This window comes from Giraffa tippelskirchi, chromosome 4 (genome assembly GCF_054371585.1).
Source record: "Giraffa tippelskirchi isolate mGirTip1 chromosome 4, T2T-mGirTip1v1.2.pri, whole genome shotgun sequence".
NCBI classification, from domain to species: Eukaryota; Metazoa; Chordata; class Mammalia; order Artiodactyla; family Giraffidae; genus Giraffa; species Giraffa tippelskirchi.
In genome coordinates, this window is record NC_137278.1 from 17,217,202 (window position 1) to 17,289,290 (window position 72,089).

The following is a 72,089-nucleotide window of genomic DNA, read 5'->3' on the forward strand; positions in this document are numbered from 1 at the left end:
AAAGAGTCGGACATGACTGAGCAACTTCACTTTCACTTTGAAATCCAGAGAGCAAGTTTTGTCTGTCCTATCACATGCCAAGTGAGTCACCTTGGGCAGGTCACTCATTCATTCATTCCAGGTATTTTTTTAATAAAGACTTTGCATTTCCAGAGCAGTCTTAGTTTCATGGAAAAATTAAGAGGAGAGTACAGAGATTTCGCATAGACATTCTGCCCCCATACATGCATCAGTTCAGTTCAGTTCAGTTCAGTTCAGTCACTCAGTTGTGTCTGACTCTTTGTGACCCCACGAACCGCAGCATGCCAGGCCTCCCTGTCCATCACCAACTCCTGGAGTCCACCAAAACCCATGTCCATTGAGTTGGTGATGCCATCCAACCATCTCATCCTCTGTTGTTCCCTTCTTCTCCTGCCCTCAATCTTTCCCAGCATCAGGGTCTTTTCCTGATGAGAAAATGAGTCAGCTCTTCGCATCAAGTGGCCAAAGTATTGGCATTTCAGCTTCAACATAAGTCCTTCCAATGGCCTCCCCCATTACCAATATCCCCGCTAGTGGGAACATTTGTTACAATCCATGACCTGTACGTTTTTTTCACAATCATACCCGGCAGTTACTGGAATACTTGAATGTCACTAAATACTTGCAAGGTGACCCTGCACTGCCTTCTCACCACCGATCTGGTGGGTTATGAGCTGGTGAGCAGTGCTGTCCTTCACCAAGGACAGAAGGTGGCCAACTCACCCGTCGTGGAACTGCACAAACCATCTCTACTGGAGTGAGTTGCCATTCCTTTCTCCAGGGGACCTTCCCGACCCAGGGATCAGAACCAGGTCTCCTGCATTGCAGGCGGATTCTTTACCACTGAGCCACCAGGGAAGCCCTGTGTTATTAGCACCTCTCTCTTAATAACAGAAATGATTGATCACAAATAAATGAACAAATGAGTAAATCATATCTGAAGATTTGTGCGATTCCAGGGTATTTGCATCATCACTCTGATTCTTAGACTATAAAGCTTCTATCTGACAAGCCACGCTACTTGGTGCATTGGGGCTAATGACTTATCTTGAGCCCTCAACACCTCCATCTCTATAGTGAGATGAGTGAATACCGATACCTAAGGGTCCTTTTTGATCAGCAAATATTTTATTACATTTCAGTCAACAATCACTAAACACTGAATCGATCGAACGAGCTGAAAAGCAAAGGTTTACTGTTTGATTCTTTTCTATAAACATGTATTCAAGTGCATTTTCTGTAAGTCACTGAGCTGGCTGCTAGAGGAGCTCTCAGACAGAACATGACAATGCTTTTGTCTCCAAGGACTTGGTGCTCCTTCTCTGTGGTATCACAAAGTTAGCTTAAAGTTTAAGTAAAAGAAGTGAGGAGGAAATGGCAACTCACTCCTGTATTCTTGATTGCAAAATCCCATGGACAGAGGAGCCTGGTGGGCCACAAGCCGTGGGGTCACAAAGAGTCAGACATGACTTAGAGACCGAGCATGTAGCACGCAAAAGAAATAGGCTAGAGTAAATGCAGTTTTCAGCAACAATGCCTCCTCTTTTTCATAATTAACGTGAATGATACACAATCGCAAGCAGGTTTGTCCCTGAGGCTGGTCCGGTCTCAGTCCCCTCATTTCAGGCGGCTCCTCCTCCCCACCCCAGGACACAGTGTCCCTCTGCTTCCTCCTCTGCTCAGGCTGCACCTTTTTCTGAGGATGTCCTTCCCCTGCTTCTCACAGGACAGTCTTTAACCACAGAATCTCCACTGCCTTCCTCGTCCCACCCCCGACTGGCCCTGGTGTTCCATCCGCAGTGCACCAGCGCCCTGGCCCTGACCTCCACTTCCGCAAGGTCATGACCAGGATTTGGTTTCAGGCAATTATTTCCCTCCCAGGCTCTGGGTTTCCCCAAGGACAGGAGCTGCCTGTCTAGTTCACCAGCACCTGTGCTCACCTTACCATAGATGAGCATACAGATTGCTCTGAAAACATGAGTTCTTTACCTGCCCCACAGCCGAGGATTGCAGATTCATTTGTAGCTTTGACCTTTGCAGCCTTGTTCCTGAATGAGAATCAGCATCCCTGTGCAAAATGCCAGTCTTGCATTTGGGCGGATGACATCACCTGAAACTCACCCCTTCTTGTGACAACGGAAGGACCCAGATCAAGGTGGACACCTTGAGCGGCAGGACAAGGGTTCCAACAGAACTGTGAGCGGTCAGCCTGTTACCAGGACCTCTGCTTTCCTCCATCTTTCTCCACAGCGTATAATCTGTCTCATTCAAAGTCTACTGAGTTACATGTCAATCTCACCTGGCAAAATACCTTCCCAGCAACAACCAGACTAATGTTTGACCAAATATCTGGGTATCGTGATCTAACCAAGATAACACTGACAATTAACCATCATGGGAAGGTGTTCTCATCACCCTCATTCCACAGAAGAAGAAAGGAAAATACAGATTGTTTAGACAACTAGTCCAAGTCACATGGTGGCTTGCTACATGGTGGCATGTAGCACAACTGGGATTTGAACAGGACAGTTGTCCCAAGGGCTTGTGTTCTTAAGTCCTGAGCCAAGCCTCCTCCCTGTGAATCACAGCACAGTGTTTATACTTTGGGAGGAGAGGGGGACGACAGAGGATGAGATGGTTGAATGGCATCACTGACTTGATGGACATGGGTTTGGGTAGACTCCGGGAGTTGGTGATGGACAGAGAGGCCTGGCATGCTGCGATTCATGGGGTCGCAAAGAGTCGGACACGACTGAGCAACTGAACTGAACTGAACTCAACTGATGACATTTATTACAAGGGGAGGAATTGAAAAGGAACCACCTCCTTCTGATCACTGTAAAAGCAGTAATGCCATAAGTCCAGTGTAGCACTGAGCCAGAAATGCATCATCCAAGAGGGTGATCGCATATTAAGTCTGCTCACATGATTCCAAATCCACCATCAACCTGAACCAATTCACTGGACCCCACAATAAGGCTGACAGGGAGGTGCTTACCCTCTGAGGCTCCTGGGCCATCTGCTTGTCTTTGTTTTTGCTGTGTGTGTGTGTGTGTGTGTGTGTGTGTGTGTGTGTGAGTGTGTGTGTGTACCTGTGCGTGAGTGTGGAGTTCCTTGGGGACACTGCTGATGAATTTCCCTATTTCATCACCTATAACTAAACCCTGCTGCGTAGGACTGAATCCTAAGGGGGTCCTGCCCTCGTCCCAAACCTCCAACATGATGTCAGCTTACTGTAAATTTAAAAGTACCGGCTGTGAATTCAAAGTAAACTGGTTACAATACCACTTCAGCCCTTCTTAGCTAAATACTCTTGGAGACATTGTTTAATCAATCTCCCAAGTTCTTGTTCCTTAGGTACCATGGGCTAATCAGGACTCCCTCTTGGGAGGTCATTGTGGGGACTTAGCAGTAATGATGCAAGTAAGGCACACAGCCCGGTGCCCGGTATGGAGGCATGTTTAAATCGGTGTGAGCCATCATTTAGAAGGGTAATTAATGCTTTATTGTCAATTTTTCCTCATTAAAAATCTTTTTAATAGAAAGAATGCCTAACCAAAGCAAACTCTTGATTAAGTCTTTCCATATGCCTCGTGGGCAGTGAAATACTCAGAATGTTCCGAAGGTTGCTCTAGCCAAGAACCTGTCCAGCTGGCCTCCATTGCCCTTTCCACTGCCAGCTTTCAGTGACCGATCACTCCAGGCCACTGGTCTGGGCGCAACCCTCCACAGCCTCTCTCGGCATGTGGTCATCCACCTGCAGTGACTCATTCTTGCAATAGGAGAGGGCGTCCCAGCTGTTGCCACCGCCTGCTGCCCTACATGGACCCTTCAGAGTGTGGTCTCCATGGCTATTGTCCTGGCTGAGGCACCTGTACCCCACTTGCCCTCCATTTGTCCCAGGAGGAAAATGCTGTGAGTGATCTTCCACGGGCACTGGCTTTGTTCAGTCTCTGCAGGAGATTAAGTGACTGGGCCTCCATGGCTCTGATGTCATGTCAAATGTATGAAAGTCTGGCCCAAAGCTTAATGTATTTCAGCCATCCTACATTCTCAGCTTTGCTGGGGCTGCAGATCCTCTGCTTAACAGAAAACAGTCACAGACCAGATGAAAGCAATCTTCCCGGACGGCACTTTCCTCATCTTTTCCCAGTCTCAAGAAAAAGTCCGCACCTCTCACCTTCACAGTTCCGGCAGAACTGGGGGAACCGGGCTGTCAACTCGGACCTCACAGGGAATGATGCCCATTCCCTGAATTCTTCACTGGACAAAGAGGCCTCCCTGTTTCTGCCACATGCTGTGCAAACACAGGAAGTGTGCAACAGCTGGGAGTGCAAGGAGCAGAGGCTGTTAAATGTGTTGGAGTTGCTGGGGGTCAGACACCCTGGACACTTGACAAATTAAAGCTGAGCTCTTACTCGGTGGCAGGAAATGTACTATGTGCTGGATTTACGGCTGTGCGCGAGACACCAGGTACCATTCCTCGGGGGGTCTTAACGTTTTCTCACGGAGAGGCAGCTCATCACGGACATAGCAAGGCGGGGTGCATACTGCCAAGGAGAAGGGCAGGGTGTGAGAGAATACAAACTACAGGGCCGTTTGGGGGTGGCTGGATGCAGCCTGGCAGGTTGTTAGAAGCTGCCCTAGAAAGTGAGATTTAGTCACACTCTGAATGGTGATTGGGAGGGCGCTTGGTAAAGAAGCGCGCAGGAGAGCTTTATAGGCTGAGCTGGAAAACCACGGGACTGAGGGGAGCGGGTGGAAGCCTGCTGGATTCCAGGAACAGAGAGAAGGGCTGGGTGGCCAGCGTGCTGAGGCAGTGGGCAAACACCAGAGCACACATCGGCCTGTGTGTCACGTACACGATCTTCAAGACTATCCTGCAAGGCACGGAGGCCACCGAGGTTTACAAAAGGGGTGAGAAGGTCAGATTTATCTTCCAGAAGATTATTTTGGCCAGATGGAGAATGGAATAAGGGCAGGCACGATTAGACCAGATTTAAACAAAAAACTTCATGGCCATGTTCATGGCAGCACTATTCATGACTGCCCAAAGGTAGCAAGAACCCACATGTCTGTCAGCTGATGAACAGAAAGATGAAATGTGACAATCACACCCACACAAAGGAGTATTACTCAGATGTCAAAAAGAAGTGGCGTCGGGGTACATGCTGCAATGTGGATGAAGGTCAGAATCGCTATGCTCCATGAAAGGAGCCAGACACAAAAGGCCACAGATGGTGGCGACTCCACCTGCAGGAAATATTCAGAATGGGCAAATCCATGGAGACAGTTGCCAGGGGCAAGGGAGAGGGAGAGTTGCAGACTATCTCCATAGCAGGTGTGGGTTTTCCACACTTAACAAGTGCAGTGATAGAAAATTCTGGAACCAGAAATGGCGATGACTATACATTGTGAATATAGTAATACAACTAAACTCCATACTTCTCCACCTTTAGGACCAGTTTTCCCTGGGGCTGCACCAACGATGTTTCAGGCACACTGATTCTTGGTCCCCCAGTTCGGGCCTGGCTGCTCACTGGGGGCAGAAATGGGGACACCAAATGGATCTCCTCTTTCCTTGCCTGACATCACCCCCACGTGTGGACATTCACCTTAGTCACGTTGAGAGTACTCTTAGCATCACAGCATCTGAATGAACACAGAACCTCGGTGTTTACAGAACATGCTCCCTTCTATCACTGCATATCTTCTTCACTCAGCAGTCCTTAAAGGAGACGTTGTTAAATGCATCTTACAGATCAGCAAATTGGGTTCAGAGAGGTTAATTAACTTGTTTAAAAATCCCACTGTGAGCAAATATCAGAAAGAAAATTGGACTGCAATCTTTGGCCTCCAAGCCCAATGCTCTTCCCACGATATTACCACTTCCATTCTAGAAAAGCAGTCCTCCACATTTCCATCTCACCTGCACCCCAATAAAGTGAAAATTTTGTCTCCCTCACACAGCAAGATGAAGTGGGCCCAATTATTCACAAAAAGCAGCACTTTTGTCTGACTACACAGCATTCAGCATTAAAGCAGCCTACACATTCCATTGGGTTCTTAATTGGAAAACATTGTGAATATTTTCCAATTATTTTCTTTGTAAGGTCTCCAAGCTAGAGGCAAATCTCCCTAAGTTCATTGTAAGGCATTGTGTGTGTGCATGCACGTGGGTGAGTGTGTATGTTCTGATGCTCTTAATCCTCAAAAGATCTGTCCTATTCCTGAGCACATCGCAGGCCTATGATAAATGCTTGCTGACGTGAAAATAAAATTCACATAAATTCACTTACATTTTGCAAATAACACTTGTTTAGGTCATGTAACACTTTGGAGAGAACTAACTATCCAAATTTGAAGCCAAAATGAATCAATAGGGACTTCCCTGGTGGTCCAGTGGTTAACACTCCACGCTTCCATTGCAGGGGGCCCAGGTTTGATCCTTGGTCAGGGAACTAAGATCCCGTATGCCACATGACACAGCCTAAAATAATAATAATAATGTGTGAGTGTTAAGTTGTTTCAGTCATGTCCAACTCTGTGTGACCCTATGGACTCTAGCCTGCCAGGATCCTCTGTCCATGGGATTCTCCAGGCAAGAAAACTAGGGTGGGTTGCCATGCCCTCTTCCAGGGGACCTTCTGGCCCAAGGTATCCTGGGTCTTTGGCATTGGCAGGCATATTGTTTGCCACTAGCTCCACTTGGGAAGCCATAATAATACTAATAAATAGATATGAATTAAAAAAAAAATGAACGAATATCTGTAAGCTCACCACCAACCTCTGGAAAGGTTCTTATTTACCTAGGGAAGTTACTGGTCTCCACCCTAGACAATGCTCAGTTCGTCTCAGAGTGCCATATGGGACACAGATGCACATGGTACTGAAATCAGTGAAAGTGAAAGTCGCTCAGTCATGTCCGACTCTTTGTGACCCCATGGACTACACAGTCCATGGAATTCTCCAGGCCAGAATACTGGAGTGGGTAGCCGTTCCCTACTCCAGGGGATCTTCCCAACCCAGGGATCACACCCAAGTCTCCCAATTTGCAGGTGAATTCTTTACCAGCTGAGCCACAAGGGAAGCCCAAGAATACTGGAGTGGGTAGCCTATCCCTTCTCCAGCAGATCATCCAGACCCAGGAATCAAACCTGGGTTTCCTGCCTTGCAGGTGAATTCTTTACCAACTGAGCTATGAGATCAAGCTGGACTCAGGTTTCTAATTTTACATAAATGGCTCCTGCCCCAGCTTCAAAGATGATGAATGGGGAAGTAAGTGCTTCCAGGAGCAAGGGGTGAGAAACCATTTGCCCCTCTGACCTCAACACCCTGTCTCTGGGAACTTGGCTCTCGGGGACCAGCTATATGGATGATGCTGAAGCATCAAGGACAGACTGATCACTGGAGCAGCTGGACATGACTACTTGCTCAGAGTTATCACAAAAAGGGTCACAGTCAGAGAGGAAAAAAAGCAACATAAACACATAATTAAAAGAAAGATATAAGAAAACCACAAAAATACCAAAGCTAAGTGAGCAGAAATGTATTGGGTTGCAAAGAAACTCCATGAAGTGCACACATGCAAGTGATCTTGCCATGCATTCAGGGGGTCTTTCATTGTGAGAGCTGCACAGGCCATTTTGGAAAGAGGAACCAATGGGCATTGTTAGGGGTTTCCACTCTGCTCCACCAACAATGAACTACAAGCGTGGTTGCACTTGCCCTGAGCAAGTCATACTGGTTCTGTGATTCCATCTTCTCACTCACACAGGGGGTATAAGTGTTGCATAAGATTTTTGTAAGGATTAAATAAGATACCTGTGAAAGTGCTTAGAATATTAACTGACGATAAATGTGAACAGACCAAAGTTCAAACCAAAGTGTTAGTCCCTCAGTAGTGTCTGACTCTTTATGACCCCATGGACTGTAGCCGGCCAGGATCCTATATCCTTGGGATTCTCCAGGCAAGAATACTGGAGTGGGTAGTCATTCCTTCTCCAAGGAATCTTCCCGACCCAGGGATCAAACCTGGGTCTCTTGCATCACAGATAGATTCTTTACCGTCTGAACTACCAGGGAAGCCTTGGTGTGTATGGATAAAAGTGTGGATGTGCCTAAAAGAAGTGTTTTTATTTAATTTAATAATAATAATTAACATTTTGACACTTTTCTATGTACCCAGTTTGCACAAAGAGCTTTTATGCAGTTCATCCTTCACAAAATAACTTTATGAGGAAGGAATGATTATTATGCCTCTTTCGGAAGAGGAAACTGACTTGCAGAGAATTTCAGTAACTCATCAGCTAAGGAGTCCTAAGGATGCAGCCTCAAGAGTCAGTGGGGTTTAATCCATGTTAGTAACCACACAGTAGTATAAATAATAAGGAAAAGAAGGAGGAGAAGCAGAAGGAAACGTCACATATCATCTCATTTGATCCCCATGAAAACCCTATGAGGTAGGTATTGTCAAAGCCCCATTTCACAGATGAGAACATTGAGGAGAGAAAGAAGATGGGGTCTTCGGATACCACAAACAGTTTACCAGGCCTGTTTCAAAAGCAGCACAGGCAAGTGAACAGGAAAGTGGATTTAGAGCCAGACTTCCTGGGTTCAAATCCCAACTCTGACACTTCCTTGCAGCGTGACCTCAAGCAAGTCACTTCACCATCCTGTGCCTCAGTTTTCCCATCTGAATATTAAGGACAACAATAGCACCAACGTCACCCGTGGTCGTGAGGATTAAACACGCGAATATGTGCTAAGTGCCTGCTCCTTCAAGTACAATACGCCCACCATCACTACTGCCCTCCCAGTGACACCTGAGAGCTTGTTAGAATTCTGGGGGCACCTTAGACCCCAGATTGGAGCCTGATCCTGGGAAATGTATCTGCACATTGAGGAGAGCGTGGCGTGGTGCACAGGCTTCCCAGGTGGCGCTAGTGGTAAAGAACCCACCTGCCAATGCAGGAGATGTAAGAGACATGGGTTGATCCTTGGGTCCTGAAGATCCCCTGGAGGAGTGCGTGGCAACCCACTCCAGTATTCTTGCCTGGAGAATCCCATGGACAGAGGAGCCTGGTCGGCTATGCCCCATAGGGCCACAAAGAGTTGGACGTGACTGAAGGACTTAGCACACATATGCACAGAGTGATGCATGGCAGGGCAATGTTAGCTGATGTCTTTATTCTCGTTGGAGGTGATGACATGGAACATGAGTGAGGTGGGAGGGACCAGGGTAACGAGCCTGATGAAGTAAGTGGGGGTAAATTGTGACGGGCCCCACCCCAGGAACGTGGGTGTCATCCTAAAGGTCCCAGAGACACAGATGGAGCTCTGGAGGGCTGGGAGTGAAGCCATGGTCAAGATCACATTTCAAGGTTCTTTTACAAATGAAGACACCAAACTAATGATCAAGCATTACATGAGCAAGTGTTGCTAGATTCTCTGCAAACCAAACTTGTGTGATTGTCTGGATCCTCTGGAGGTCCTTGGTTCTCCCCCAGCACTGGGGAACACAGACTTGCTCAGGCCTCGGACACATGCTGGCTCACCAAGGGGCCACCGAACAAATGGAAGTGTCTCCTTTTTAGTCTTCCCCATGAGTGGGTCAGGACCTACAATTACACAAATGAACCAATTCATGTGTTAAGTTGTGTTATAACTGGGAAACATAGTGCGAAAGTGGAGACTCCTTATTGGGAAATCAACTACTGGAAAAATCACTAGGCCCATCCCAGGAAAACCTGGCCCAACAACTTATTCCAAAAAATATCTGTGAGATTCTAATTCAATAATTGAGGTGTGTACATGGGGAAAACAGAGTATGATAACTGCTAGGAAGAAAGGCCAAAAGTCTGGGTTTTTTTGTTTGTTTTTGTTTTTGTTTTTTAAATATGCCTGGATTGTTTTTACTAAGAACTGAAATTGGCAGGGGTGGTTCTCAAACTTGAGTGTGCACCAAAATCTTCTGGTAACTTTCCCGACTCTCAAAGTTCCTGATTCCATGGATCTGGGTGGTACTCCATAACAGGCAACACAAATGCAATGGCTTTCAGAATTTATTCATTCCTCAGACGCCGGAAACCCAACATCAAGGGTTTGCTGGGCTGAGGTGCCCTGGAGAAATTGTTGCATGCCTCTCCCTCAGCTGCTGGGCTTTGCTGACACCTCTGGTGTCCTGTGTCTTGACGATACACCCACCCATTCTCTGTCTTCAAGTTCACATGGCATTCATCCTGTCTGCATTTCTGTGTCTAAACATCCCCTTTTTATAAGGACACCAGCCATGTTGGATTCACCCAATTCACTGATCATCCAGGATGACCTCTTCTTAACCAGTTACACCTGCTGTGACCCTATTTCCAAAGAAGGTCACATCCTGGGACTTAGGGCCCCAACATATGAGTTTTAAACAGACACAGTTCAACCCATTTCTTGTTCAGTTGCTAAGTCATGTCAGACTCTCTGCAACCCCATGGACTGCAGCACGCCAGGCTTCCCTGCCCTTCACTATCTCCCAGAGCTTGCTCAAACTCACGTCTGTTGAGTCAGTCATGCCATTCAACCATCTCACCCTCTGTTGTCCCCTTCTCCCATAAGAATGACTTTATCCTGTACATAACTCACAGCCCCCAATTTCTAATGAATCCAGATCACTGTAATAAAGAATGACCCATTGCGCATAACTTCCTTTCTTCTCTCTCTATTAAGCTCCCTCTAAATACATATTTCTCCACCATTGTGCCTTCCCTCCTGGACTCCTGCAAGTTCTCTGGGAATAAAGCCCTGGGCCTCCTCAGCGGGACTTTTTGGAGCAGAAGTCCATCAATGCCCATCTTTGTGAAACCGGCTTTCACCAGCTCAGTGGTACTTTGTCACTCCGAGCCCTTGGCTCTCCCAGGACCCCAGTGATCAGCAGAGAGCAACTGCCTCCCCTATGCCTCTATAAAGCTGGAAATCTGCGGTTACCATGGTTAATATTTCTGACTTGATTGGCACCACCAGTAATTGAACTGCATTCTCTCAAGTGCAACATGCTCTATTCATTAGCTCCTATTGTGTTGGACCATTGCATCAAACCACATTATTTTTTCTGCTTACAAAAAAAATAAATAAATAAATAAAAAGAAAAATGAAAAAAAAAAGAAAAGAAAGGAAGGAAGAAAAGGCAGTCGTGAATACAGCGCTGCGTTGCCATATGAGACATTGCAGTTTTGCTTCGAGGGTGAAATCACTCTAGACGGAATTTCATGTTGTACCAGCTCTGGCCCCGTCAAGAATGGTGAGATGTAAAGTGAGAAATCTTAATTTTGGTGGCACAGTCACAGAGACTCAGAGCTAGGAGTCGGAACTAGCCGAGTCCCAGTGTTTGTGCCACGGAGGCAACTGCTCACTTGTTTACCATCCTGTCAGCATATAGAACCGTCTCTGACTCCATGTCTCCCGCACATCTATTTATACCCTGCCCCCATCCCCAGGATTCCAGAGAGCTTCTGTGAGCTTGCAGAAGTTTTTCCTTGAGGAATTAATGAAAAGTGCATGGATTTGTAACGTTCTTGGATGTATTACCTCAGGTTTCTATTTTTAATAATCAAGGCCGTGTTTTGTTTGTTTTAAGTTGGAGACGCTTCAGTTTTCTCACTGGCATTCCATGCTTTCCTTCTTTCTTTTTTTTTCTCATTTGCTTCACCACAGTTCCTGGAGCTATACTAATATCACACTGTGTGTGTGCGCATGCTTGGTTGCTCAGTCGTGTCCGACTCTTTGCGACCCCATGCACTGTAGCCTGCCAGGTTCCTCTGTGCATGGGATTTTCCAGGTAAGAATACTGGAGTGGGTTGCCATTTCCTCTTCCAGGGAACTTTCCCAACCCAGGGATCGAACCTGCAACTTCTGCATTGGTAGGAGGATTCTCTACTGCTGAGACACCAGGAAGGCCTTGAGAGAGAGTTTGCAACATTAAAATTATGTCCCCTCCTCTGCAAAAAAAAAAAAAAAAAAAGAAGATGAAAATTTTAAAAGCTCTTTTTAAAGATTTTTTTATATGGGCCATTTTTTAAAAGTCTTTATTGAATTTGTTACATTATTGCTTCTGTTTTTATGCCGCTTTTTTTGGTCTTTGGCCTCTGGGGTCCTAGTTCCCCAACCAGGAACCAAACGCACACCCCCCGCATTGAAAGGCAAAGTCTTAACCACTGGACCACCAGGGAAGCCCCGAGAGTTGACAGACTTAGCATCAATCGCAGCCACCAGTTTGGTTTGTGCGGTGCCAGGTTAAAACCAGAGCTGATGTCAGGAGACCTCCCTACATTCTCTGTTTGCCTCAGGCTCCACCGCTCCCTGTCGCCTGACAGCTTCTCAGGCTGCTTCTCAGCTGCTCCTCCTGAAGGCAGTGCATTTTAACCCACCTACCTGGCCCTTCAGTCAGCTGAACACCAGCACCCTCTCCTCATCCCGCCCCCATGTCAGCCACTCTACACCTGCTTGATTCCTTTCCACTGATCTCCAAGGCTGCTATTTCCTTTTCACAATCTCTGACACAAAAGCATGTTTCCAGGCTTCCCCTTGCAAGGGAAGCTGTTGTTCCTGCCTCCATCCACCTAGACATGATCACTTTGCCATCCCAATCAAGTCTCTGTCCCTCTCTTGAACCCCTCTCTGTCATCTGGTCCACATCAGTTTACCAAATCAGCACCCCATAGCCTGGGACAGGCTGAGTCAATCTAACGCAACAGGAAACTTCTGGTGGCCAGGCTGCCTCCGATCTCCTGGTGTATGTTGCTGTTCTTCAGTCACCCAGTCGTGTCCGACTTCTTTGCAACCCCATGGACTGCAGCACGCCAGGCCTCCCTGTCCCTTGTCACTTCCTGGAGTTTGCCTAAGTCTAAGTTCAGTGCACTGATGATGCCATCCAGCCATCTCATCCTCTGTCACCCTCTTCTCCATCTACCTTCCATCTTCCCCAGCATCAGAGACTTTTCCAGTGAGTTGGCTGTTCACACCAGAGGACCAAAACACTGGTGCTTCAATATGTTAAATAGCACTAAGTAGGAAGTCATCATGTGCTCAGTAAATGCTTTAAAATGATTCATCTGCATGATGAAGACTATAGATGGAACATAATCTGCTCTATAAAGCACCTCCCACCACGAAATCCAGCTGTCCCTCTCCTTGGCTACCTGGGACTCCGGGCTCTGTCATGCACAAAGTCCAAGGATGCTTGTGGAGTCTTCCCTGAGGCCCTTTCTGAGCAAATGTTGGGAAACAGGTAGCTGACTCTCCAGGCCCTCCCAGCCAGTGGCATCTGTTGTATCACATCGGAGTGAAGTTACAGGAGGACCCAGGACGCTTCTGAGCACGGCTCACACTCCTGCCCAAGCTCTCACCCCAGTAGGCTCCATCCTGCAGCCCAGACACGCCGTGTCCTGGCCCTGCCTTCACCTGACCTCGACGCCCCCTTTCTCCTCTCTAGACACCTTTGCCTGACTCCTGTTACAGGACTCTTCCCGGTTGCCATGTCTCTGAGAAGCTTTCTCTCAAGCTCCCTCACCCCAGCTGACCATCGCCGCCTCTGTGTGCCCCCTCCCCTAGCCCCTTGGACTTGTTTCTGGTGGTCACCCCCTCTATACAGTCAGGATAAGATTCACCACTTTGCCCTCCTCCTAAGAATTCCTCACACGTCACACCAGCTTATCCTTTTCCCTTGAATTCTGAATCACAAACACCCAACTGAGTCTCCAGTGGGAACCTGGGGATGGGTATGAGAGCACTAGGGTTCCAGAAGACCCCCTGAACCCCCTGACACAGGCAGTCACCTATTTAAAGTTGCTGAGCCCAAGATCTAAGAAAAGGAGATGTCTACAAAATGCTGACTGTAGGGGATATGAACGCTAACCCGATGACCTCCTAGTTCAGTTCAGTTCAGTTCAGTCGCTCAGTCGTGTCCGACTCTTTGCGACCCCATGAATTGCAGCACGCCAGGCCTCTCTGTCCATCACCAACTCCCGGAGTCTACCCAAACCCATGTTCATCGAGTCGGTGATGCCATCCAACCATCTCATCCTCTATCGTCCCCTTCTCCTCCCGCCCCCAATCCTACCCAGCATTAGGGTCTTTTCCAATGAGTCAACCCTTCGCATGAGGTGGCCAAAGTATTGGAGTTTCAGCTTCAACATCAGACCTTCCAATGAACACCCAGCATTGATCTCTTTTAGGATGGATTGATTGGATCTCCTTGCAGTCCAAGGGACTCTCAAGAGTCTTCTCCAACACCACAGCTCAAAAGCATCAATTCTGCGGCGCTCAGCTTTCTTCACCGTCCAACTCTCACATCCATACGTGACCACTGGAAAAACCATAGCCTTGACTAGACGGACTTTTGTTGGCAAAGTAATGTCTCTGCTTTTAAATATGCTATCTAGGTTGGCCATAACCTTCCTTCCAAGGATGACCTCCTAAGGATTCTAAATAATCATGAACTATTCCTTCCCAGTGAAGTTGCTCAGTCGTGTCCGCCTCTTTGTGACCCCATGGACTGTAGCCCACCAGGCTCCTCCATCCATGGAATTTTCCAAGCAAGAGTACTGGAGTGGGTTGCCATTTCCTCCTCCAGGGTATCTTCCCGACCCAGGGATTGAACCCACGTCTCCCTCACTTAGGCAGACGCTTTACCATCTGAACCACCAGGGAAGTCCATTCCTTCCCAGGTAGACATTTAATGAATTTCCATTTTACTCAAAGTTAAAATTTAAAGCAATGTTCAGTTTGCAGTGAAGACTATAAATCACAATTTGTAATGGATTCTACAATGAATTATTCTTTAATAAGCTACTTCTCTGCTCACATTTGCACTCTGGGACAGGAAATGAGGCTTGATGGATGCGGGTGGGGGCCCAGCTTGGGGGCCAGACTCTGGCGAGGCGTGTCCCTACCCTTTCCACACTTGACCTTGCCGTCATTCTGCAGGGCTGCTTGCCACTGGGAAGTCACTTGGGACCTTGCAGTCTGGAGGCTGGGCTCGCTCCCGAACCTTTTTGCAGACATTTCTGGGGCTTTGTGTTTGCTGTGTGCTCGGCGAGCGGCCTGGGAGCGGCAAACATGCTAAGAAAACTTGAGCGGCTGGTCTTTTCTATTTAAGGGAATCTCAAAGCACACGCCATAAATTATCCTCTCCTCGGTATCTCACGCACATGAGGAGTCCTGAGCCAACCCTGGCCGTGGCCGGTGGCAGTGCTAGTACACAGACGGGGGCAGGACGGCCACCCGCCCAGTGTGGGGCTTGCTGGCGCTCTGCAACCTCCTTCACCAGTGTAGGGGTTGGCACGTGGATCCCAAATGCTTTTTAAAAAAGAAAAGCATATTTAGAGTTTCCAGGATATCAAATTTTTCATTTGCCTCCAATCTCCCCAGGTCCAGTTCTCTACAAAGAGCTATTTACCTTTATTCTTCACATCTCTGCCCCTGGACAAGTGCCCACAAACAGTTCTTTAGAGGATTTTATTATTTTTTGGAAAAAGTAAAAAGAGAGAGTGCAAACAATTTTTAAGCAAACAGAGAATTCGTCTAGCTCCAACATCTCTCACCCCGGAGTGCTGGGGGTTAATATCTCATGAAGCCACAAAACAGCCACCCCCGGGGGTGTGCTGACCCTTCCAGATCTCCCCCCCTTCCAGGAAAGGCCCTCCTAGAACCCCACGGGGCACAGGATCCCACAGAGTTCTTTTCCTGACCTTCGGCTTTCTTTCCTGTTGGCCAAAGCTCCCCCCACACAAATAGCTGCATCTTAAGAATAGAACAAAATTCTCATCCTCAGCGTGACACACTAAACTACTGGCAGGGATGTATTCTCGAGGCAGCTTTTTAAAGTCTGTCTGCAAACAGCACCAAGATTAAAGGCGGCTCCGGAGCAGGGATGGAGCGGTTCTGCAGCCCGAGAGGACCACAGCCCGGGCTGCTCACACGTCAGGAGGTCTAGACAGCGGCCCTTCTAATTCTGGAAGTGCAGGCGATCCGCTAAGCCAGCGAACGGGAAGATGGCAGACCCATCTATTGTGGACACAATTGAGTAAGTGAGATATATTTATGAATTCAAGACTGCTTAGTCATTCAGTAAAATCAGAATTTAAAAATCCCAGCCAGAAATAGTCCTATAATTTCTCCTTTTAAGTTATGGGGTTTTATATAATGTATACAAATGAAATCTATCTTACAAAGTGAGAAAAGATTCTACGCATTTAATTAGCAAATGACAACACTTTGTCATGGAACAGACATGGAGAGACGGGGATCTACTTTTGGAGGTCGGTGTCCCGAGGTGCCCCACGCGTGATCCTGTTGCTGACTTCATTAGAACTTAGGAATACTTCTGTCTTGGCCTGACATCATTTCCAGATGCATCCTGGGTGTGATTTAAAAATGGTTAAGGAGAACGGCTTTCCTGCCCACACTGTGCTCATGGTGACAGCACATATGTTAACTCTTTCCAGTTTTAGATGAGAGTAGGTGAACTGGTACTTACTGCTGGCCAGAGTCTGTGGATTTTTTTTAGCAATTGATCTAAGAATTATCTTCTTAGAGTTTCACGATACTTCTGCAGGTAGGAAGAGTACCAGTCTATGATTTTACATCCAAAGGGAATTTTTACCTTAAAAAAAAAAAAAAATCACCATTGTGAATATGCAATGGAATATTATGCAGCCAATAAAATGAGGTTTATAAAAGGAGGTATGTCAATTTATATTTTAAATGCTAAGAAAAAATTGTATATATAAAGCAGTAGGAAAATGCAAAATATTCTATAAATATACACACTTGAGATTATTTTGTATATAAAGAACTGTATAATTTTTATGTGAAACTATATGTGTGTATATCTGTCTAACTATACATATAAACAGTGACTATGTCTACTAGGAAAATTAGGGTTACTTTTACTTTTAAGTTATGTTTAAAAGTAAATTTATATGTATAAAAATATGTTCTTATAGTTTCTGAATTTTTATAAGGATATCTTATTTTTTAAACAAAAAAAATCACATTTCAAATAAAATATATTTATCTCTGCTATCTCATTTTCAATAAAGAAACAAAGCAAAATTTCCCAGTCCTCTAATTCTGAGGATATATTTTTTTCCAAATAACAATCTACAGGGATCAGAAGAGAGAGCTGTTTCCCAAGAGGCTTGTGAAATGCTTTCTTCCCCATGACTTGTAACTTTTAAAATTACACTACAAAATATAGTGCCTGGGGGCAGGGACAATGGAAGCTTCCATGGCTGTTAAAATTTTCCTTCTCCACATTCTACTATATTTTAGCATATTAAAAGCACCTACTATAAATTAATTGATGTTGACAAGTGAAGGCTCAGCGAATTCAACATAAAACCGATACTGATAGGTGCCTCTCAGGAGCTCTGCACCTGGGGAAGTGAAGGTGTAAGTATGCAGAAGTGGGCACCCACTTCTAAGGGCCTGTTTGCTACAGTACATCATTTTTGCTCTTGGTTTTTTTTTAAATCAAACTGATGCTGGAGAATACTCTTAAGAGTCCCTTGGACAGTAAGGAGATCAAACCAGTCAACCCTAAAGGAAATCAACCCTGACTATTCATTGGAAGAACTGATGCTGAAGCTGAAGCTCCAACACTAAAGAGCCAATTCATTGGAAAAGACCCTGATGCTGGCAAAGATTGAAGGCAAAAGGAGAAGGGGACGACAGAGGATGAAATGGTTAGATAGCATCACTGACTCAGTGGATATGAATTTTGAGCAAACTCCAGGAGATTGTGGAGGGCAGAGGAGCCTGGCATGCTGCAATCCATGCGGTCATAGAGAGTTGGACATGACAATGACTGAATAGCAACATTTCTTTACTTTAGAAGGTAGATGTTCCCTAAGGATCTGAACAAATTAACTAGTTGCATCAAATGTGCACATCTTGGCTTAACAACCCCAGCTCCTGTTGCTTGTTTTCCCTGGTTTCTGGATAACAGCCTCAAATCTTTGACCCGTGTGCATTCTTTCGTTTTGCTTTTCATTCTTGGGAAAGTGTCCCAGATGCAAAGTGCAGCATAGAGTATACCCCAACCTGTAGAATCTGACCCACTGTCCCGTTGGTCCCCAGTTGTGATGACTCGGGTTGCCACTCTGGCCTCTTCTGTCTGCATCTGTTGTAATTCACCATCAACTGGAAGGAAGGAAATTGGGGCAGGGAGAAGGAACAATGAGCACACACTGCAATTTTCACAATATTCCAGCAGTAATATTGTAACATACAGCTCAACAGTGGAATTCAGTGGTTCTGAACGCTCAAGTACAGTGGAGAACAAGACCTGTACTTAGTGAAAAGTGAAGTGAAAGTGAAAGTCACTCAGTCGTGTCTGACTCTTTGCGACCCCATGGACTATACAATCCATAGAATTCTCTAGGCCAGAATACTGGAGTAGGTAGCCTTTCCCTTCTCCAGGGGATCTTCCCAACCCAGGGATTGAACCCAGGTCTCCTGCATTACAGGTGGATTCTTTACCAGCTGAGCCACAAGGGAAGCCCAAGAATACTGGAATGGATAGCCTATCCCGTCTCCAGGAGATCTTCCAGACCCAGGAATCGAACCGGGGTCTCCTGTGTTGAAGGCAGAGTCTTTACCAACTGAGCTATCAGGAAAGCCCCTGATCTGTACTTAAAGAGCTGGCAAATAGTCAACTTAGTGCACCCATGACCTTGAGCAACCTGGGTTCTCAATACTGACGTGTTGAATGAACAAGCAAATAGAAGAACAAATGTGTGAATGAATGAGAGCAGATAGTATTTGAGAAAAATCCAGGGGATTTTTTTTTCTCATACATTTTTTGACAAAGTTCTTTATATACCTGTTGGAAAATTTTTTTAATTATTTAATTATTTTAATTATAAAAATAATACCCATCTATGTAAAAAAACTATTGGAAATTTAAAAAGAGAAAGAAAGAAGAAAAATCATCTTTGGGTGCTTTGGTCCTTTCTTCTTCTTTTTTTTTAATTGATGTGTAATGTTGTGTTGAGCTTCCCAAGTGGCACTAGTGGTAAAGAATCTACCTGCCAATTCAGGAGACACAAGAGATGCCAATTTCGATCCCTGGGTCAGGAAGATCCCCTGGAGAAGGAAAATGGCAATCTATTCCAATATTTTTGCCTGGAAAATTCCATGGGCAGAGGAGCCTAGCAGGCTACAGTCCATGGGGTTGTGAAGAGACAGACATGGCTGAGTGACAGAGCACACACACGTAATATTGTGTTAGTTTCTACTGTACAACAAAGTGAATCAGCTATATGTATACATATATCCCCTTCCTCTTGAGCCTCCCTACCATGGTCTTTTCCTTTTAAAACCACACTGGGCTCACGCTGTATATAATTTTGTAATTACTTCATCTTTAATTTAACATTATATCTTTAACAAACCCAGTGACATTCAATGTTCTTTAAGGACACAAGTTACAATGTATTTAACTATTCTCCTGCTGGGCTTCCCTGGTGGCTCAGACGGTAAAACATCTGCCTGCAAAGAAAGAGACTCATGTTCCATCCCTTGGTTGGGAAGATTCCCTGGAGAAGGAAACGGCAACTCACTCCAGTATTCTTATCTGGAGAATTCTATGGAGCCTGGCGGGATTCTCCTAGTCTTGAATAGCTCTCCTAGTCTTGGATAGGTGTTTACCAACCTTTGGAGAAAATGAATAACATTGCATTAAATGAGCATAGAAATTTTATATTATACTATTAAATTAACATCATAGCATATAACTGAACATAATTTAATTTGGATTTAATCTAGTTAATTTTGTACATTTAGCAAGAATATCATAAATCCTGGTTCCAACCATTCCTTTTTTATGGAAGGTACAGAGCAAAGAATGAAGGACTTCCCCAGTGGTTCAGTTGGTAAAGAACTTGCCTGCCAACCTAGGAGACATACGAGATGCAGGTTCGATCTCTGGGTGGGAAAGATCCCTTGAAGAAGGAAATGGAAACCTGCTCCAATATTCTTGCCTGGAAAATTCCATGGACAGAGGAGCCTGGTGGGTTACAGCCTATGGGGTCCTGAAGAGTTGGACACTACTAAGTGACTGAGTGCATACCCACAGTTCAAAGAATGAACCAATCCCATGACAGTTCACCGGGGGTTTTGCTCAGATTCACTTTAATACATTAATTTATGTGTTCAAAATTCAATCTGACTCTTGTAGCACTGAGCTCATACTTTTCCTTCTTGCTCAAGAGATTTAATAAATATTTTTTCAAAAAGTGTAATGAAAACTAAGTAATGAAATGAACATCATTGCCCCAGTTTGCTAGTCTAACAGCATAATAAAAAGAAATAACCTACAATATATTCATCACATAATGGAAGTGTGTATAGTTCCTCTTGATCTCTTTAGTTAGACCTGTTCTTTTACAAACCATATAATATCAATCAAGGTAGACTATGCTTCCATATATTAATAAAAAAGCAAGACAGATTATTATGCTTCAGTTTAAAACAGAAACAAATACAAAAGAAAAAGCACAAGACCAAAATAACAGTGGATGACAAAGACAAATTTAGTTCCTCTCCAAGATAGCTGTCCTCCTGGAGTTAGCCAAGAATACCAGAATATTTTGCTCTCTAGGCAGTCTCATGCCAACATGTACTTGTGGCATGGGGAGCAGAGAGGAGCAGGCTCAGAGTAATAAGAACTGATCTGTATCACCTCTTTCTGCACACCCACCCTCAACTTCCAGGAAGCAGAATTCAATCCTCTGACCAGCTGTTGGGAGAACCAGACATCACTGAAAACTTCTCATGCTTAATCCATGGACATTCTAGAACCTTGCAGGAATCAACACTACCTCTCAGTGTCTGTAGATTGTGGGATTTCCTTTTTCCTCTTCATACACAGGTCCTCTGCCTTGGTGTGTTCTCAGCTGTGTGTGTGTGTGTGTGTGTGTGTGTGTGTGTGTGTGTGTGTGTGTGTGTGCGTGTGTGTGTTTGCACTTAGTCACTCAGTCTTGTCTGATTCTTTGTGACTCAATGGATGGTAGCTCACCAGGCTCCCCTGTCCACGGGATTCTCCAGGCAAGAATACTGGATTGAACCTGAGTCTCCTGTGTCTCCTGCATTGCAGGAGGATTCTATACCCACTGAGCCATCAGGGAAACCAAGGTCTCAGCTACACAGCAGCTCAAATACTCCCAAATGTGGCCCAAATGAGGCTTTACAGTATTATAGTATGAAGCATGGTTAATAAGTTAACAAATCAAGTCCTAGAGTCAGGGAGCTTGTTAATCAGTTAAGTTCTATGATACCTTGGTTGTGTGGCAATGGGTGTCTAGGAGGAGGTACTATAGTATGATAGGATCCAAATCCCAGCCCTGCATCACAATCTGGTGATGGACTTGGAAAGTGTGTTCCTTTATCAGGTAGACATGGAACCAAGGTCATCTTACACCACAAAATGGAGACAACTATTGACTCCCTGAATATTCATTGAAAGAACTGATGCTGAAGCTGAAGCTCCAATACTTTGGCCACCTGATGTCAAGATCCCAATCACTGGAAAAGACCCTGATGCTGGGAAAGATTGAAGGCAGGTAGAGAAGAGGGTGACAGAGGATGAGATGGTTGGATGGCATCACCGACTCAAAGGACATGAGTTTGAGCAGACTCTGGGAGATGGTGATAGACAGGAAACCCTGGCGTGCTGCAGTCCACGGGGTGGTAAAGAGTTGGACATAACTGAGGGATTGAACAACAGCAACGATTGGTCCACTCTCAAGAATCCCTCTTTGGCTATGATTCCAAATATTCTTTGTGGACCACAGAGTTCCTCAAGGTGTGCTAATAATAGATAATATGCTTAACAACAATAATAATATTTACATGCAACATTCTTAAAGGCCAGGCACTGTCTCAAGTATATTACGTTCATTATTCATTTACTCTTCACATCAACACTTGAGGTAAGTAATGCTGTTTGCCCCACTCTTTGGGTCATGCCAATGTCTTCCTGCCTTTGACCTCGCTGTGAAGACTTCTCAGTCTACAGTGAAGTTTTAGCACTGCTCAGGAGGGCTAGTTAATTCAGATCCTATCCACCAAAGAAACTTGAACCCCTGAAAGCTGACTCTCAGGTCTCTTGTCACTAACTGGAGTTCATGTCCTAGGAGGGCTAACTTGAACTTGAGGTTTCCTAGCAGACTTATGCACTGGAGCCTTCCTTTTCCAGGTGGGATCCACCTTTGGTTTCACCTGAAAATTGAGAGAACCACCTTTTACCCTCTCTCGGGGCTGCTGGACTGTAGGCCTGGATAGAAGGAGCAGCACAAAGAGGGCCTCCCTAGGACAGGGTCTTAGGGCAGCCCCGTGTCAATGGAAGGTGACTGCAAATTTCCCAGCTAATGGAGGACTCCAATAAGCCTCTCATTCGCTGGTTGACTTTCAACCCAAATTTTGCCAAATGCATTCTTTTCTTCATAGAAATGTGGAGCTATCGGTGGCAAATCAACTTTTGATGAAATATGCAGGATAGCTAGAAGCCAAGCAGTGTAATTGAATTCACAACTACTTGCCACAGAACTATAATTTAATGGAAGCATTATAATTTACTAAATACCATTACTGTGGCATCAGAGCCTATTCATCAAAAACGGAAAAGCTGTGAGCAGCAGTTTTTCTTCACTATTCATAGGGGCTTATTATTGGGTGCTTACCTCTAGAGGAGAATGCATGCTACCTTTTTAGTTTCCACATTAGAGTATACTAAAAATAAGTCAAATCTGAGTCCCTCCAGATTTAGGACCTCCATGTCCAGTTGGTTCCTCCACTCTAAAGTCCAGGTTCTAAATGTCTCCTTTAGCACATCACCTTCACCACATAGATGGCAGCTCTACAAGAGCTTCTATTTGTATAAACCAGTAGAAAATAAGAACTGGGCTTCCCTGGTGGCTTCACGGTAAAGAATCTGCCTGGAGACCCAGGGTTGATCCCTGGGTGGGAAAGATCCCTTGGAGGAGGGCATGGCAACCCACTCCAGTATTCTTGCCTGGAGCATCAGTGGACAGAGGAGCCAGGTGGGCTATAGTCCTTGGGGTCTCAAAGAGTCAGACATGACTGAAGTAACTGAGCATGCATGCATGCAGACAATAAGAATAATATATTGAGGTGCATCGAGGGCCAGATGCATTATATACACATGGAGGGGGAAGTAGGACTCAAGGGTTGGATGTGTGTGTGTTCTAGATGGAACAACAGTCCTACAAGGAAGACATTATCTCTGTTTTAGAAGTACTGAGTTTAGAGCCATGCAAGGTCATCCAGTTATAGGAATGTTGGAGGTGAGCCGGGGGCCCAGCTGTCTCTGACACGGAACTGCCTGTTCTGCCTTAGTCTACTTGGGCTGGCAGAGTGAAATGTCCCGACCTGGGGGACTTACAGCAGATGTCTTCCTAGCAGTTCTGCAGACTGAGGAGTCCAGGACCCAGGTGCTGGCAGATCCAGGGTCTACCGAGGGCCCTTTTCTTGACACCAGATGGTTGCCTTCTTGCTGTCTCCTCGCCTGGTGGAGAAGTTCTGGTGCCTTCCCCTGTCCTCCTACAGGTACTAATCCCAACACAGTGCTCTACCCCATGGCCCCATCTAAACATACTCATCTCCTAATACGCTCACATTGCTCTTCCCAGGTGACTCAGCGGTAAAGAACCTGCCTGCCAATGCAGGAAACACAAGAGGCCTGGGTTCGATCCCTGGGTCAGGAAGATCCCCTGGAGAAGGGCATGGCAACCTCCTCCAGTATTCTTGCTGGAGAATCCCACGCCCAGAGGAGCCTGGTGGGCTACAGTCCATAGGGTCGTAAACTGTAGGACACGACTGAGCAACTACACAACAATGGCAACACAATACCTTCTCATTAGGGGTCAGGGCTCCAACACACAAATTTTGGGGAAAACAGCCATTCAGTCCATAACAACCTGTTCCTGTGGGGCCTCCCCAACCCCAGGGTAGACAAACGGCTAGTATTTCCCCAAAACACTGCACAAGAACCCACCCTAATGGGTGACTTCCTGCCTGCCTCCCTGATTGATGATGCATATGGTGGGGATCCACGAAAAAAACTGACGACTAGCTGAGAGCAGCCGGGCATCTCATCCCTCTAACCGCCTGGAGAGGCACGAGCTTCTGCTTCCTCCGTCCCCAGGGAAGATGCTAAGGTTCCTCCAGGGGAGCCACTTACTATGAGGAGTAACTATTCTAAGTCAGTATCCCCATCTGTTAATATTTACATAGTGATGTACTCTTAAAACAGAACAGCAGAGATTTTGTATTTTAGAATTCATTTTAGAATTATGAGATCCTAAGTACCTGCTCCTTGTTTTTGTCACCAACTGAGCCTGACTTCCCCAGGAATCTTGCTTCCGAGGCCTGTTGAGAAGGATACTCTCCTCTTGCCCACGTTATTATCAAGCTTTCCCACAACTCGCTTCTGCTTCCTCTTCTGACAGGTCTCAGCCTTGAGAAAATGCAGGCTTCATGCCTGGGGGCAAAGGTAGCATATTTTGAATAGTGCTAATCTCGAAACAGTCAGAGCTCCACCAACATACTGGGTGTCCAAAGCAACGTGGGAAAACACACATAATCCCAGGGTTCCTGGGCCACCTCAACTCGGTTTGAAAAATGAGGTCAAAAAGAAGAAAAACGGGGGCACTTTTGGGCTGCAAAATTTGTGTTGCTCCTCCTCCATGAAGCAGGAATTATACCCCCCAGAAAAATGTTCTCTGTTATTTCTGGAAGGCCTGAGAATGCCCTCTATGAGGTTTGAAACAAATCCCAAGGGCCACGGCCATTAGTTATCCTCATCTTCCTCTCTGGCACCAAGCGGCCTTGATGATAAAGCTGCTGAGGCCTGCCCAGGAAACTGCCCTGGGGTCACCAAGTCCCACAGTCTCTCCCAGCCAAGGCCCAGGTGTTGGGTACCACATGAGAGCCTCAGAAGGGGGTGGTTTCAGAAATCCCTCAAGTGCTGTGTCTGGATCCAGCCTGTCTCCAGGAGAAGCAGGCATCACTCCTGCTACAGCCAGGAGAAGGTCCACATTTTCCATTCCATATTTTCTTCTCCAAACACCATCCTCCCAGCATTCACAGACACCCGCTTCTTGCCACCCGGTTCACATCGCTGATCTCGGCCGTGCACCCCAGAACCCACACACTCTCCCAGCCTCACGCTCGTGCCCTGGTTGTGTTCAACTCACAGAGCAGCCAGGGTGCTTGTCTTTAGAAACCTCCCCGTTGTGGGTCTGCTGGCCTCTGCTGCATTTCCATCATGCACATCACTGGACACCTGGCTTAGGACTGCCCCCGCTGCCTCTGCAAACAGGCTCCGGGCCAGCTGGCATTCCTGACGTCCTGCACCAGGGGTGGTAGGACAGCCATGTTCACCTCAAGTCCCACGTGATCAGAGAGCTTCCAGAGCCAAGCAGCCCTGACTTCAGGGTCTTCTTACTCCACAGATAGCTCAGAATAAGCCCCACAGGGTGTAACATGGTAGCATTTTCCACACAGACAACACAGCATCCTCGCTTCTCTCCTGCCCAGCTTCTGCTTTTCCAAGATCACGTTAGAAGGACTGGGTAGCATCCACTGGGGTGGAGAGAAGGGGACCAGCACAGGGAGCAGAGGTAGATTACAAGGACATGTGATGTGGTAGGAACAAAGGTGAAGGGTAGAAGCAAAGTGTATAAACACGACTTAAATCCTGGGCCTGGTGATGACTCCCATCCATCAACAGTCACATTGCTCTATTTTTATGTCTTTGGTTTCCCCATCCATGACTTGCTGGGGCCAGCCTCAGATGACATTGATCCCACATAACTGTGACAGTCTAGGACCTTGAACCCCAATATAATATCTTTAGAATAACCGAGATAAAGTCATGATTGGGAGTGGGGAGTAGAGATAATCTCATTTTTTAACAATGATGTTATGAAGGACACAACTGGCAACATATAAAAGACCAAGGCCAGGGAAGAGTAGAGACCCAGATAAGAATTTAATCTTCTTTGCTTAGAAATTTTCTTTTATTTAAAAAAAATTATTGAAGTATAGTTGTGTACAATGTTGTGTCAGTTTCGTCTGTATTGCAAAGTGAATCAGTTATCCATATACATATGCTGCTGCTGCTGCTGCTGCTGCTGCTGCTAAGTCACTTCAGTCGTGTCCGACTCTGTGCGACCCAATAGATGGCAGCCCACCAGGCTTCGCTGTCCCTGGGGTTCTCCAGGCAAGAATACTGGAGTGGGTTGCCATTTCCTTCTCCAGGGCATGAATGGGAAAAGTGAAAGTGAAGTCGCTCAGTTGTCCGACTCTTAGCGACCCCATGGACTGTAGCCTACCAGGCTCCTCCATCCATGGGATTTTCCAGACAAGAGTACTGGAGTGGGGTGCCATTGCCTTCTCCGCCATATACATATATCCACTCTTATTTAGATTCTTTTCAAATGTACATCACTACAGAGAATTGAGTAGAGTTCCCTGTGCTATTCAGTAGGTCCTTCTTCACTATATTATATATAGTAGTGTGTATGCTTGAATCCAGATAAAGACTCAAGCATAAATAGAGACTGAATATGTGAAAAAAAGATACCATTTCAATTCAACAGAGAATAATTCTTTAACATGTAACTGATGTCAGACAAGTTCTTTGGCAAGTGGGGGATGAATGCAGGGTCTTTAGCTCCTTTCTTATATCAAAATGTTCCCAACAGAATCAAATATTAAAAAAAAAAGACCAGAAATAAAGCGATACAGTAAGTCCCTTACAGCCGAACATTCAGGTTTCAAACTTGCAGAGATGTGGTCATGAGTCCCCTCAGCATCATGCGTGAGTGAAACTGCAGCTTGTCCTCCATGTCCTGTTGCTGACGACACTTCAGCTCTACCATCTCCCCCTCCTCTCTCTCCTCCAGTCAGTAACCCCAAGAAGAGTCAGTAACTCTTTTTGCCTGTTCGCTTGATGCCAACCCCTGTGTGCCAGCTGTTGCACTGTACTTACTACTGTACCTTTCAAGGTACTGTATCAAAAGATTAAAAACTGTTTTTTTTATTTTTTGTGTTTGTTTTTATGTATTACTTGTGTGAAAAGTGTTATAAACCTATTATAGTACAGTTCTATATATTAATTGTTTTAGTTGCGCACCTGGGCTGACTTTGTTGGACTTAAGAACAAATTGGACTTATGAACATGCTCCTGGAATGGAACTCACTCAGATGTAAAGCAAATGAAAGGAATTTCTTACTGTGAAAGAAATGCACACACAACAAATGTGAGTAATATTTTATAACCTTTAGGCAGAGAAGGATTTTCTACATAAGCCTGAAAAATAAATACACCTAAAGGGAAAGCTGTATATTCAACTTCAAATACAGGTTTTATGCAAATAAATATGTTTATACAGCAGGATAAAACAGCAAACATTGTAAGACAAATGGCAAATGAGAAAGAGTGTGTTGAAGGCATATGTTAACAGTCAAGGAGCTAAAGTCTGTACCACACCCAGGCCTAAGTTCCAGGCAGACAGATCTGGGACTTGTTCACAGCATACTCCCTGTGAGATGTACCCCCTGCAGTATTTCAACGGATAACTCTGAAAACAAAGCAAAAAAAAAGTTTGGAGAAAAAGATGAGATGGTTCTTTAGACAAGGTCTGAACAGGCTGTCATGAGGGGATGGAGCCAGTGTGCTGTGCATGAGAAGCGACTAGGAATTTCAGAGACAGGGTTGAAGGAAGGAGGGATGATGAGGTTGAGGAGAGAGGGGTGAGTAATATGGCAGAATGGCTACATGACCATATAATAGCATTCAAAATTCATGGCATCATTAAAAAGTTGACCAAAGACCTAACAGATACTCACCAAAGAAGATATACAGATGGTATATAAATCTATGAAAAGATGCTCCACATCATATGGCATGAGGAATATAAATCATACAACAATGAGCTATCCCCACATACCTGTTAGCATGGGCAAAATCTGGAGCACTGACAACACAGAATGCTGGTAAGAATGTGAAGCAAACTGTCTTCCAAATGGGCTGCACAAAATTAGATGCTCTCTTACCATATTATCTAGCCATTGTGCTCCTTAATATTTACTCAAAGGAGCTGAAAACTTATATCCACCAAAAAACCTGCACACAGATGTTTATAGAAGCTCTATTCGTAATTGCCAAAACTTTCCAGTAGTCATGTATGGATGTGAGAGTTGGACTATAAAGAAAGCTGAGCGCTGAAGAATTGATGCTTTAGAACTGTGGTATTGGAGAAGACTCTTGAGAGTCCCTTGGACTGCAAGGAGGTCCAACCAGTCCATCCTAAAGGAAATCAGTCCTGAATAGTCATTGGAAGGACTGATGCTGAAGCTGAAACTCCAGTACTTTGGCCACCTGATGTGAATAACTGACTCATTTGAAAAGACCCTGATGCTAGGAAAGATTGAAGGCAGGAGGAGAAGGGGATGACAGAGGATGAGATTGTTGGATGGCATCACCAACTCAGTGGATATAAGTTTGAGTAAACTCCGGGAGTTGGTGATGGACAGGGAGGCCTGGTGTGCTGCAGTCTATAGGGTTGCAAAGAGTCAGACAGGACTGAGCGACTGAATTGAACTGAACTGAAGCAACCATAATGACTTGGTAAGAAGATACACCAACTCTGGCACATGACAATGGAATATTATTAATCACTAAACTGAAACGAGCTATCAAGCCATGAAAACATATAGAGGAAACTTAATGCATATTACCAGTGGAAATGGCCTATCTGACAAGGTATATACGATATGATTCCAACTATAATGCAATTGACCCTTGAACAATGTGGGTGGTAGGGATACTGATCCTGCTGGCAATCCACGGATAACCTTATAGTCGGCCCTTTGTATCCGAGTCTCTGTATCTGCGGATTCGGCCAACTTTGGAGTATGTAGTGTTGTCCTGAAAGTGAAAGTGTTAGTTGCTCACTTGTGCCCAACTCTTTGTGATACCATGGACTATAGCCCTCCAGGATCCTTTGTCCCTGGGATTCTCCAGAATTCTGGAGTGAGTTGCCATTCCCTTCTCCAGGGGATCTTCCCAAACCAGGAATTGAGCTCTGTCTCCTGCATTGTAGGTGACAGAGGCCTTTTCCACTGGTAATATGCATTCTTTACCATCTGAGCCACGTATTGTTGTAGTATTTATTGAAAAAGCCAGCCTGTACATGGATCTATACAGTTCAAATCCACATTGTTCAAGGGTCAGCTGTATATAACATTCTGGAAAAGGCAAAACTGTGTAGACAAGAAGACTGGTATCTGTTGGTAAGGGTGTGGGAGAGGGAATAGGCACAGCTCAGGATATTTTTAGGGAAGTGAAAATACTCTGTATGATGCCAAAGTGATGTATAGATTTCATTATGCATTTGTCTAACCATAGAATGCACAACATCAAAAATGAATGCTCAAGTAAACTAGGGACTTTGGTTGACCATGATATATCAATGTAGGTTCATCCTTGGTAAAAAAAAAATGTACTAGTCTGGTAAGTGTTGTTGATAACAGGGGGGCAATACGTGTGTGGGGACAGTGACTATATGGGCAATTTCTGCACCTTCCTCTAAACTTTGTTATGAATCTAAAACTGCTCCAAAAACAGTCTTTTAAGAAAATGAAATAAGAGGTGTCAGTCTACTTAAATTCAAGATTTTCTGTAGCTACAGTGATCAAGACTGTGTGGTATTGGTGGAGAAGAGAGAGTCATAGACAAAAGGAACGTAATATAGAACCCAAAAACAACCACACAACTGGTTTTTGAGAAAGATGCAAAAGCAAGTCAATGAAGGAGGGATAGTATTTTCAGCAAATGGTACCGAAAACTTTAACAAACATATCAAAAGAAAAAGGAACTGAGAACTCAACCTCACATCTTGGAGGCTGTGTTTGTGCTCAGTTGTGTCCAACTCTTTACGACTCCCATGGATGGTAGCCCACCAGGCTCCTCTGTCCGTGGGATTTTCCAGGCAAGAATACTGAAGTGGTTGCCATTTCCTATTCCAGGGGATCTTTCCAATCCAGGGATTGAACCCACATCTCCTGTGTCTCCTGCATTGGTAGGTGAATTCTTTACCACTAATGCAACCTGGGAAACCTCAAAGATAACTCAAAGCAGATAATGGAATTAAATGTAAAACACTAAAATTTTAAGACAAAATTGAGGAAATATTTAGAATCTCAAGATAGATAAAGAGTTCTTAGACTTGTCTCCAAAAATAAAATCCATAAAAGAAGAAACTGATAATTTTGACCTGATCATAATTAAAATCTTTTGCCCTGAAAAACACTCGTTAAAAAATGAAGACAGGCTGCAGACAGGGATAAAATATTTGAAAATCACATAGTCACCAAAGGACCGCTTTCTAGAATGTATAAACTCTCAAAATTCAACAGTAAAGAAATAAACAGTCTAATTAGAAGATGTATAAGAGACATAAAAAGACATCTCACTGTAGAAGATATACAGATGGCAAACAAAGACATGCAAAGCTATTCAATGTTATTATCTGCTCATGAAATGCAGGATAAAAGCATTCATCAGAATGACTAGAACTTTTTTAAAATGACAGCATCAATACTGGCACAGATGTGGACAAACTGGATTATTCTTATGTCACTGGTGGCAATGGAAAATGGTATAGCCACTCTGGAAAAGTCTGGAAGTTTCTCAAAAAGCTAAACATGCAGCTATCATATAACCAGCAATTGCATTCCCAGGCATTAATCCCAGAAAAATATGAAAACTTAAGTTCACTTGAAACCTGTACACAAATGTTCATAGCGGCTTTATTCATAGTAGCTGAAATCTAGAAACAACCCAGATGCTCTTCAGTGGGTTAAATAAACTGTGAAACATCCATACCAGGAAATACTACTCAACAGTAAAAAAAGAACCAATTATTGACAGATGTCTCAACCTAGATACATCACTAGAAAATTATGCTGAGTGAAAGGAGAAAATTCCAGGAAGGTATTTACTATATGATTCCATTTACATAACATTTTGAAATGACGAAACTATACAAATGAAGGGCAGATTATTATTGTATGGGGTAAGAAAGGGGCATGGCTGGGAGTGAAATGGGTGTCCTGTGAAGGGTGCAACTGTCTATATCCTGCTGTACCGATATTAATATTATGATTGTGATACTGTCTTATGGTTTTGCAAAGTGTTGCCTTTGGGAGAAACTGGGTAGAGAACACATGAAATCCCTTTGCACTGTTTCTTGTTGCAAGTCAAGCTACAGTTATTTCAAAATGAAAAAGTTTAATTAAAAAATAAACTGTAAATACAATTTAAGGAACATTTGAAATAAATTTAAATGAAAGATTAAAGAAAGAAAATATAGAATTGGTTGCAGTATACATCCAAATACACAAAGAAATAGACATGAAATTATAACAAGTCACAAAACAAAATATAGCAGCTTCTCAGGTGGCTTGGTGGTTAAGAATCCACCTGCAATGCAGGAGACACTGGAGACTTGGGTTCAATCCCTGGATCAGGAAGATCCCTTGAAGGAGGAAATGGCAACCCATTCCTATATTCTTGCCTGAAAAAAATCCCATGGACAGAGGAGCCTGGTGTGCTGTAGTTCATGGGATCTCAAGAGTCAGACATGTATGACTGACTGAATACCCCCAAAATATAATATTTTCCAGTAGAAAAGAGAAACATCAAGTCTCAAAATGATACTACCTGATACCAACTAACTTCTGTGTGTGCTTAGTCACTAAGTCATGTCTGACTCTTTGTGACCCCATGGACTGTAGCCTGACAGACTCCTCTGTCCACGGGGATTCTCTAGGCAAGAATACTGGAGTGGGTTGTCATGCTCTCCTCCAGGGGATCTTCCCAACCCAGGGATTGAACCTGGGTCTCCTACTTTGCAGGTGGATTCTTTACTGTCTGAGCTACCAGGGAAGCCCAAGAATACTGGAGTGGGTAGCCTATGCCTTCTCCAGGGAATCTTCCTGACCCAGGAATGGAACCAGGGTCTCCTGCATTGCAGGCAGATTATTTACCAACTGAACTACTAAGGAAATCCACCAACTAATTTAATGGCACACAAAACAAAAACAGATCACTATTAAGCACACATTCAAACACCAAAATTCAGCAAACAACATGACATTCACAATACATAATGTCTATTAAAAATTTACCAGTCTTGTAAAAAAGAGCATAATTTTTCTATAACCAGAAGAAAAAAAAATAGACAGATCCAGACATGATAGATATGAAGGGACTAACAGACTCACAAGTTAAAAAGCTAATATAATTTTATTCCAAGGGCTCACAAAGTTAGAGGAAAGCATGACCATGATGAGAAGGGAAATGATCTAAGATACAAAAAAAGGACCTAAATGAGGCTTTTAGAAATAAAAATTGTAAATTAAAAATAAAAGCACAGTATTAAAAGCAGATCAGATGCTACATAAGAAAAGATAACTGAATTTTTTAAAATAGCAGTGGAAACTATCCACAATAAAGGACAATGTAAGTGGAGCTATTGAAGGAGAGGAAAGCAAAAGAACAAAAAATATTTTTGTAAAAATATAAAGACTTCTTTTAATCAAGTTGCATGGGAATTATAAATTTACAGATCCTAAAATCTTAACAAACCCAAGCAAAATAAATGAAAAGGGATAATATGCAAAGTCAAAAATTTCTGGGAATAAGCCATAAGAGATAACTTTAAAAAAAAAAAAAGGTAAAAAAGATACAGTAAATAAAAAAGTGCAAAGATACTAAATATAGCAGACTATGCAAGCCAGAAGGCTACAGAGAAACCCATTTAAAATATTGAAAAGCTGTCACCTCAAAATTCTTTATCCAGCAAAAAGAGCATTTCAAAAATGAAGACATTTTGAAACAGAATATGAGATAATTCACTACCATCATAACTACTCTAGAGGATATTTTAAAAGTGTTTCTTTAAAAAAGGGGGTATTTCTTTAAAAAGAAGGAGATAACAGCAGAGAATAGCAAGGAGAGATAAGAAGGCCTCCTTAGGGGAACAATGCAAAGAAATAGAAGAAAACAATAGAATGGAAAAGACTAGAGATTTCTTTAAGAAAATTGGAGATAACATGGGAACATTTCATGCAAAGATGGGCACAAAAAAGGACAGAAACTGGAAGGACCTTACAGAAGCAGAAGAAATTAAGAAGAGGTAGCAAGAATACATAGAAGAACTATGTAAGAAAGGTCTTAATGACCTGCATGACCACAATGGTGTGGTCACCCACCTAGAGCCAGATATCCTGGAGTGTGAAGTCAAGTGGGCCTTAGGAAGCATTGCTACAAACAAAACCAGTGGAGGTGATGGAATTCCAGCTGAGCTATTCCAAATCCTAAAAGATGATGATGTTAGAGTACTGCCCTCAATATGCCAGTAAATTTGGAAATCCCAGCAGTGACCACAGGACTGAAAAAGGTCAGTTTTCATCCCAATTCCAAAGAAAGGTAATGCCAAAGAATGTTCAAACTACCATATGATTGTATTCATTTCACATGCTAGCAAGGTAATGCTCAAAATCCTTCAAGCTAGGCTTCAACAATACATGAACCAAGAGTTTTCAAATGTTCAAGTTGGGTTTAGAAAAGGCAGAGGAACCAGATATCAAATTACCAACATCCACTGGGTCTTAGAAAAATCATGGGAATTGAAAAAAACATCTTCTTCCATTTCATTGACTGTGCTAAAGCCTTTGACTGTGTGGATCACAGCAAACAGTGGAAAATTCTTAAAGAGATGAGAATACCAGACCACATTCCCTGCCTCTTGAGAAACCTGTACTCAGGTCAAGAAGTAACAGTTAGAACTGGACATGGAACAACGGACTGGTTCAAAATTGAGAAAGGAGTATGTCAAGGTTGTATATTGTCATCCTGTTTATTTAACTAATATGCAGAGTACATCATGAGAAATGCCCAGTTGAATGAATCACAAGCTGGAATCAAGATTGCCAGGAGAAATATCAACAATCTGTTATGTAGATGATACCACTTTAATGGCAGAAAGTAAAGAGGAGCTAAGAGCTTCTTGATGAGGGTAAGAGAGTGAAAAAGCTGGCTTAAAACTGAACATTCGAAAAACTAAGATCATGGCATCCAGTCCCATCACTTCATGGCAAATAGATGAGGAAAAAAAGGAAACAGTGGCAGATTTTATTTTCTTGGGCTCTAAAATCACTGTAGCTGGTGTCTGAAGCTGCAAAATTGAAAGACACTCTGGAAGAAAAGCTATGACAAACCTAGAGAGTTTATTAGAAAGCAGAGATACCTCTTTGTGCACAAAGGTCTGCATAGTCAAAGCTATGATTTTTCCAGTAGTCATGAACAGATGTGAGAGTTGGACCACAAAGAAGGCTGAGCACTGAAGAGGTGATGTTTTTGAACTGTGGTGCTGAGACTTTTGCTGAGACTCCCTTGGACTGCAAAGAGACCAAGCCAGTCAGTACTAAAGGAAATCTACCCTGAATATCATTGGAAGGACAGATGCTGAAGCTGAAGCTCCAATACTTTGGCCACCTGTTGAGAAGAGCCGACTCATTGGAAAAGACCCTGATGATGGGAAAGATTAAAGGCCAGAGGAGAAGGGGACAACAGAGGATGAGATGGTTGGGTGGCATTGTCGTCTCAATAGACATGAGTTTGAGCAGGCTCCAGGAGATTGTGAAGGACAAGGAAGGCTGGCATGCTGCAGTTCATAGGGTCGCAAAGAGTTGAACACAACTGAGCAACTGAACAACAACAAAAACAGCATGCATATAAACATCTTGAGTCACACTTTCATCTCTAAGAACTTATCATATTCTGCTGACTTTCACATTTAAATGCTGTGAGAAAGCCCCAAGGTCACCTTACCTTTTTCCCCTTATAAATAACTTGATTTTTCCTCTATGCCACAGAATTATCTCCACTCACTTCAGTAAATCATCTTAGAATAGTTTTATTCTGAACTTGTTTTTCCTGGGACATACTGTACTCTCTCAATCTCTGCATTTCAACCTTTTTTTAAAAAATTTTTGGAAATCTTAAAACTCACTTAAAATATTCTCCCTTCTTTTTTTCCAGGGGCTATTATATGACTTGTCTTCACTACCAATGTTTTCTAGAAACTTTTGTAATGTGTTTCTTTTCCATTTCATCTTGCTCATCCTCTCAGACTTACTTTTTACATCCCTGACTGAGTTTTTAGCCGCATACAGCTTTTTGTTTCTTGTAATGAGAGTCTCATTTCCATAATGGCTTTGATTTTCTCACTTTTCTTCTCAGAGGCCCTATAGGTCTCCTTGGAGTTTTACTCTCAGAAAGGTCACCCTTTCATTAACATCTTTGCCTTCATGAAGAAATAGTTGCTCATAATTTTTTAAGCTCTGTGACATTGATTTTTTCTGGTAAGTATTCTATATGAACTTTTTACTTTCCATGTTTTAACTCTGCATTTCTGCTTGGAGTCAATCTGCAAAGGTTGTACCTTATTTCAGGACAATTTTTCAATGAGTCACCTATTTGCAGGATAGTGTTGGAGGCAGCAGAGGATTAAGTTTCAGCAGCTGAGGGTCTGAACTGTAAGGCGATTTCAGCTTTATTCTACTGAGGCTTCCTAGACCAGAGGGCAGCATTTCCCGTCTACCCTTCTACTCCAGGCACCTGCTTCTTTCCAAGGTGCGATCACTGTGAAGTTCCCCTTTCACTTCTAACTCTGCTCCCATTTCATCAAACAGGGAGGTAGAAGTCTCCCAAAGGCCAAGGCATGTAAATCTTGTCCTTGAGCATTTTCTACCTGCTTTGGAGAATTCAGGGCTTCCCTGGCAGCTCAGGTGGTAAAGGAGCTACTGTCCCTCATTTGGTTCTCTTTGTGCTCACCACAGTTAACTATTCATGTCCACTAAAGGTAGCCTAAGCTGTCCTTCCGGGGCTTCCCAAGTGGCTCAGATGGCAAAGAATCTGCTTGCAATGCAGGAGATCTGGGTTCAATCTGTAGGTCAGGAAGATCCCATGGAGAAGGGAAGGGCAACTCACTCCAGTATTCTTGCCTGGAGAATTCCATGGACAGGAGCCTGGCAGGCTACAGCCCAGGGGATCCCAAAGATCAGACATGACTGAGCAGCTAAACAACCTGAATGGTATCCCAGACAATGCCTACCTTTCCTTCTGTTCTGCTTCCTGGGACATCAGTCTCAGGCCATCAAGGGCACCTGAGAAACCTGAGCAGCTTGCAGGAAGACTTCATCCCTCTGCCCCCAGAGCTCCAGGTAGGTGGAGATGGACCACCACAAACTCCCCCCCCCCCGCCCCCCGCCCTGGATCCTTCTTTATCCTGAATATGACTGTCATTGGTACTTACCTCCCTAAAGAGTTTTTAATGCTGTGGGGGAATGTTTTGGGGGCAAAACAGCAAATGATTTAAAAGGATGCAAAAAAAAATCCCTTAATTATAAATGGACAGAAATTATCAAAATAGTAATGACAGTTATTATTTCTGAATAGCAGAATCAAGAATGATTGTAATTTTTTGTAGTTTTGAATTTCCCACAGAACCTACATAATTACTTGCATAACCAGAAAAATATAATGCTTTGAAAAAGAAGTGCAGCCTTTTGGCTCAAGCCAGTTCTACATATTTTTACCAAATTCACATGTATATTTTTACCAAATCGTGGCGTATGTTCCTCTCCAGCTCCCGAGCAGACATGCCCCTCACCCTCCATCCCTAATCTATTGACTAGGATGAAGCTAAACAAGGTTAGCAAGGAGTGCTCCCACAAGCCGTGAAAGAGAGTAGAGGAAATGCCTTGAGATTGCTGAAGGGGAAAGATGCTATCATCATTATGAGGGCCATTTCCAACCATCTTAGCTAAACTGCTCGTCCCCAGCTTATCCTCTGCTTTTTGCTTAGCTAAACCTCTGAGATGAATTTTCTTTGTTGACATAAGCAGTGCAAATGGATGTAGACATCTTCTAGGGAATGGAGCTCACAACAGCCTTTGCTCAAGGCTTTGAGCCTAGATCCTTCCTTGTCTGTGTCACCTTTCTCAGGGTAAATGCGAGCCAAAGAGTACGACTCTGGCTACTCAGAAACATGAACAGGAGGCTGAGAATGGAATGGCCGATAGAGACAGAGGCTGAGAAAAGAGACACGTCAAAAGTAAGGGGTCATACACTTTCTCTGCCATATGCGCTTAGTCGCTCAGTTGTATCCAACTCTTTGTGCCCCCTGGGCAGTAGCCTACCTGGCTCCTCTGTCCATGGAATGTTTCAAGCAAGAATAATGGAGGGGTTGTCATTTCCTCCTCCAGAGGATCTTCCTGACCCAGGGATCAAACCCACATGTCTTGTGTCTTCTGCATTGGCAGGCAGATTATCACTGTGCCACCTGGGAAGCCCCCTTGCTACACTTGATGTTAGTCAAAAGGCTGAGAGAAAATAAAAACACAGCAGCTGGCAGAAACTGGGCAATTTGAACTAAATCAAATGTTGAAATATTTTAAATGCCCCAAAATGCCACAATCTTGATACCCGACATATACACCTGCATGCCATTTATAGAAATCCAGGTTTTTGCTTAATATAAGGAATACTTTAACACAGAGAGATTCTACTGGTGAACAGTGTGGTCTGGCTGGTGATGGAGAATGTCAAATGAGTGGACCTAAAGGTGGATTTGCTGCTCAGAGTTGAGTCTGTGCTGTGTAAATCTTCACAGTAAATTCTGCCTTGACTCATCTGTGTGATAAGATCTTTTTACAAGTCATATTCAGTAATTTTCAACTCCAACAAACCCAACCCCATCACATATTGCCCTTCAACTCAGCCACCAAATCACAGAGCATGGCCAAAGACAAGGATTATCTCTACATTATCTCTAGAGATTTTTCAGAATCCCTCACTGGAGACAACAAGGAGTCTGAAATTGTTTAGAGGACCGTGGATGGCCAAGATTTCCACTGTCGGATCACTTCCTGGAATTTCTGTACAAAACATCAAGTTTTAAAACAAGAACTACTGTTTATGGATAAAAAGAAAAAAAAAAGACTTTCAACAGGCACCTCATGTCATTAGTTTAATTTACTATGCACCTCAGGCAATTCTATTTGTGGCAGAGCTATTTCTCAAGACCTGTCCCCTAGCTGGCACTATAATTAAGGAAGCCTTCCATCCCCACAGACACAACCTCTGCAGACTGGAAGGCAGAGCCCATTACGTCTGCCCCGGGCACCTCTGTCTCTCTATCTCTGTGCCACAAACAAGGCAAGCGTGCGCACTGAACATTAACACAGACAGGGAGAAAACATCCCACAGGGCGCATCAATACCCAGCAAAGGATAATGGGATTCCTGTTCAGGCAGCTGTGTCCTGCCCCCTCCCATTAACACCTGTCAGCGGAGAGGGTCCACGGGCAGCTCGCGTTACAGCTCCACCTCAGACGATCATTAGCACCAGCCAACCCGAGGCACCCCACGCGGCCAAATAGTGTCCTTTTCTCCTTAAATGCAGACAAACAATGCCTTCTCCTCCAACAGCTGGTACAGACCTTGTTAATCTTTCTTGTTTCACTTCTGTTTTGCCCTGTGCACAGTGTGTAAGGAGAGATTCCGGGAAGGTAGAAATTAGGTTATTCAAGTTAATTTCAGGATGGGGTCTACTCAGGGGCTTAGAGCCCATCTGAGCTGGCATGAGTCACTTAGAGGTAATCGCAGGATGCAAAGAGTGCTCCACTGATTGTGTCAGCTGGTAAACAATCAATATCTACCTTTTGGAGCTTTTTTTATAACCATTTGCTAAAAATACGACTGAATGAGGATCCCATGTGGCTAAGCATCTCTCTGTCTCTCTTCCCTCTCTTTCTTCTTTCCCTTCCTTCTTCTCTTTCTTTATTGCCTCCTTCTTCCCCTCTTTCTCCCTATCTTCCTTGTCCTCCTTTTATTCTAAAGTAAAAATGGATAGCCACTGAAAGGAATGTTTCTGATCACACACAGAGTTAAATGCACTCTGTGACCTAGAACAGAGACTGGAGCCAGGCCGGGCACTGCTCATTTGTCCTTTCAAGTGAAACTGCTTTAGAAATATCTGTGCAGTAAAAAGTCCAGAAATTCTAACACCTTCCAGATAATGAACTGAGATTTTTACTCAGACATTATTTTATATTTTATCCAGGAGAACTGGGAAGATACTTCTAGAATCATTCGGCAGAATCCATTAAAAATTTTCCTTGTTGTCTTTTTTGACAAACTAGATTTCCCTCTTAGTGCTATGTGTATATGTAGGGACTTACAATTCTGCCACATTCTCTCCTAAGACAATTCAAGTCATTTAGTAATGAGGAGGAAAAAAGCAAAATTTCAGAATGCATTACACATTTATTATTGAATCACTCTCTCCCTCATGTATTCATGTATTCACTCATTTAGCCACTTGCAAAGATTTATTCGGCATCTACTAAATGCCAGAGGTTTGCAAGTAAAGGATCTAATTGTGGGTATCTAGTTGGGGAAGGGAAGAGAAGGATAAGTATTTTTACCAAATCTGGTCACTTATAAAGAATTCTGGAAACCAGAGACCCAAAATTCTCAAATCTTCTACTGACAAACCATGTAGATCTGTTCCAGACCCAATACTTCTTCACAATGAAGGAGCCTGGAGCATGCAGAGAAATTTTCTGTCTCTCTTTCTCATCAGAAAAGAAATGCATGTTCTTTATAGAAAGTATGAATAAGAAAAAGAAAAAAAATCAAGTGCCAGTGATCACCATCCAGAACTTTTGGTAATTATCTTTCATGTGGATGTGTATATGTATGTTTTCTCTTATACCCCAAATTGTCTGAAATTGCTGATGTCAAACAATTTGACATGCAAAATGCTAATGTGATATGGCTCAACCTAGTACTGTGGATAGGGCTTCCCGGGTGGCTCAGCAGTTAAGAATGCATCTGTAATGCAGGAGATGTGGGTTCGCTCCCTGGGTGGGAAAGACCCCCTAGAGAAGGAAATGGCAATCCACTCCAATATTCTTGCCTGGGAAATCCCATTGACAGCAAAGCCTGGTGGGCTACAGTCCATGGGGTCGCAAAGAGTCAGACCCGACTTAGCTACTAAACAAGAAGAAGAATACTATGGATAGATTTAAGGAATGGGATTGTAGCATTAAAGCTATTTATATCCTGATTTTTTTAAATTTAATTGTGTAGCAAACTCTCCTTTTTCTGACATTCAACATTTTGAATGAATATAATAATTTCCAGTGGCTCACTATTTTCCACTTTATAGATAGAAGAGGAATGGATAATTGTAGCAGACTATTGACTTTTTCTGCATTTTAATATTGTTATGAAAAGCATCCATATCTCAAGTTTCTTCCAGTTATGTCATTGATACTTAAAGGTTAACTTCAAGATGTACTCATCAGCCTCCAATGAAATAGCACAAATGTTCACTTAGAATTTTTAGATTCAGCTCAATTTTTGAATAATGCTGATAAATCAAGAACTGTTAGCATGTACACTTCACCCTGATCTCCCACAAAATTAGTTTTTGTAATCAACAGCTTGCCCTGCCTAAACATCTACCTGCCATCATTGCTAATATACACATTGCCATCTATTTGTTGAAACAGTCTTCCTGATTTAATCGTGTCCTCCCTTGGGGTCACCTGCACTGCTACAGGCTCACTGGCTGCGTTCTCTGGTCCCTGCCGGCAGCACTGAACAGGTAAGTTCAAATGCCCACACCTCAGTTACCTGGAAAGAGTGGGACCCTTATGAATAAGACTGGAAAAAGGACGTGGGACCACACAAAGAGAAAAAAAAAGGATGAAAACATTCATTTATAAAATATTTATGGGATCATTAAGTTGAAAATCTGAAAGAGAAAAAATGCTTCCGTTTCATTTAGGCAAAAGCTTTAGTGGGGTACAGTGGGGGCAATTCTACACACCCACTGCCTCTCAACCTTCCCCAGGAAATCTTCTTGTGGACATGAATCACCTGCTTTCCATCTGCTTTGCCATATTTCACCAAGCACGTGATGGAAAGCAACTTAGAAAACCCCGACCAGTGGCACATCAGCCCTCAACCATCCCTACCCATTTTGCAAATGGTGGAAACGGGAATTCCAAGGGTCAATTTCACAGCCTTACTATGATACAATTCTTAAATGGTCACAAATAAAACATAAAATTCTTTTAAGTAATTTCAGTTCCCCAAAATTATAGAGAATGAAGATACTGGAAAATGGTTTTTGTCTCAGATAGCTCTTTAGGTTTAAATTTGAATTAAGTATTTATTTGCTGAGTTATATTCACCCTATACGGCCTTCCCTTGTAGCTCAGTCGGTAAAGAATCTGCCTGCACTGCAGGAGACCTGGGTTTGATCCCTGCGTTGGGAAGATCCCCTGGAGAAGGAAATGGCAATCCACTCCAGTATCCTTGCCTGGAAAATCTCATGGACAGAGGAGTCTGGTGGGCTGCAGTCCACGGGGTCGCAAAGAGTCAGGTATGACTGAGAGACTAACACTTACTTATTCACCCTATACATCCCTACACATGGAGGAATTTTAGCCAAATAGCCTGAAACTTCGGGAGCAGATGTAGCTCACGTTTTCTTACCCTCTGAAAGTAGCACTATCGATGCTTCATGTCTGGACAACATACATTTCCTTTAGAACCTTTGAGGTTGGTTTCGGTGCCCTTGCAATATCTCATCCAGAAGTGAGAGAAAGAGCCTCAGCTGTCTGTAAATAAAAGGCAGCAACTGAGACACAGTGACAATGACAGTCATTTGCAAAATGGTTTGATAATATTTGCATTTGAAATTGTAAGCTTACAAGTATTGTTTCCCTTATCTTTCTTAGGAGGAAAACAGAGACAATCCCCCAAGGTAGTAAGTTAGCTGCAAAGTCATTAACAGAAGCAATCAGCCCTAAGTCCTCTTTTCCATCTCCCCTGAGTCATGGAGCACAGAGAATGCATCGTTGGGGCCGGTCAGCTGGCAGGACAGCACATACATAAACCTCCTGTGAGCACATGGAAATCATTGCTGGTCTGGGAAAAAGTCTTTTGTTGTCCACAAGATGATTGATCACATGTTCACAGCTGGAGATTAAACAGACCCCAAGATGTAGCAGTCACCACCTTTTGCCATTATTCCAAAAGTGTAATAAATAAGAGTGACCAAAAACCACTCCTCCTCCACAAGCCCAGCTGCTTTTCCTACCCGCCCCCTCCTGAATGCTCAACACTAATTGTGTTTTAAAAGTGAAGTGAAGTGAAAGTCGCTCAGTCGTGTCCGACTCTTTGCGACCCCAAGGACTATATAACCCATGGGATTCTCTAGGCCAGAATAGTGGAGTGGGTAGCCTTTTCCTTCTCCAGGGGATCTTCCCCACCCAGGGATCGAACCCAGGTCTGCCACATTGCAGGCGGATTCTTTACCAGCTTAGCCACCAGGGAAGCCCGTGTTTTAAAATGTCAAATGCTATTTATTTTGACTTGTTTTTTTTAAATGTCTTCTGAGAGTCAAAACAGTATCTTTAAAGATGAACAATCCTGATAGCAAAATTTACAGCTTTAAAGTCAACATATATTTCTCCCTCTGCTCTGCTGGTCGGTTTGGAAGTCTCCTGCAGAAACAAGAAAATATTGGTCTTCTGAGATGATGTTTCAGTACACTAACCAAAAGTTAAACTAGCTATCCCATAGAAACCGCATTTACTTCTAGGTATTCATACAAATACAATATAGGGATTCCCCAGTGGCTCAGATGATAAAGAATCTGCCTGTGATGTAGGAGACCTGGGTTCAATCCCTGGGCCAGGAAGATCCCCTGGAGAAGGGCATGGCAACCCATTCCAGTATTCTTGCCTGGAGAATCCCATACACAGAGAAGCCCCCCTGGCTATAGTTGGTGGGGTCAAAAAGAGCCGGACACAACTGAGCAATCACCACTTTCACTTTCATTCAAACAAATACTCATGATCACATAAACATCATAGAAAATCAATACATGCTGAATGCATTTTCTGTTTTTCATCAGTGTTTCAAATTAAACACAAAAGTGTTTGCACTGTGAGACTGTCTAATTTGTTGGGACGAACTGGGATTGCTGTCTGTTTTTGTAAGTAAAGTTTTCTTGGCACCCAGCCACTTCTATTTATGTATAGATTGTCTATGGACAGTCTTCATGCTACAACAGCAGAGTTAAGTAGTCAGGACAGAAACTCTACAACCCACGAAGCTGAAAATTTATTATCTGACCCACTGCAGAAACATTTTGACAATCCTTGGTTTACTCTATGAAATAAGTTGGCCATAGAACACCCTAGAAAATTATAAGAAGAGAACAAATAGTCACCCATTCAGAATAGATGCACATGTGACTTGATGAAAAGTCAGAGGTGGCTCAGAAGGTAAAGCGTCTGCCTACAATGCAGGAGACCCAGGTTCAACCCCTGGGTTGGGAAGATCTCCTGGAGAAGGAAATGGTAACCCACTCCAGTACTCTTGCCTGGAAAATCCCATGGACGGAGGAGCCTGGTAGGCTACAGTCCATGGGGTCACAAAGAGTCAGACATGACTGAGCGGCTTCACTTTCACTTTTCACCTTTTCTGACTGTAGCTGTCATCCATGGCATCTACTTACCTATCTCTGAGACCATTAAATTGTTCACGAGGTGAGCATCCATCACTCAGTCTTTCTCACTAAAGCATGTACAATCTCGGACCTGGGGGTAAAGGCAGCAGCAGAAGTCATCTGATCTAACCTTGCGTGTATAAAGGAGTCACATGCACAGAAGCCATGTGATGTCATCATGGAAACCCTGCTAGAGAAACACCTGCCACACCGAAGTGCATCCCTTCTCATCCCTGGACAATTCTACCTATTTAGTGGGCTTCCCCTAAAGCCCACTTCCACCCTCATAGTAACTTGGCAGATATTGGAAAACTGATAGTATGACTTCCTGGAAGGGCCCCGCAGCCCCACGGCCTCTCTCCTCCAGGCTGAGTAACCAAGCTCCTCCATCTGTGGCTCACTGATCACCATCTTGATATGACACACCTCTTGACGCTGCTCACTTCTTCCAGCCACAGTCCGAGTTCCCTTTCCTGCATTGCCAGAGCGTCTCTCTTTCTTCTGTTTATTTTCCATTGTCATCTAAGTACAGTCGAGACTTCCTCAGGTGTGGACTCAACAAAGGAGGAGGAACTCAAGACTTGCAAAGCAACTAAAGTAAGTTGCAACTAAAGTAAGTTGCTTTGCTGTTGTGACATGAAGTTGTAACACTTCCACATCTCATTTGGACCTCAATCTCACTCACTAATGAAGGGCAGTGTTAATGGCTTCTGTGGCTCACTGATCACCATCTTGATATGACACACCTCTTGACGCTGCTCACTTCTTCCAGCCACAGTCTGAGTTCCCTTTCCTGCATTGCCAGAGCGTCTCTCTTTCTTCTGTTTATTTTCCATTGTCATCTAAGTACAGTCGAGACTTCCTCAGGTGTGGACTCAACAAAGGAGGAGGAACTCAAGACTTGCAAAGCAACTAAAGCAAGTTGCTTTGCTGTTGTGACATGAAGTTGTAACACTTCCACATCTCATTTGGACCTCAATCTCACTCACTAATGAAGGGCAGTGTTAATGGCTCTGTGCAACCAGCGCTGGGCTAGGACCCCAAGGATTGAAGGTCTAGTGCAGTATCTGCACCTCCCTGGGCTTGATGAGCTCAGAGAAATTTTCCCGTCCATGTGGGTCCCTGTTTCTCGATCTATATAACATTTCCCTCATCAAGAAAGGACAGTAGATATTCCCCTTTCTTCAGCTAAAGCCCAGTTTGAGAATCCAACAGAGTCTTCAGTCCCTTCCCCTGAAGAAAAGGAATATAAATCTCCTATGGATTGAGAGGTCAGGGGACAAGAGGCAGGTGGGTTTCTGATCACTAACATCATCCTGTAGATTTTACCAAGAAGCTTGCATTTTGCCCTGAAAGCAGTGAGAGCCTAATTAAAACTTTTTAAACAGGGCAGTGGCATTATCATATTTTTACTTTAAGAGATGAGAAGGTCATCCACCTTGTAGAGAATGACCTGCAAAGGTTGGTGGAGGTGTTATGCAGGGCAGAGGTCAGGAAGTGGAAGAGGAAGGTGGAGGATGTGAGAAAAGGAGTTGCTTGTTGGGACCATTGCTCCTTGAGACGTGGGCCTTGAACCCACTGCAGCAACACCAAGGAGCAGGCTAGCAAAGCAAAGTCTCAAACCCCATCACGGACTTTCAAAATCAGGGTCCAGACTTCAACGAGATTGCACCTTAAGGCAGAGAAGGCAATGGCAACCTACTCCAGTACTCTTGCCTGGAAAAATCCCAGGGACGGCAGAGCCTGGTGGGCTGCCGTCTATGGGGTCGCACAGGTCGGACAAGACTAAAGCGACTTAGCAGTAGCAGCAGCAGCACCTTAAGGGGAAAAAAATCTCCTTGGCTATCTCTTAGTTAACAGGTCTTAGAGATGCTAAGGGCAGAACCAAACTTATGACAATGCAAATTTAAAAAACAACAAGTTTGAGAGTTATATACAAGGCAAGACTAAACAAAGTTGATAACATTGGATGTGAGAGATGTAACAGAGAAAGAACAAGGAAATACATATGATTCTAGCTTAGAGGACCCCATGCTGCAGTCCATGGGGTCTCAAAGAGTCAGACACAACTGAGCAACTGAACAACCTGAGTGACATTCCAGACAATCCCTGCCTTTCCTTCTGTTCTGCTTCCTGGGACATCAGTCTCAAGCCGTCAAGGGCACCTGAGACACCTAAGTGATCTTTCAAGACACTCTGTACACATTTGCCAAAAAATCCCATTTGTCTTCTAATTAAACTTTAGCTCTTTAGCTTATAAACCTGTGCAGTATTTTCATATCTGTATTTAGACAAGATATATAGAAAACATCATGTTTTGTAAAAGGTGAAAAGCCTGGAGACCAAGAGAACAATTGAATTATCAGAGGAGAAAGTACTTTTGGGAGTTGACACCTACTCCCTGTTTACAGTGGAGCTTGTTCAGGAAACCTTTCATGACTCGTATGGAAAACAAAATCAAGAAATGACTTTGTCAGAATGTGCAAATTTAATCTCCAGGGATGTGGGGAGGGGGGCAACAGGAGCAATCTTGTAATTACAAGTCACAGGGAGGATTTCATTCTTGGCAGTGATGAGATTGTGCAAATTGGAAAGTATGTAGTGACAGTTGGTGGCAGAAATCCTAGAGAAAACGCAGCCTGCCAGGTACCAATCCGTGCATGGCAACATCATCACGAATGCATGGATGAGTCACATTTCCCCCCACAATGTAAAGCCAGCTCTGCAGTGTGTGATTTTCAAGATTTCATCCTTATCGCTGGTGTCACCCACGGTCTCGGGTGGCACCAGCCACTCTCTTGTACTGTTCCTTCTTCCTCTCTAGTCCAAGATCCAGGACATGAAGAATAATAAAGAATTGAGGAAGTTAAAACATCATTTTTCTTGAGAGTAATGGAAAGAGTTAAATTCATTTGGCTTTGAAAGTAACGATGGGAAATAAAATTCAAACATGCAAACAAACAAACAAAAGGTGACACGTTAAACATCCTTTTAGCAACAGACATTGACTGAGCCCTTATTCCAAGTGAGGGAAAGGACTGTGTCAATCTGTGCATGATTTCTTCTTTTTCATATTTAACAGATATTCATCAGGTAATATAGGCTTCCCAGGTGGCTCAGATGGTAAAGAATCTGCCTGCAATGCAGGAGACCTGGGTTCAATCCCTGGGTCAGGAAGGCCCTCTAGAAGGCAGTGGCTACCCACTCCAGTATTCTTGGCTGGAGAATCCCATGAATGGAGGAGCCTGATGGGACTGTAGCCCATCAGGCTCCTCCGTCCATGGGGTCACAAGAGTCAGACACAACTTTCTGAGTGACTAACACTTTCACTCTTGGCTACTGTGTTAGCTACCTGCTAGGCTTATAGATCTCTGCCTTCATTTTCACATTGTGTGTGTGTGTGTGTGTGTGTGTGTGTGTGTGTGTGTGTATCTGAAATCCCTCCTTTGATGAGGACAGTAAAAAGGACCACAAAGTGGGTGACTTGAACGAGCAACTTATTCCTCTGCAGCTGGAAGCCTAAGCTTGAGGTGTCTGTCATCAGGATTGACTCCTCCTGAAAATGCTAGGGAGCCTTTTCAGGCCTCTCCACCAGCTCCTGGTGGTTTGCTGACAGTTTGAGGGGTTCCTTGACTCACACATCTCTGCCTTCTTCTTCGCAGAGTGTCCTCACCATGTGAGTGTCTGTAATCCGATTTCCCCTTTGTATAAGGACACCAGTCATATTGGATCAGGGCCCACCCCTACGACCTCATCTTAACTTGATTCCCTTTGTAAAGACTCATCGTCCAATAAAGTCATGTTCTAAGGCACCGGGGTTTAGTACTCCAGCATATCTTTTTTGAGGGGTTGAGGGGAACAAAATTCACCCCTAACAGGCACTAACGCTGACCTTGGCACTACATTGGGTACATGCGTGTGTGCCCAGTCTCAAAGTCATGTCCAACACTTTGGGACCCCAAGGACTGCAACCTGTCAGGCTTCTCTGTCTGTGGATTATTCAGGCAAGAATACTGGAGTGGGTTTGCCATTTCCTCCTCCAGGAGATCTTCCCGACCAAGGATCGAACCTGAGTTTCCTGCATCTCCTGCATTGACAGGTGGATTCTTTACCTCTGAGCCACTTGGAAAGCCCACTCTATTGGGTACCAGGTGGATAATGACGAGCAGAAGAGAGACTGTTTTTGTCCTCATGGAGCTTAGAATTAGGGCAAAAAGACAGATGTCAAACCAGCACTTAAATAATTACCCAAATAATTCCAGTTGAGATGAGATCTCTGAAGGGTTCTGTGAAAACGTATAATGGTGGCAGGAAGACCATCCAAGGGGTGGGCCAGCCGCCCCAGGAAGTGACACTGAGGGCAAGAGCGGCGTGGCCATGGTGGGGCCGGTGTCTCAGGCGGAGGCTGGTGGGTAGAGGAGGTGGATCTTGGCAAGTTCCAGGACCAGGAGGCAGGAGCATATGTCTCAGTGATACAGTCATGAAACGAGAAAAAGAACTCACCATTTCTCACTGACTGCTCCCTTATCTCCCCACACCTACTTACTGTTCCCCGGGTTACTCACTCCCACTCCCTTCCTCCCTCCTTTCCTAATGGTTCATAGTGTTCAGTTTTGTGTTTTCTCTTCTTTTTCAGGAGTACATTCATGAGCTATCCAAAGCTGGTGACCTGTCTCTACAGATGGTGAGTCCCTGGGTACCTATTTATAGGAAGCAAGCCTCAACCATTCCCAGTCTCCAGGCTGGACCAGGGCTTCTTCCGCATATTCCAGTATCTTCTATGGCACCATCATTAAAAGCCCAGACTCTGGATCAGACTGTCTGGGTTGGGGTCCTCCCTCTGCTGTCTGTGAGCAGTAGATTGCATGCGTCCTGGGCTGTTAGGCATGGGTGCTGAGAGTTCAGAATCTGAGTGTTATGTCACGATGACTTGTAAGGATCAAATTTCATCCATGGACAACACTCAGAACAGCTCCTGGCATATACTAAGCACACAATATATATTGAATATTTAACCTGCACTTGACCGACTGATTTGCAAGGTTCTTCTACTGGATTTTAAATGTCTTAAGAACCATTTTACCCAGTGCCTAACAAATGTAGTATATACACAGTAAATGCTTGTTGAGTGAATGAATGGATGGTGTATAGAAGCTATGCCTGAAATACCATCGATTTCATTTCTGTCTCAAGTGAGAGATGGTTTCAACAAAAAGACAAAGACCCTTTCTAGCTGTAAGAGTCTGTTCTTTAGAGACTTGGTTATTGTATTTCGGTCACTAAGTCATGTCCGACTCTTTTCAACCCCTTAGACTGCAGCATGCCAGGCTTCCTTGTCCTTCACTATCTCCCGGAGCTTGCTCGAACTCATCTCCATTGAGTCAGTGATACCATCCAACCATCTCATCCTCTGTTGCCATCTTCTCCTGCCCTCTGTATTTCCCAACATCAGGGTCCTTTCCAATGAGTTGGCTCTTCTCATCAGATGGCCAAGTATCGGAGCTTCAGCTTCAGAATCAGTCCTTCCAATGAGTATTCAGGGTTGATTTCCTTAAGGATTGACTGGTTTGATCACCTCGCTGTCCAAGGGACTCTCAAGACTCTTCTCCAGCACCACAGTTTGAAAGCATAAATTCTTAAGACTCAACCTTCTTTATGGTCCAAATTTCACATCTGTACATGACTGCTGGTACACTTATACCAATTTATGGATTTATAGCTTTAAAAGTAATGTGTCCCACAAAGAGGTAGGCCACAGTTACAAAAAAAAAAAAGTATGTCTCCTTTATTTAAAGTGTCTTAAGATAATAATTATAGGTTTATCTTTTTTAAAGAGCCATTTTATTATATTTTAATATTTATTTGGCTGCTTTGGGTCTTAGCTGCAGCGTGCAGGATCTCTGTTGTGATGTGTGGGCTTCTCTATTTGTGGCATGCAAACTTAGGGCATGTGACATCTTAGTTCCATAACCAAGGATTGAACCCAAGACCCCTACGTTGGAAGCTCAGTTCAGTTCAGCTCAGTTGCTCAGTTGTGTTTGACTCTTTTCGACCCCATGGCCTGCAGCATGCCAGGCCTCCCTGTCCATCACCAACTCCCAGAGTTAACTCAAACTCATGTTCAACGAGTCGGTGATGCCATCCAATCATCTCATCCTCTGTCGTCCCCTTCTCTCCTTCCTTCAATCTTTCCCAGCATCAGGGTCTTTTCAAATGAGTCAGTTCTTTGCATCAGGTGGACAAAGTGTTGGAGTTTCAGTTTCAGCATCAGTCCTTCCAATGACTATTCAGGACTGATTTCCTTTAGGATGGTCTGGTTGGATTTCCTTGCAGTCCAAGGGAGTCTCAAGAGCCTTCTCAACACCACAATTCAAAAGCATCAACTCTTCGGCACTCAGCTTTCTTTATAATCCAACTCTTACATCCATACGTGACTACTGGAAAAACCATAGCTTGGACTAGATGGACTTTGTTGGCAAAGTAATGTCTCTGCTTTTTAATATGCTGTCTAGGTTGGTCATAACTTTTCTTCCAAGGAGTAAGTGTCTTTTTATTTCACAGCTGCAGTCACCATCAGCAGTGATTTTGGAACCCCCCAAAATAAAGTCTGTCAGTGTTTCCACTGTTTCCCCATCTATTTGTCATGAAGTGATGGGACCAGATGCCATGATCTTAGTTTTCTGAATGTTGAGCTTTAAGCCAACTTTTTCACTCTCCTCTTCCACTTTCATCAAGAGGCTCTTCAGTTCTTCTTCGCTTTCTGCCATAAGGGTGGTGTCATCTGCATATCTGAGGTTATTGGTATTTCTCTGGCAATCTTTATTCCAGCTTGTGCTTCATCCAGCCCAGCGTTTCTCATGATGTACTCTGCATATAAGTTAAATAAGCAGGGTGACAATATACAGCCTTGACGTACTCCTTTCCAGATTTGGAACCAGTTTTTTGAGACCCCCATGAACAGTATGTTGGAAGGTGGATTCTAAATGACTGGATCGCTGGGGAAGTCCTATAGGTTTATATATTAAAAAAAAAAAAAAGCATGACTACAAAAAGTCAAGAGACATTCTGAAAGATCCCTATGAGAAGGGCCTGGAGTCAGTCAGCTGGGCTCTAGGTATTTTTTCAACTAAGTGCTTTTTCAACTAGTGCTTTACTACTAAGCACTAGTAATTCCCATACAATATGTTAGGTGCTATGAAGGATAAAGGTCTTCAGAAAGTAACAGATAACATGCATTGAGTATCAGACCTTGCACTATCTCATTTAATTGTCATATAATCACCAGAAGTATATTTTATCATCACACTACAAAACCCTGAGTTTGACTTTTGAGCCCTTTAAACCAGTGGATATATGTATATTTAGGGCTTCCCAGATGCCACTAGAGGTAAAGAACATGCCTGCCAATTCAGGAGCTGTAAGAGAGACACAGGTTTGATCCCTGGGTTAGAAAGATACCCCAGAGGAGGATATGGCAACCCACTCCAGTATTCTTGCCTGGAGAGTCCCATAGACGGAGAAGTCTGGCAGACTACGGTCCATAGGATCGCAAAGAGTTGGACGCGAATGAAACAACTTAGCAGGCACGCACCTATCAGTTAATAGTCAATTGTTAATTCAGAGCATACAGAAATGTCAATACCAATTCTGTAAACCACCAGAAGAAACTAGAAAAAGAATATCCAGGCCAAAAAAGTAAAGATAGTCATAAACCCTTTCCTACTTTATGTTTGTAAGTAAAATGTTTTTTTTTTCTTTTTCAAATTAGTTTATTTTCTATTTTTTAACTTTACGATATTATATTTGTTTTGCCATACATTGACATGAATCCACCATGGGTGTACATGTTTTCCCCTTCCAGAACCCCTCTTCCACCTCCCTCCCCACTTTAAAAACAGTAAAATGTTTTTAAAACTGCAATATAAATCAAAATGTTTTTATCCTATAGAATTTTATATGCTATGATATTTGGTACAACTGGCTAATCAGTCCTGGCAGCCAGAAATGTCACTGAGTCATTTTATTGTCATGGGAATTTTCAAAATATCCCTTCATTTAGAATACCCACCTGAGCATAAAGATAGTGGGTTCTTAGGAAGGTCCTTTGTTTTCTGAGGAGGGAAGAAAAGGGAGAGGACCTGGAGGAAATAAACTGGAGAAGAAAAGACAGAGCTTAATTGTTACCAGGAAATAACCTGGAAGGAGGAGGCTGGAACTCAGGAGATACAGAAGCTGCCTGAGAGGTGGATAAGAACAGGTTTGGAAATGAAGAGTATGGCTCCACTTTAGAGAACAGCAGGAAAAATAATAGGGACTTTCGGGGAGGATGCCCAAGGTGTCGTCATATGGATACAAGGATGATCGTTTCCTGGGTCTTCCACAAAACCCTCAGTAAAAGCCCCACTTTCTAGGAGTTCCCTAGAAAAGTCAGAAGCTTGCTGCAATCTGGTAATATTACAGAGATTTCAAATTGTAAGCCACAGGCAAATATGTCTATTAATGAATGAATTAAAGGAGTAAATTTGATACACATCTTAAGAAAACTGGTTTTATTTATTTTAGTGACAAAAAGATTTAAGTTAAGTGATATTGTGTCACTATTGAAGTTCATTTAGCTTTCTTCTAAAGCTTTTAAATAAAAGATCACCTTGCTACTGCACTAAAATCTACTTTGATACAGTGATTAATAAGAAGGACATCATAGAAGCCATGGAGCTGTCTGGCCCAGCGGTGTAGTTCCCTCGGGGCCTGTGCCCCAGAGTTCTACCCAACAGAATAGGTACCACAAGATCCAGGGGACCACAAGCACTGAACAGCCTCCTTGCAGAAGCCTAAGTACTTCAAATATCAGTATAATAGCTAGTTAGAATTTCATCAAATCTTCCCAGGACTGCCCTCTGCTACCCCCACCACCTCATGCTGATTAAGAAAGAGACCCACGACCTCACCTTCAGTAAACTGACCCTGGAAATCAAACCTAGATCAGACTTTTCTGATATATCCCATTTACTTCCTGGATGACTCAGAAAGGGGCGGGGGATCCCCCTGCATGTCACAGTTTCAGAGTGTCTTGATTGAGGAGCAAGAAGCCAGCTGTCCAGGACACACTCTCCCTTGGAATGAATGCAGACATCAGTGGGTTACCTGCACAGTATCATCCCCAAATGGATTCGACTTGAATCCTTCAACCTACCTTTCTGCCAGTGGGAAGTGCATAGTCACTGACACTCCAGTCACTTAAGCAATCGCTGGCAATTGATAACCTCCCCAAATATAGCGAAGGACAAGGAAGCCTGGCGGCTACAGTCCATGGGATCACACAGAGCTGGACACGACTGAGCAACTTTCACTTTCACTTTTCATAGACTTTTGAATGGCAAGTCCTTTGCATTTGAGTATTCATTTCTTTTCAGTTACTTCTGGTGGGGAAGGGGGTGCTACTTTTTTCAGATGATAGTAATAGATAATGCTGTCCTGTATTCACAGTGGATAAAAAGGAGGAAAAATAAAAAGAAGAAGAAGAAAAAAAAAACCTCTGTAAAATCTATTTAACTTTCCAAGGACACATTTAAAGAGTTCGGGTACCAAACCACCTTTTTCCAGATAATCAACCCTGTCATCTCAAAATGTTCTCCTAAGGAGCTTCTGTTCCTCATCTCCACTAAAAGCAACCACTAATGTGTTCTTCCAAAACTGGAACTACTGGGATCCATTAGTCGTGATTCTATGTTGATATGCAGATTTCATTTCCCATGATTTTCCCAGTAGATTCCTGCCTTTGGGGCCCCTATCTTTTGAATGTGTTTCGGTCTGTTTCCACTCCTTTCCCTCCAGAATCAATAGGGGTGGCGTCCACCCTGAGAGCTAAGTGGATTGGCATCTCCTCCATCACTTTTAACATTACCTCCTCTCACCAGGCCACTCAAAGTCATAGAAGTACTTAGGAGTCTACACATATGGGAGGTCTCTAAAAAACTGCTCGCCCTACAAATGTAATATATCCTGACCATAGCCATGAAGACAACTTAATTCTTCCACACTCCACTCTATATGTTCTTCTGAAATCCTCAGTCACTCCAGTGTCACCGTAGATCTGGGCTGGCGGTATAAACACAGGGAATTTTATCTTGTCATTTCAACCTCACATTTCAAAAACCTTGGAGGAAACCAATGCCTTTACTAATTATTTTCCATATCACAAATATGTGAGTTTTGCTGTTACAGTTCAGTTCAGTCGCTCAGTTGCTCTTTGCGACCCCAGGGACTGCAGCACTCCAGGCTTCCCTGTCCATCGCCAATTTCCGGAATTTACTCAAACTCATGTCCATTGAGTCGGTGATGCCATCCAACCATCTCACCCTCTGTCGTCGCCTTCTCCTTCCACCTTCAATCTCTCCCAGCATCAGGGTCTTTTCAAATGAGTCAGTTCTTCACACCAGGTGGCCAAAGGATTGGAGTTTCAGCTTCAGCATCAGTCCTTCCAGTGAATATTCAGGACTGATTTCCTTCAGGATGGACTGGTTGGATCTCCTTGCAAGAGAACATATAACTTAATGTCCAAACTGCTGCAAGTTTGAGGACAAACGGCAACACTGTGAATGAGAGGATTTGAATGTGAGAAGGTTTCAGGCAAGAGCAGAGACTGTCCTGAGCAAACCAGCCTGTGTGGCTATGCTGACTCAAGCCTCCAGTTGCCAAAACTCTGTTTCAATGCATGCAGTATTTTACAATAAAGAGATAAAAGCTGATGACTTCTGCAGCTTATTCCATTTTCTCCCTCATTCCTTGGCATTCTCTGTGCATGTGTTTTTAAGGAAGAGAAAATTTTTCTCTGGTCCACTATTTTCATCTTTTTGGTCAATTTTTTTTTTCTATGTGAGTTAGTTTCTGCCTAAATCACACCCCTTTCTTTTTCTCTTTGCCTATATCTCTTTAATTGTATCTCTATTTTTTGACTCATGTAGAAATGTTACACTGTAGGTGTTTTTGAAATCATGTCATCTCCATTGGGGATGGTATCTTTTATTTTAAAAACTCTAAAGTTGCTATTTTGAGATCTAATTGTATGGCACTGAATATGTTCATTGCTCATTTGTTTTCACGAAAGCATCCTTAAACCCAGGCTTCTGGGTTAGGACACACCTGCTTGGAAACATTCTGTTCCAGCCAAAGTGTGTGAGGGAGAGAAGAGAGGAGAGGACTGCCAAGCACCATGAAAAATATAAAGAAGCAGGTGGACCTTCCCTCGGGGGTTGTACACTGAGCCTGACCTGGGTTTCAGAGTTTTTATATGATGAACGGAATTTATGGTCCATGAAAATCATTTTAAAAACCAGTTTGGTGAAGAATACCAAATAAAGTGGGGAGAATTTCATTGAGAAATCTCAATGGAGATTAAATTTGGGGCAGAGCAATGCATTTGCTGGAAAGGATATAGACAACCAGATTTTATCCATGAGTGTTGGCTAATGAAACAACTAATGTCACTTCCCAATCTTGCCCCTACTCCTACCAAAAGTCACAAATGAATGAAACATTTTGTAACTTGTGAACAGGAATAAATGGAATATCTCTCCTTAGGGTGAAAAAGCTGCTTTAAGACACCTGGACTTGGGCTTCCCTGGTGGCTCAGTGGTGAAGGGTCTGCCTGCCAATGCAAGAGACCCTGGTTTGATCCCTGGTCCGGGAAGATTCCACATGCCATGGAGCAGCTAAGCCCGTGTGCCATAACTACTGAGCCAATGCTCTGGAGCCTTGGAGCTAAAACTACTAAAGCCTCTGCACTAGCGTCTGTGATACACAACAAGAAAAGGCATTGCAGTGAGAAGCCCACGTACCACAACCAGAGAGTAGCCACTGCTCATCACAACTAGAGAAAAGCCAGAGTAGCAATGAAGACCCAGCACAGCCAAAATAAATAAATACTCAAACTAAAGCCCCATCAAGGGGGTTTGCTTTTTAATCTCAAAAAACATGTGGTACTGAAAGCAATTTTTAAGCCAGAAAAAAAAAAAAATGTTGGCAAAGATTTTAACAACATAGGAAGGACTCATTCTGTAATACTGAGTTCAAAGGACAAGATTCAAGTTAAATAGACAGTATAGTTTTAGCAAAAATATTTTATACATACACACAAGCACACACACACCCCTTAGTAATCTCCCTCTGAAAAGAGGAAAGAAGAATAAGCCAAAATATTGATGGTTGCCCCTTGGTGGCAAAATCACAGATCATTTTTTTCTTAGATTCTTTATACTTTTTAGAACTTTTTGCACTCTCTGCCATGAGCATATACTACTTTTAGAATACTTTCATTACAAAAAAAAGAAATAAAAAGAAAAATAACAGCCACCAGAAGACTAATAGCTTACTGAATACATTTTAAACAAAAGGTTTGAGTTGCAGCATCTGTCTATTTTCTCCTCGACACCTCCATCTCCCCAACTGAAAAATCTTTAATGTTTTTAAATGATAAGAACTTCATACATGATGGCTAAGAAAAATATCTATATTAGCTTGGCAAATGCTATCAGAACTACAAAAGTGGGATCAATGACCTTGGCTAGACACCCTCTAACAATGCCAAGTAGATGGAAAAGTCATGTCCCAGCCTCACAGAAGACAAAAACCACCACTCCTAACTCGAGAAGCCCATTTTGTTTTCAATGGCTTACATCCTTTTGGCAACATATTAGAGGTGCTAAATTCTGATGCTAAGCCGCAAGTACGCCACCCCAATCACAGGCCCCTGTCCATCACCTTCATCCTAATGAAGGAGCACATAGGAAGTCACCCTTAAAGACATACTTAACAGAGTGTATTTCAGAGCCACCTCCTCCCACCAGCTATAGGAACCATGCACTATGATTTTCAAAGACCTGCATGCAGTCTTTCTACTAAGAAAGCACATGCTATCATGACAGACGCCATCATCCTGAATCTAGAAGGATTCAGAATCTGACTGGATCAGTAGTTTCTCCCAGAGATGAAGAATATGCGTCCAGCTATGTGCCGTGTGCCAAATTCATTTCTGTCCATGCAACAGCTGAGCCTCTTTGAGATCCAGGAAGCAGTCAGTGGAAGGGTTCCTCTCCCCAGGCCTGCCCCCACTCTATTTTATTGACAGACACAGACAGAAGGAAGACCTAGTGACAGCAGAGGTTTGTTTGTCAAAGCAAAGAAGAGCCACCATAATGTCCCTTTGCAAACCTCACTAGTTTCCTGGTGATAATGACTCTCACTATCATGTACAGGTGTATGACCTCCAACTTCCGAGGTTCTGTTGTGTGGAGGTCTCAGAGGAAACTATTTCATCTACTGAAAGTGCGTGCCTTAATCATTAGTCTTCTCCTACCTTTTTACTAGAGTTAAGGAAAAGCTGCAAATCGAATGGAATCCTGTCTTTCCATCACCCCCAATCAGCTTTACCCTGATGATACCTAAAGCTTCAACATCTCTCCACTCTCAAAGAAGGAACCATTTGGATGAGTTCCTGCAAGAACAGCTGGTTCTATTAGCTAACATTCAAATAATCAGGCCAAGGTGAGGTGGGCAAATTATAATGCTCATATTTCAGAGATAAACAACCGTAGGATCCAGAGGTCAAAATTGCCAATAAGACAGAGGGGACTAAAATCTGGTTCTCAAATTTTTTCTGGCCCATTTCTATCGGTGCCACCAGCTTTATAAAGAAACACAAATGTTCAATAAAACTACTTGAGACAGCACACACACACACATCCTCTGGGCCTCTTATTCAGCACTTTCACGTCTTCCATGAGGACATATCCTACTTGTGAGAATGAGATCTATCTAAGCTATCTTGGGCTTCTTTATGTCCTCTCAAAGCAGGAGCCCCATCTCTACGGTGACCTTTTACATTAAATCTGACCTATCAATGAACACAGTGAATGAGGAGAGTAAGCAGCACAACTTCACAGCAAGATCTCAGCTCCAGAGTCTAAAAGACCTAACAGCTCTCAGTGTAACTCACACCTTCATTTACCACATTTGTTACTGTGAGAGGGGTTCAGGTTCCTCATCTTCATTTATTTGTTTTTTGGTTTTTTTAGATTTTTTTGTTTTTTGATGTAAATGATTTTGTAACATCTTTATTGAATTTGTTGCAATATTGCTTATGTTTTATGTTTTGGTTTTTGGGCCACAAGGCATGTGGAATCCTAGCTCCCCAAACTCGCCCACCCTGCATTGGAAGGCAAAATCCTAACCACTAGACTACCGGGAAGTCCTTAGTTCCTCATCTTTCAAATGGGATCATAATTTGGATCTAGAAGGAAACCGTTGAGATCATCAGAGATAATGACCAAGTGACCCAGGCAACAGCAGCTGTAGCTAGCTGTCTTTTACCCACTAGAAATAAAGCTTACAGGTCCTTGGGTAAGATTTCTCATCACTTCTACATCACTACTGGGTTTCTTTTAAGTTCAGCACTTGTTGTATTGCTATTGTTTTAAACACTAAAATAAATCTTTAACAAAACCCCTAATGGCTGGTTCTTTGGGATATGGACACAGAGGAAAGTGTTTGCCCTCAGGGAACTTGACTCTCCCAGCAGAATCAAGTCTAGGGTGACAATGACACAAGGTGATCCACATCAAAAGCCAGGGTACAGAGGAAGCTCCTTGCCTATGAGAAGTGATCGCTAAATGTTTGTGTATTGAGTTGAGTGAAGGCAGGTGACAATGTACAAGAGGACAGTGAGGACATGGTGCGTGGCCAGAACCAGAAGAAAGCATTCGGGGTTCATTTCATCAACCTTCTCACCCAGCACAGAGCACTTGGATCCTTGGGCTTTGCAACACGTGAGCAAACGAGTAAATGACGGAGGCGGGGGTGTCCAGTGGGTCCTGAGTGTTGAGCAAGTGGCTGCATGAAAAGCAATAAGCAGAAGCATCCTTTTCAGAAAAAAAAAAAAAAGTTGGGGATTCAGAAAGAAAGCACATTTAACCTGTTTTACCCGGGTCTGCTGGTGAGTATCATTTTACTGATGTTGGCTCTGAATACCATACAGGACCCTCTTCCTGATCACCTGAGCTTGACCAAAACTGTGTCCCCAAGGACTCCCCTGGTGGTCCAGTGGTTAGGACTTGGCCTTCAAATGCAGGGGGTGCGGATTTGATCCGTGGTCAGGGCGCTAAGATCCCACATGCCTCGAGGCCAAAAAACATCAAACAGAAGCAATATTGCAACAGATTCAATAAAGATTTTTAAATGATCCACATTCAAAAAAAAAAAAAAAAGCTATGTCTGTCACAGGGAGGTAAGCTGCCCCTGGATAAGCCTGCTCTGTACCCCTCCCAGAATCCAGATCTGGAGTTGGGGGCCCTGCATGTGCCGGCTCGGCCCATGGATATGCTGAGACAGGGGCCAGCGGCATGGGGGGTGCCTGGGTGCCTTTGATGAGCGCCAGCCAGGAGACTGGGGACCTGGTCTGGTTGTCTCTCAGTCACCCACCCCATCTCCAGGCCACGGGGCTGCCCTGGACCTGACAGCTGTCACCCTCACCCTGGTCAAGGCCACACAGCCACCCGGGGCCACCACGTGCTTCAGCAAGGCGTCCAAGAGGAGATGGCAGAAGGTATGGCCGGCGGAGACTGGATTGCTGCCCTCCTGCTAGTGTGCGAGGGAATCACAGCATTCTGGAGCCAGAAACCCCTTCGGAGGTCCCCCTCCCCCAGCCCTCTCATTACCAGAGGAGAAGCCTCCGGCCAACTGGCCGTCTGGCCACAGCGGCGGGGCCGACAGGACGCGGGCAGACGAGGCGCCAGCGGCTGCGATGCTGGCAGACGCCGCTCCTCTCCGGGCTCTGATGACATCATCAGCTGTTATATTTAACGTTGTCACACTCGGCCAACAGCCGGCACCCCAGCCACAGAGGCTCCGAGATGTTCCCACAGAGCTTCAAGCTTGGTGCCGGTGCTGACTGAGGTCACAGTCTGGAAGTACCCAGAAATAAGACGTCATGATGCTGCAGGCGCAGTCTGACGGGAGCCCGTCCGAGTGGGGAGAGACCTGTTCGCGGAGCTGTTGGCAGGCGCTTTGCACCCAAGAATTTCACGAGGCAGGAAATTCGGCAAAATTAGTAAGTTCCCTGCAGTCTCAGCTTTCACCAGTTAAACGGCCAGACTTTGCACTCTGTTCTGTACAATGCCAGCGCCAGAGGTGCTCTGCTTCCTTTTGTTCACTCACCCAAACTGCTTCTTACTCTCCTGCTGCCCTGAAACCCATCTTGGATCCAGAATGGTTAAGATGCCAAAATCAAAGTTTACACTGGAATTTCCAACTGTCTCCAGCTACTCATTCCTGGAGGGGAAGGATTTCTGTGCTGTTTCATTGGGAAGAGACCCATCCATTCTTTGTGCTTCCATCCCATTTGTCCAATAAAGGCCTGGCTTTGACGGCATCCAGGACCATTGTCAGGCTAAGAACTCACTGATCTGAGCTCTAATATTTCTTGGATGAGGGCACTGGGGTCCCAGGGCAGCCCTGCTGCAACGTGGTCCTGTGACATCATGGCTCCTTTTCTCCTTGCTTCTCCTCTGTGGTTCTACAAGACCCATGCAACTTTCCCAGAAACCTCGGTTAGGGACTATCCCCTACATGTCATTTTCTCATATGCCCTGCCATCGATATCCACCATTCAACCCTTCCTCCCCAAGCTACTTCCTAAGTTACATAACAATGACCTTGATTTTGCCCTTTTCTACAGTTGCTGCAAAAGAAATTCAGGGGAATCTTTAAGCAGCCTGGACAGAGAGAGGTGATCCCTGCGGGGTTGACTTGAAAAGTGCCCAAATTAAAGGAGGTGTAATAAAACTAGCTATGAACTCTCCCCAGGAAATGCTCCCTGGTGAGGAACTGAATTGAGGAAATTGCTTGTGTTCAAGCTGTACCTCTGAATCACGGGGGTCATTATTACACCAATTAAAACTCCTATTGTACTTTAGACAAGAATTCCAGGACGTCACAGCAGGGGCCTGGAGGGGTTCCCAGGGGAGGTTCCCTAGCCCCAGGGGGTCTTTCTGACCGGCCTCCCTTTGAAGCACTCTGAGCTGACTGGGTCATTTCCAAATGTGACTGACCTGCATTTTCAATTATATTAAATCACATCAAATCAACAAACGCAAACTCTGTGCCTCCCACGTTCCAGGCTCTGGGCTGACCAGGGAGCTGAAAAACCTGGAGAGGTTTCCTGGAGAGAGAAGGGACTCCCAACACCTGAGGTTTTGAATGAATCAAAGCACATGAGGACTGTGCCAATGGTTAATTATCGAATGGGACACGCGGCCAAGAAATTCTGATGCAGAAGGAAAGAAAAGAGAAAGGAGCTGTCGAGGAAAATTCTGGAAGGATGGATTTAAGCTGAACCCACAAACCAAGGGAAACAGTGCAGATGGAGAGAAGAAATGAGATTCTCCAAAAAGGACCCCTGGCAGGTACAGCCTCACAGGACACGAGGAATAGGAAGACTTTTAAAAGTACATCCACTACATTGGCTGCAATTTTAGCTACTTAACACAGCCCCAGGGCCTGAGGAGTCTGAATTGCTGAGAAAACTACCCATTTGCCAACCTCAGGGTAAACAGCAAGCCTTGGAGGGAAAGACACAGGGCAGTTAAAAACGGCACCATCTTCATTAGGAGACAAAGGAACTGCAGTAACCATTGGCCCCAAGACTAAGGCACAGGCTTCACAAATTCTCTGACTTTCCTTCTCTTCTCGTATGAGCTGGGGAATGAATCAGCAGGTCTTCCTACCACACGGGATCCTCGCAGGAATCACATGAGGACAGGGATGTGACGGGGATAAGAGCTGCATGACTGCAGGGTTAGCAGGATGAGCAGGAGAGGGGAACACGGTGTGCTGATCCAGGCACCAGCTCTGCAGGAGGAGAGACCACCTGCACTTTAACCCCATCACAGACACTGACTACCAGGAGAGGTTACTTCATCCCTCGGTTTCCTCATTCATTAAAAGGTGATGAATACAATCCCTACACTTCATAGGATTAAATGAGCCAATACCTGTGAAGCTCCCAAGGCATGCTCGGTAGAGTGTAAGTCTTAAATTAACATGAGGTGTTTATTATGACTGCTATTTTTATTATTATTGAGGAGGACCAGTTACTGATACCACTCGGGAGCTCCAGGCTGACATAGACATCCTGGTTAGAGACCCTGGAGCTGACATTGCAGTCTGGAGGCAGAATTCCCTCTTCTTCCTTGGAGATCATGCTTTTTCTCTTAAGACTTTCAACTGATTGGGTGAGGCCCTCTCATATAATGGAGGATAACCTGCCATCTGCTTTCCCCAAAGTTTACTGATTTAAATGCTAACCTCATCTAAAGAAACCTCAGCCCCCTCTAGACTCATCTTTGCCCATTATCTAGGCCAGATGGCCCACTCACGTTGACATACAAAATCATGCACCACCGCAAGGCCAGGCTTCTCTTGTGAACCTCTTTTTCCATCTCTCTACAGAGACTCTGGTACTTAGCAGGTGCTCAGTGAACACTTAGCACGTGGACCGTTGGATAGGTTAGTGATTCTGTATAATCCCTTAGAAGCTATTGTATTTGAGATAATCTTTTTTCAAAAGAAAAAATCTTCCATGTCTGTTTTGGCATGAAACAAATGGACTTTTGGGGAAAAAAAAAAGCATTTGCTGTTCTATTTTGAGTCTTCCCCTGTGGACCCCAGAGACTGACAGCATCCACGGTCCAGCAGACCAGCCCTCTCTGCCCTGACTCACACCCCATTACAAAGAACATCACTGTCCGGAGGGCAGAATGGGAAAGGGCAGGAGAGTTAACTCCTGCCAAGAAACTAGCCACAGCCCCTCTGCCTCAGGAAACAGCCAAGGCGGAGAGGAAGCTGCTGCAGGTGTCTGTTCCAGGGGCTCCCACGTTTATGCGGCTCCCCAGGATTTAGGAAAACAAGGCACTGATGGCCTAGCCAGTGTTTACAAGTTGCTTAGCAAACATATTTGTATTGAAGTTGGACAAAAACATTCATTCAGTGTTTTCTACAAGATGTTATGGAAAAAAAAAACTCGAACAAACTTTTTGGCCAGCCCAGGAAATGTCTGATCAATAATTCAACCAACGTGCTTCAAATTAAATGTGACCCCTAGCCAGCCTGATCCAGCACTGGTGTAGTCTGTCTCTGTCTTCCTCTTGTAACATCTAATCCATCATATGGGATAAGGCTTGGGATTGCCTAAGTTTGTGGTACAGAGAACTGTATATAGGATATAATTCAGATCAGAGAATTAAAAGATTTCTGAACTGGAATGAAGTAAGACCTCCAAACCCTGGAAGCAGGCCCACGGTGCTAAATGACGTGCTCAGAGTCACAAAGCTGAGTAATATTGGGACCAAAACCAAGTGGGTCAGCTCCTCTTGGTCCAGAGACTGTGGACCACTGTGGTTTGCCATCATTGAGAGAGGTTATAGGTGGGGAGGACTAGTAAAAGGTAACCAGTTAGGCTATAATTTGCAACTGTACAAAAATGCTTGCTGGTCTAAAATTTGACTCACAGTTTAGCTCAGAGATAAATTCCATGATTTTCCTCTGGCCAAAACCAGTATTTATGGCATTTGAGTGAGCAGTAAATTACCAGCTTCAAGCAAAAAAAAAAATGTCCTTTCTACATGTTCACAAACATATCATCACCTCCAAATAGTACAACACTATAATAAAATACATGGCAAACCAGCTTATTATATTGGGGGTAATTTAATCAACTGACTAATATATATTCTACCAGCTCATGTATGTGACATAATTACAGTGTATTTACAAAAATGACTTCATATTAATGGGCAAACAAAATGCTTTAAATACTAACCTCATCTCCTCTATATATGTTTATCAATTTATGAGAGTGAGATGCTATCTAGATGTGCAAAATTACATTTATCTATCGTAAACTTTCCATAACATTCAGCTGGAGAATGATGATTAAAGAAGATCAGGACCCAAAGTGTGTAAAAATACATCTGAACAAGAATTTCACACTTAGGGGGTTAGGCATCCCTAACATAGCATTAATTGTGATTGCAACGAAGACCATTATACTTGTTCATAAATATCTCCATTGTTCACCATACGTGCGTCCCTGACCCAGAGAAGATCCCAGAGGAGAAAAACTCAATCTTCCTCTGGTGAAATACCCAACAAATTCCATTGTTCAACCAGAGATGACAGCCAGTGTTTTTACGTGAGAATTTCTTCCCTGCTTTTCTCAGGAAATTTATGTTGTTCTAAGTCTCAAATTCTAAGAAAAATCAATTGTGAACTCAGGAAAACTGGAATAATTCTAATTTTCCTGCAAGGAATAGAGTTAACAGGTAAGACTTTTTAGTTCAATGGAAGACTCTAATTCAAGTAAAAAGCAATAGCAGGAAGTGTTACGTGGGGAGTCCAAGGTTAAGATCTATTAATAAGTTTCTAGAAACTGGGATCACAGCAAGGAGCAGAAGAGTGTTGTGATTTAATCAGTCCCTGTTGCTTGTGACAATTGCCATGTTGTAAGAGTATATTCTGGTCCTGTGTGCTGCTAACAGTACACTGTTATTGCAAAGACAATAAATATTAATATATATATATAGAACAGGGTATACTTTATACAAATCTTATGAGTGTTTCCAGAAATAGCAAGTTTGAAACAAAAAATAGATACTTAAATTGTCAATATTGACATGTGTTTCTTTGGTGCTGTGAACCGCACCAGGAGAGCTAAATGTTACATTATTCAAATATACCCAATAACATTCTCTAGTGTTCTCTGGTGTTTGAGTATTTGCTATAGACTACAGTTCTTTATAAATATTTAAACAGAAGAAATGTAAAGAGAAAATGTCAGTGTAGTGCTGTGGATGACTACATGTAAAATTTGAATTAGCAAAACAAAAAATTAAATTAGCATAACTGATAGTGATTTCAACAGCAACACCAAAATCAGGGCAAGTAGACAAAACATTTTAATTGTTAAAAAAGAAAACCAGTGACATATGCCTTCCTGCCCAAATGAAGGTGTTTTAGAACAAAGAATAATTAGACCAACTCAAGACAAAATGTAAGAAAAGTGTCTGCATCTGGAATATTTGTTGCAAAACAAAGATCAAGAGTATCACATGAGGAAATCGACAATTTAGGTGTGATTTTTTTACATGGAATCTTTTAAATATCAGATATTTGTGATAATGGAGCTTCCCTGGTGGCTTAGATGGTAAAGAGTCTGCCTGCAATGCAGGAGATCTGGGTTCAATCTACGGGTCGGGAAGATCCCCTGGAGAAGGGAATGGCTACCCACTCTAGTATTCTTGCCTAGAGAATCCCATGGACAGAGGAACCTGGCCGGCTACAGTCTATGGGGTCACAAAGAGTCAGACACAACTGAGAGTATAAGCACATTTGGGATAATATATTTCCATCATGAAATGATTTTTGTTCAGTACATATTTTATATTAAAGCTATCTTCTTATAATCTTTTCTATTATCAAATATTTCTATCAGGAAAATATCCCTTTCACATGTTATCAAAAGATATAATCTTATCATAATGTATCAGTTCATAAAAATAATAAACCATACATTTGTTATGATAAATTTTGCTTGCAGAAAGCTACTCAAAGTTTTAGTATAATCCTATTACAATAAAAGTCATTCACTGCTTATTGAGTATAACCTTGTTATAATAATCATTCATTATTTATCCATTGTTATTATTGTAACCCTATTATAATAAAAAATAATTCATAATTAAAAAACATATACAAAGCAGGAAAAATACAGCCTCTCTCAGGATTTCAGAGATTCCTTAGAATTCCCAAGAATTCTGATTTCTCATTCTCAGATCCCAGATATTAATATTAATTAAAGATTTGTTGGGAGTTTGAAAACACTATACCCAATGGTTAAGCTAGTAAGAGGATACATTTTATAACGTAGATTTTATAAGGCAGGGAGTAGACTTCTGTCAAATAATGCTATCCACTGTAATAAAAGTTAACATGAAAAGATATACTGAAGTTTAATGGAAGATGAATAAATTGTATAAAATGAAAGCCATGTTGCTTTGGTGATATGATACAAAGGTAAAACATCTCTTCTAATTTTTAGTACCTGTTTAGAGTTAATTTGTATTTCACTTAGAAACAACTGACAGAGTTGGTTTCCTTAAATAATAGTATTATTAATAATCAATTAGTAAATATTTATAATTATTATTTAAATAAAAATCAATCCTTTAAAATGTGGGTTCTAAACTTAAAAAAGGCATTCTATTCTTTTATCGTTAATTACACACCCAATGTCTTGATATTGGTGGAGAGTAGAAAGAAAAGAAAGAAATAGAAAAGAAGGAATTCTTATGCAACCACACAGAAAGATAAATTTCCTTCAAAACTGAAGTGAAACCATCGGTCCCATAAAATAACATCCTCTGAGCTATTCCTGATTCATTTTCACTTGATGGTGGTTGTGACTGGACTCTCCAGGAAGCAGGTTCTGGGATGGAGTTGAAAGCTCAAGAGGTTTATGGGGAGTGAAATATCTATTATGAAAGAAATGGGAGGAAGCAGGATTGGGCAAAGGAGCTGGCAGGTTGCAGCGACGAAGAGCAAGGTCATGTCTCCCCAGGGAGCTACAGGTCAAAGATCACCTTCAGAAAGTCCCAGTGGAGCAAACATGAATAGACGCTTCCTCCACCACTTCACATGGGCATCAGCAGACCCATGGTTGGAAAACTGAGGCAGATCTCCAGGTATACTAATGGTCAGCCAGCTACACTCACTGCAGTGGGAAGCATTCTTGTCTCCAAAGAACCTTTGAGCAGCGCATCTCTGTATCAGTTCAGTTCAGTTCAGTCACTCAGTCGTGTCCGACTCTTTGCGACCTCATGAATCGCAGCACACCAGGCCTCCCTGTCCATCACCAACTCCCAGAGTTTACACAAACCCATGTCCATCGAGTTGGTGATGCCATCTAACCATCTCATCCTCTGTCATCCCCTTCTCCTCCTGCCCCCAATCCTTCCCAGCATCAGGGTCTTTTCCAATGAGTCAACTCTTCACATCAGGTGGCCAAAGTATTGGAGTTTCAGCTTCAACATCAGTCCTTCTAATGAACAACCAGGACTGATTTCCTTTAGGATGGACTGGTTGGATCTTCTTGCAGTCCAAGGGACTCTCAAGAGTCTTCTCCAACACCACAGTTCAAAAGCATCAATTCTTCGGTGCTCAGCTTTCTTCACCGTCCAACTCTCACATCCATACATGACCACTGGAAAAACCATAGCCTTGACTAGACGGACCTTTGTTGGCAGAGTAATGTCTCTGCTTCTAAATATGCTATCTAGGTTGGTCATAACCTTCCTTCCAAGGAGTAAGCATCTTTTAATTTCATGGCTGCAATCACCATCAGCAGTGATCAACTACATAGCAAATATGACCCAAAACTCAAAAAACTCAGTAAGTATAAGCAAGGTCTCCTTAAAGTCCCATCGAATTTTAACATAATGCTCTTGTTAAAAGGAGTAATCTACATAATAGATGAAGTTGTGCTGTTGCTGTTCAGTCGCTAAGTTTTGTCTGACTCTCTGACCTCATAGACTGTAACATACCAGGCTCCTCCATCCTCCACTATCTTCCAGAGTTTGCTCAAATTCAGGTCCATTGAGTCGATGAGGCTATCTAACCATCTCATCCTCTGCCATCCCCTTCTCCTTTTGCCTTCAATCTTTCCTAGCATCAAAGTCTTTTCCAATGAGTTGGCCCTTTGCATTAGGTGGCCAAAGTATTGCAGCTTTAGCTTCAGCAACAGTCCTTCCAATGAATATTCAGAGTTGATTTCCTTTAGGATTGACTAGTTTGATCTCCTTGCACAGATGAAGTAAATTCTACACCTTGGAGTCAGAACCACTAACCAGTATGTAGTCAGTTACTGAAAGGACCAGATCTCAGTGGATTCTTATATCTCTCTCCAAAAGCAACAGAACTAAAGTAATCACTTTCAGAAGACTCTAACAAGTACAATACAAACACGCAAATGTTTTTCAAGAATTAGAGCCATTATGGATATGTACGTTTTAATAAAATAGAAAAGTTAGATGTTGAAGTGGTAAATTACTTTATGGGGTATTGACTGATTCAATAAACTTAAATGTCTTACTGTAAGAAAAAGTGCAGGAATGTTGGCTACATTACTGGCATTAATTGGTGTGCAAGAAATAAAACTATATATTTTCTCCATCTGTTTCTGGGGTCATCTTATATTTGCAAAGGCTCCCAATGAGTAATAGGCCCGATTTGTAAAGGGGACTCCCCAGTGTCGTCCAGACAATTAAATGGAAAGAGAAAAACTGCCCCCGAAATTGTCTAATTGCAGGTGCAATCAGTAGCTTGCAGGTGCAATTAGCCAGGACCCCCTCATTCAAAAGCTGTGAGTCACAGATCAGTCAATTATTCAATAGCAGACACAATCATTTTCACATGCAATTTGGTATTCAAAACTATTCATAGACACTAAAATTGATAAATAATGGGAAAGACTCCTGAAACATTTCTTTCCCAAATGAAGTCATCTCATAAAAAGAGACTGATTTAATTCTTGTGTCTTCCCAGGTGGCGCTAGTAGTAAAAAAAAAAAACAACACACATGCCAAAGCAGAAGGCATAAAAGACTAGGGTTCAATCCCTGGGTCAGGAAGATCCCCTGGAGGAAGGCATGGCAACACACTCCAGTATTCTTGCCTGGAGAATACCATAGACAGAGGAGCCTGGTGGGCTACAGTCCAAGGGATTGCAAAGAGTTGGACATGACTGAAGCAACTTAGCAGGCACACAAAATTTGATTCTAGGCCCTATTTGTGAGCTTGAGTCAACCAAAGGGAGCAGCCCCACCCTTGGCTTCACTCAAATTCCTGGAGAACCCTCGGCAGAAGGGAATATCTGGACCATCTTGGACCCTGTGTGGCCACTCCTGGCCTTAGCAGACCTCTTATCGTATCTAAACTCATGCCCTTGGGGCTAATCTAAAACCTACCATTCATTCATCATTTATTCAGCGAAAAAATTCTAAGAGTTGTTTATGGGATATAAGAGTTCATAGGACATGATCCCTGCCAGGAAACTGATATTCTCCCAACATATGTAAATGAGCAGATTCAATACAATGTAATAATTGGAGAGAAATGAAGATGGGAATGGAAGATGAGGTATCCTCCCCCAGCCTGGAGGAGATTGGAAGGAATTCAAGGAATGATGGGAGCATTGACCAAGTCTTCAAAACAAAGGATGCAAGTTCACTGGCAAGAATAATCAGCCATCAATCATCAAGAATAAAATACCAACCTAATAATCAGTTCAGTTCAGTTCAGTCACTCAGTCGTGTCCGACTCTTTGCGACCCCATGAATTGCAGCACGCCAGGCCTCTCTGTCCATCACCAACTCCCAGAGTCTACCCAAACCCATGTTCATCGAGTCGGTGATGCCATCCAACCATCTCATCCTCTGTTGTCCCCTTCTCCTCCCGCCCCCAATCCTTCCCAGCATCAGGGTCTTTTCCAATGAGTCAACCCTTCGCATGAGGTGCCCAAAGTATTGGAGTTTCAGCTTCAACATCAGACCTTCCAATGAACACCCAGGATTGATCTCTTTTAGGATGGATTGATTGGATCTCCTTGCAGTCCAAGGGACTCTCAAGAGTCTTCTCCAACACCACAGTTCAAAAGCATCAATTCTTCGGCACTCAGCTTTCTTTATAGTCCAACTCTCACATTCATACATGACCACTGGAAAAACCATAGCCTTGACTAGACGGACTTTTGTTGGCAAAGTAATGTCTCTGCTTTTAAATATGCTATCTAAGTTGGCCATAACCTTCCTTCCAAGGAGTAAGCATCTTTTAATTTCATGGCTGCAGTCACCATCAGCAGTGATTCTGGAGCCCCAAAAAATAAAGTCTGACACTGTTTCCACTGTTTCCCCATCTATTTCCCATGAAGTGATGGGACCAGATGCCATGATCTTAGTTTTCTGAACGTTGAGCTTTAAGCCAACTTTTTCACTCTCCTCTTTCACCTTCATCAAGAGGCTCTTTAGTTCTTCTTCACTTTCTGCCATAAGGGTGGTGTCATCCGCGTATCTGAGGTTATTGATATTTCTCCTGGCAATCTTGATTCCAGCTTGTGTTTCTTCCAGCCCAGCGTTTCTCATGATGTACTCCGCATATAAGTTAAATAAGCAGGGTGACAATATACAGCCTTGACGTACTCCTTTTCCTATTTGGAACCAGTCTAGTGTATCTCTTTTCACAAGTTGCCTTTAAAAAGTAACTACTTTTTTCCCCTCCTTTTAAGATTATTCTCCTATATTAGTTGTCTTGCCTGGAGAATCCCAGGGACGGCAGAGCCTGGTGGGCTGCCATCTATGGGGTCACACAGAGTCAGACACTACTGAAGTGACTTAGCAGCAGCAGCCTATATTAGTTAGGCTAAACTACATGATTTAATACATAAATCTAAACATATATGCTGGCTCAAATGCCACAGAAATTCATTTAATAAGAGAAAATAGTCACAGCCAAATAATCAATAGCATTGTTAAATATTAAGATTGTCAGACTGATTTACAAAACAATATACGTAGAAGTAAAATATATAAAGAACTCGCCTGTCAATACAGGAGACATAAGAGACAGGTTCGATTCCTGGATTGGGAAGATCCCCTGGAGGAGGGCATGGCAACACACTCCAGTATTCTGACCTGGAGAATCCCCATGGACAGAGGAGCCTGGTAGGCTATAGTCCATAGGATTGCAAAGAGTCAGACGTGACTGAAGCGACTTACCATGTATACATGCTGCTGCTGCTAAGTCGCTTCAGTCGTGTCCGACTCTGTGCGACCCCATAGACACAGCCCACCAGGGTGCCCTGTCCCTGGGATTTTCCAGGCAAGAACACTGGAGTGGGTTGCCATTTCCTTCTCCAATGCATGAAAGTGAAAAGTGAAAGTGAAGATGCTCAGTCGTGTCCAACTCTTAGCGACCCCACGGACCACAGCCTACCAGGGTCCTCCATCCATGGGATTGTCCATGTATACATATATAAGTATAAATGTGTGTATATATATATACACACACTACGTACTAGGTGGCTGGTTAAGAATTTCCCTGGTGGCTCAGAGGTAAAGAATCTGCCTGCAATGCAGGAGGCCTGGGTTCGATCCTCGGGTTGGGAAGATCCCCTGGAGGAGAGCATGGCAACCTTCTCCAGTGTACTTGCTAGAGAATCCCATGGACAGAGGAGTCTGGTGGGCTACAGTCCATATGGTCGCACAGAGTCGGACACGACTGAGCAACTAAGCAGCAGCAGCATACTACAGACTGCATCCTTTAAATATACGGATGTGCGCGAGACTGTGCCCTCATGTGCAATTAGGTATGACCATGTGATTGAGTTCTGGCCAAGGAAATACAAACACCAACTCAATGACAAGGAGGATAGAATAGAGGTATAATCAGGAAATATCCTTGATCATTGAAAGAGCAGATGGGAGTCAGTGACCAGCGAGACCAGCCAGTCTGCCTGGACACGAAGAAACCCCCTTAGTGTGTTAAGCCACTGAGACATAGCAGGTTTACCTGTAACAGCAGCTGGTGATACCTTAACAGATGCTGAAGCAGAAGCTGATGCTCAGGAAGAGGAAATGAGTTCATCAGTTCAATATTTTTTCATACAGAAGTCATTTCCATATTGGTTCTGTAGAAAGGACCAGGTGCCTCATGGGCTACTGAATCACTTTCAGTACCTACAATAGTATCTTTTTAATGTAACTGTTCATTTTTTGTCCAGTATAAGCCCCTAGAGTATGATGAAGGTGAAAAGTTCCATTCAGTTTTCCCGGCACTCTAAAATAGCATTCAGTGCAGTTCAGTCGTTCAGTCATGTCTGACTCTATGGGTCCCCAAGGGCTGCAGCACTCTAGGCTTCCCTGTCCATCACCAACTCCTGGAGTTTACTCAAACTCATGTCCATCGAGTCGGTGATGCCATCCAACCATCTCATCCTCTGTCGTCCCCTTCTCCTGCCTTCAGTCTTTCCCAGCATCAGGGTTTTTTCCAAGGAGTCAGTTCTTCACATCAGGTAGCCAAAGTATTGGAGTATCAGCTTCAGCATCAGTCCTTCCAATGAATATTCAGGACTGATTTCCTTTAGGATGGACTGGTTGGATCTCTTTGCAGTCCAAGGGACTCTTGGCAAGAGTCTTCTCCAACACAACAGTTCAAAAGCATTAATTCTT

The 72,089-nt window shown here is 43.5% G+C and overlaps 2 long non-coding RNA genes across 3 annotated transcripts; one reads left to right on the forward strand and one right to left on the reverse strand.

Annotated features, from left to right (window-relative positions):
• Nucleotides 1-15,679: 15,679 nt before the first annotated feature.
• On the forward strand, nucleotides 15,680-51,526 carry LOC145544453 (uncharacterized). The gene is made up of 5 exons (XR_014081434.1): nucleotides 15,680-16,090; nucleotides 27,222-27,356; nucleotides 40,749-40,843; nucleotides 48,399-48,446; nucleotides 49,075-51,526. It is a non-coding gene; the product is annotated as an uncharacterized LOC145544453 (long non-coding RNA).
• On the reverse strand, nucleotides 16,245-59,590 carry LOC145544452 (uncharacterized). Of its 2 annotated transcripts, XR_014081432.1 has the most exons (11): nucleotides 59,288-59,549; nucleotides 58,547-58,648; nucleotides 52,956-54,292; nucleotides 48,011-50,768; nucleotides 41,958-42,225; nucleotides 41,740-41,864; nucleotides 25,287-25,440; nucleotides 24,400-24,571; nucleotides 18,112-18,210; nucleotides 16,544-16,669; nucleotides 16,245-16,423 (listed from the first exon to the last, which is right to left on the reverse strand). It is a non-coding gene; the product is annotated as an uncharacterized LOC145544452 (long non-coding RNA). The 2 variants fall into 2 exon arrangements; XR_014081433.1 differs by lacking the exons at nucleotides 41,740-41,864; nucleotides 41,958-42,225; nucleotides 48,011-50,768; nucleotides 52,956-54,292; nucleotides 58,547-58,648 and having other exon boundaries at nucleotides 59,473-59,590.
• Between the last annotated feature and the right edge of the window lie 12,499 nt (nucleotides 59,591-72,089).